We start from the raw sequence: 72089 nt of genomic DNA on the forward strand, positions 1-72089 counted from the left end.
GACCGCGAATCTGCGGAAATACGGTTTCTTCAACGCAAACGCGTCTTTAGAGCCCCCATTTAGTAAGTCTTGCTAACTGGTTCTTTTCTGGTCATGAAATGAAATGCTTTTGTTCACGATACCTGTATGCAGCGACCATGCCTCCAAAGGTGTCAGAGCCGACGCGACGAAGGCAATTCAATTTCCCACAGTTGAAAACCGCCAAGGCGAAAGATGGGGCTCATGCCGATCCCCCGGCTGAAGGTGCCACATAGGGCCCCCATAGGGCCCCCCGGTACGACCTGCTGGAACTCAGCAACAACCTTCGGAGGATACACCAATCCGATTCACGAAGGCCCTTCAGCAATTGGTTGTTCGCTCGAGGCTAAAGACAACAGCTCAGCGAGCAAAGAAGAGAAGGCAGATTCAGGTCGAAGAGTCAGAGACCGAATCTGAGGTCAATCAACTCGAGAAGTCGTGGTCGGACGTCTGGAGGAGGTCAGGTAAGGAACCGATGGGCGACACGAACCCTACTGAAGGCGTGAAGAAGGAAACTCCAGTGCTGGACTCGCTGGGGAACCTGTCGGAGTACCTGCAGCCGATAATCTGCACTTTACTAGAGTGCGAACTCTTGGAATCATTTGAGCAGTTCGCAGGTTCCAACGACGTGGATCTAATGTCCACATTGGTCCAACACTTAAGCAAGGTGAACGAATTAACCTCGGCGAGGACTTCCCTTAGCTCTTTTTGATAAGCTAACTTTATCTTTCCTTGTTCGCAGGCCCTACTTTCCTTGTGAATGTCCCTGGAGAAGGTTCGGCTGGGAGTTGCAAAGGGGGAGGTCGCACTAAAGGAAGAGAACACAAAGCTTAAGCGGAGCTTGGAAGCCGTCGAAACAGAAAGAAACCTATCCTCTGAGTCGGTGAATCGGTACCTGAACGAAAGAGACGCGGCTCTTCACATGGTGGACTTCCAAAAAGCGGAGCTCAAGAAGCATGGGGAGGAAATAAAGGAGCTTCAAAGGACCATAGCTAGACTTTCTAAGGAGGTCAGAAAGAAGGACCAAGAGCTCAAAGTGACCTCTCTGCGGGCCCTGCCAGCAGAACAAGAGAGGGATGCCTCCGAGAAGCAAAGGCAAGCTCTCGAGGCTGAACTTCAGGCAAGTCAGGGAAAAGTTGCTTCCCTAACCGAAAAGATGCAGAATCAGGCAACAGAGGTCGAGAAGAAGGTCGTCGAATGGGCGATCGAGTCCATCTATGCTTTGCAGCCGAAGAACCCGCATATTGATATGTCAGACCTCCCAGAGGATTGGCAGGAAACTCTCAGGTCCATGGCGCGGCAGGATGATAAAGCGACGGTCGTCCGAAGATCCCTAGCCGACCAGCCTTAGGATGATAAGGTCATTCCTCTAGGAGTTAGATCAGGGCTAATAGTCGTACTATTTTGCCTACTGTAATCTTCACATTAATGAAATACATTTTGCTTTTACAATTTCTGTTCGCTTTATTATACATGAGTTTACATTCTGATTGCTTACAGTATTGGAACAAGTCTACGCGAACATGATAACACATTTATACGATCAAGATTACATGCGAAGACTCTTACAAGCGAACAAAATAATACTTTACAAGGAAATAATCAAAAATTAATTTTCAAGGAAACTGAGTTCGGAATTACTGATAGTAAGGTCGAAGATGCTCAACATTCCAAGCTCGGGGTACTTTGGAACCATTCAACATTTTGAGGTGATAAGTCTCCTTGTCTTATCACCTTGTCGATGTGGTACGGACATTCCTAGTTCGGTCCTAACACTCCTGCACTTGGTTCCCTAGTACTGAAATTCCTTTAATACAAGGTCGCCGACCTGGAAGTCTCTTCGTCTGACCTTAGAATTGAAGAACCTATTCGCGCATTGCTGATAGGCTGCTATTCCTAGCAAAGCCTTGCTGCGATGTTCTTCAACAAGGTTTAGACTTGCTCGCATAGGTGCTTCGTTGTCGGCTTCATTGTACAAGTCCCCGATTTGTAATAAAGGATGTATGCTCTTCGTTCAGTGCGTACATCGAAATTTGATTATATCATGAGTACGCATCCATAAAACTTAGCAGCTCGTGCCTCGAGGTGGCATCTTTCCTGGGCACCTCGCGTGTTCCCCGCGAGGTGCGGCCCTCCGAAGATCATGTGACACGGCTATATCCTTTGCGATCACGATGCTTCTTTCCCTGTTTCCCTTGCACATGAGCAGAGTCGTCAATATACTCCTTGAAATGCCCCTTCTGAATGAGCTCTTCGATTGCCTGCTTGAGAGCTTGGCACTCATCTGTGTGATGCCCATTGTCCCGATGGAAGCGATAGTACTTTTTATTATTTCTGGCTGTCGCGGGAGTTTTCATGGGCTCGGGCTCTCTGAGCAGGCTGGCTTCTTCGGATTTATCAAGAATAGCCAACACAGATGCATTCAAAGGCGTATATTGGTCTCTATCGCGATTGCGACGAGGGACAAGAGCATAAGATTTTTTGGGCTCGTAGCGAGGTTTCTTTTCTTTTCGATGATTGTTAGCGGCCCTTCTGCGATCAGCTCTTCTACTTTCCCCTCGACTAGACATACTGCCTGAAGTGTCGGGGTCGCGATGGCGGAGCGTCGCCAATGAATTTTCTATCCGGAGGTACTTCTCCGCAAGGTTATAGAATCCGGTAAGGGAAACATCGTCCTCAGCCTGTAATTCTTTCCACAGGTTGGTTTGTGAACGAACTCCCGCGATGATGAAAGTCTGAACAGACTCTTCGGGAGAATGAGCCACCTTGTTGAGTTCTCTGTGAAAACGGTCGATGTAGGACTGGAGGGATTCATCCCTTTCTTGCCTTATATTGCTAAGATAGCTCAAAGGCATCGAGAACTTTCGATTTGCTTGAAAATGCTTTAGGAACCTCGCGCTCATCTGAGGCCACAAATTGATCGATCCCACTGGGAGCGACCTGAACCACCGTTTGGCATGAGAGGTCAAAGTCACTGTGAAACAATGGCATTTTGCTAGATCTGAGACCTGGTGAAGCTCCATCAGGTCGTTGAACTCATATAAATGATCTGCGGATCAGAATTTCCATCAAACGCCCGCTTGTCGGGCATCTTAAATCATGGTGGGAGTGGAGCAACTAGCACTTCGGGAGAGAAGGGGGACATAGACGCGACTTGCCCTTGCTCATTTTGTTGAGCTCTTAGTCTGTCTAGAGTTCGCTGCAGCTCCTCAACTTGTGGCAATGGAGCCACTTGGGGATTGCTTTCACCCATGCGAGTTCGACCCTTACGATTATGGTTGAGGAAAATCCGAAGATTGGGTTCCTCTTCGCCTCGACTAGCGGTTCCGGCCACTCTCGACACGCACTGCCTAGAGCCATGTGATGGCGATGAATGGTGCTAGGTATTTTCACGACCTTCGCGATAGTAAGAACTAACCTGCGAAGTGTGGGACCCTCTAGCACGATGACGATCTAGATGGTGCAGAGTATTTTCATGACCTTTGCGGTGGTAAGAACGGCCCCGCGAAGTGTGGGACCCTCTTGCACTGTGACGATCAAGATCGTTTTGCTGGCGGTGATAAGAATCGCCCGCCTAGCACTTTCATTGGGGTGTACATGCGACGTGGCATAGGACAGCTTAAGCTGCGTCTTTTCACCAAGTCTCAATGAGACTTGTATTCTACTTGGGACGCGATCGGAGTTCGCTAGCCATTTGCAGCCTGTAGGCCCTTTTTTTGCCACTTGCTCACCCTTTTGCTTACGTGCTACAGTGCTCGCGGCACGGGCTATTTTCCTTTGCAATGCTTTCGCTCGACCTGCATGCATTTTTAGCGGTTGTACCACCCCAGCTGCTTTGGGTGGCACGCCTTGGTCCAAACGGTCCAACCTTTGGTTGACCGTCTGGAGAGTATTGTCAAACCTCTCCAGGTAGCTTCTAATGGCAGGGTCAAATTGTGAACTTGATGAGATATCCCCTGCAGCATTTTGCGGAACTGAAGGTATTTTGGAAGAGGTATCCCCTGGGACCTGGGGGATTCCCTCAACACCTTGGTTAGTTTGCTCAGGTTCAGGTTGGAGGGCCATTTGTTGTTGTAGGACCAATAAGTTAGAGATTCTCCTGATGAAGGATGAACACTAAATCAGGCCCTTCCCTCTATCGTCAAACTGTTGATACGTGATTTTTACACCAACGAAACGCATGTGTGAAATGCTAAGCTGGCTCAGAAGACACACGTGAATGCAAGGAAAAGAGAGTAAATACAATGAGAAAAGCGTTTTTAAAGTGGTTCGGATGTTAAGGAATCAAGTCCTACGTCCACTGTTATTTTATTAATGATAGGGGTCAAGTCGCATTAGCAGACTGACTTACAAATGATAGTACAAGGGAGTGAATGCTTTTTATTATAGAGAGAATAGCTAATCAAGAGTAAAATGAGTGAATCCCTTGAATGAGAGATGAGCTCTCAATTTATAGTGAGATACATTAAGGCAATGATTACTGAATCTGTGAGTTAGTAGGATTATCCGTGTAAATCCTTCTTTATGTCACATTGCCCACCTTCTAGAGTGATTTGCGCGATTTGGAGCAGGGATTGGACACATGGAATCACCACAGCTTCTGGCTGGTCTAGCACGTACCCACTATTCTGACAGAAGCAGGCTATGGGTGTACCCATGTTCTGACTTTTACACGCTGACTGGGTCTTACGTCAGCTCTATATTTTTCAGGCATAACAGATTCCATCTGGTATCAATTCCAGATTGAATGGAACCCTGGGAGGATAGAAATGATATAGGGAGGTTATGTGAAGCAATTTCAAAGGTGATGCCTGGGAAGCTGCGTTTTGGCTTGCAGCAGCTACCACTCTTGCCTTGTTTTACAAAATTCAAAAGCTGATTGACGATGGAATCATTGACGGCGATGGTAACACGCTGGTTTTCATTCATCCGTGTGTCAAACAGTTAATTTGTTGTAAGTTAAAGTCACATCATTATGCAAATTTATCAGTATTTATTTCTTTTATGATCAATACTTGTGTATTTGTTAATTACAGGAACCCCAATAAAGAAACAAATGATTCATATGGTGCCCAACACGCCTGAAATCGATAGTAAAAACCTTATATGGGCAAACATTGATCGAGGTTCAGCCCAAAAGACGATCTTTGATTTTATATATAACAACACAGAAGTTGTGAAAATGGCAGACTGCCTCATTTGCAACTCAATTCATGACTTTGAACCTGTAGCCTTCACCTTGGTTCCAAATATTCTTCCAATAGGACCTCAACCGACAAGGAAATTCAACAGGATACTTCTGGCAAGAAGACTCAACTTGCTTGAAATGGCTAGAACAACAACAACCTAACTCAGTCATTTATGTTGCATTTGGCAGCTTCACAATTATAGAAAAGATCCAATTCCAAGAGTTGGCACTAGGACTTGAACTCACTGGTAGCATGCCGAATGCTCCAAATTAATAACCTTCCTAACCTAACTACTGAATTATATATAGGGTAAGTAAGGGTCGATCCCACAGGGAATGGTTCGATTAATTCCTATGTTCTATCCAATAACCACAACAAAAATAACAAAACAAATAAACTCCTAAACAGTAAACATGACAACGGTAATGAAAGNAAATTCCATCCATATCCTTTGATTCTTTGCAAAAACACCCTTATTATCAACACATTCTCTACTTAATTTCCTTACATTTTACTCCCCACTTTTTCTACTAATTAGGGGTAGAATGGTCATTATGCCCCAAAAGAAGAATTCTCTAGAAAACTCAAGAAACTTTTCAAATGGCTCGTCGCCGCGGCGAAGAACTTTCCGTCGCCCCGGCGAAACAGGGCAGAACCTACCCGTGGGTGCAGCACCTTATCGCCACGGCGAAGATTCTCCTTCGCCCCGGCGAAGATTGGATTTCCAAAATTCACCAAATCTCAACCAATTTCAAAGCAAATACTTAACCACTACAACATACAAACTCAATTGAAACTGAATCAATGAACTTTTAGGTAATACAGCAAATCTTAAATACGTACCTCAAGTGGGGCGTTACATTTTTTGCTGCAAAATGGTTCGATTTCGACCAGATCTTGGGCATATTTGCTGAGGAATGGCTCAAAGAATGAGTGAGAGTTGCATTTGGTGTGTCGCTGCCACCAACAAGTCAACCATTGATTTGCATTTGGGGTGTGTTTGCTAAATTTCAAACCTGTAGAGATTGTTGTGTAATTTTTTAGGAGTGTGTTTGCTGGATTTCAAAACTTTTTGACACGCTTACGGCACTAGTTTAACCGGCGGGTCAAACCTTTTCAACTGATCATCCCGAGACCCAACCACTTTGCTAGGTTTTACCCCGGGTTGGATATTAAAACTAGGGTGTAAAAATCCTGTTAACCAAACCGGATTGCCCACTTTTGTAACTAAACTGATTTTTCGGTTTAAGGGGTAATACGAACCGAAACTAGACCGGATTACTTGAACCGGTTACTAACTGAATCGAATTATCGGTTCGGTTACTGGTTAACCGGTTTTTAAATAAAAAATTTTAATTTAAAAACACAATCTACAACTTTCTAATTTTCTTTATTAATTTCATCCAACAAACCCACTAAAATTTATGGATCTCTACTGAAATTTAACGACTAAAATTCATGTACAATATTTTTTTTCACAAACCCATACAACACAGCGTCCAACAAACCCAAAATACCCATTTCTGGAAAAAAAAAAAAATCTCAAATCTTCTAGCTACCCAAAAAAAAAATCCATAATCACAAATCTAGAGAAGAAAAAATGTACAGGAAGAAAGAGAGGCTGCCATCTTTTCCTTTTTCTTCTCTTTTTCCAAGTCCCTCCCTTTTCTCCCTTTTTTTCTTTCTCTGTTCTTTGTTTCATCTCTCTTTCTCAACAATTCTGACTTGTAAATTATGGTGGGATCTGAAGGGGTGAGTATAGCCATCAATGTATTTGAACAATTTCAGCCAGCAGGTCACCATGGAGATGGCAAAGAACAAGAGAAGGAAAAAGAAAAGAAAAAGATAAGGAGAAAGAGAAATAGAAATGAAGGGAAGAGAGCGGATGTTTTGCCATAGATTTGGGTTTTAGGTTTCAATCAACATAATATAAAAAGTAAAAGAAAAGAAACAAATAAAAGAGGGTAGAGGTGGAACAAATGGGCCGAGTTAGGCGGGTCAACCCTAACCTAGCCTGCATTAAGACGGGTTCAATTCAGACAGCCTAAAAGGCGGGCGGGGTTGAACCCGACCCATATATACCCCGTCGGACAGGCCGGGTTTTAATATGTCAAACCCGGTAACCCGACGGGTTAAATTTTTTATTTTTTTAAAAAAAAAAAACCCTCCAACCCGTCGGGTTGGGAGTTTTCAACCTAGTGGGTTGGCCGTTGCAAGCCAACGGTCAACCCGTCGGGTTGACCCGCAGGTTGGCAATCGCCAACCGGGCAGGTTGGACAAAAAAAAAATATTTTTTTTTTTGGTAAATACCTCTTTTACCCTTGAAATATAACCGTTTTATAGCAATTGGAGGGATCTTTTTCGTTATTTTCTTTTCCCATTTTTTTTCTATAAATAGGGCCTAAACTCTCATATTTTCTCACATCCCAAATTATCTCATTCTCTCATTTTCTCTAATCTTTATTGAAATCTCTCAATTATTCTCTTTGTTGTCAATTTGCTTTCATTTTAATTTTTATTAGTTTTTGCAATTTTCAATTCATATTGCCAAATTCCAATTCTCCTTCTTTAATTTTTTATTTCTTCTATATCAATTTTTTTTTTTTAACTACAATAGATAGATATTTTCATCTCATAGATTTCGATAATGAAGAAAACTATCCTAGTCCCCGTGAATTTACTAACATAAATGCAGTAGATTCAAATAGTCTCGCTTTCCCAGTCTCAGAATCCGATACACCTCATAATATTCCCCCGATTCCTCCCCATGCTGCTACAGCTCCCGGTGGTTCTAGAAGTCATCCTCATAATCGTCGTCCTCATCCAACTTCATCTCAAGCAGAAACGGGTTCATCAACTGCTGTCGAAACCGACGATAGGTAGATATCAGACGTTTGGGTGCATTTCGATAAGTTTTACGAGACAGAAAATGGAGTTCAAGTGAAGAAAGCAACATGCAAGTATTATGGAAATATTTATAAAGCTGATTCAGGTAATGGTACTAGTACTTTAAAAAGACATGTTAATAAACATATTACTCAACATGGAAATAGAGACGTCAATCAAATTCAAATAACTAATATGGGTACTACTTAGCGTTATAATTCTTATGTATATAGGGAATAATTAGCTTTATATATTGCTGCAACTTATCAACCTATTAATATTACTGAAGATAAATATTTTGAAAGATTTATTAAAAATTCATTTTTTCCTGGATTTAAAAGTTATTCTAAAACTGCAACTAGAAATGATTTAATAAAATTGTTTGGGAAAATGAAATTAGAATTAAAAAATAAAGTACATAGTTGTCATGTTAGTGTGGCTCTAACCGCCGATATTTGGAGTAGTAGAGCTAAACAATATTATATTTGTGTGACTAGTCATTATTTTGATAACGAATGTAAATTAAATAAATCTTTATTGGGATTTAGATTAATGAATGTAGATCATAGTGGTCAACAAATTTATAATAAAATTGTTGAAGTTTTAGAAGATTATGATGTTGTTAATAAAATGATAAGTTTAACTTTAGATAATGCAAGTGCTAATAGTATAGCTATAATTTTTTTTTTAAAATTAATTTTCCTTTTTATGACAATTTGAAGTTTTTTCACCAACGTTGTGCATGTCACATTATTAATTTAATTGTGAAAAGTGGTATGAAAAAAATTAGAAATAATATTGATAGAATTAGAGATTCTTTAGCTTGGATTATTTGTAGTAATAAAAGAAATGTTGAATTTTAAAATACTTGTATAAAATCAAATATGTCTCCTAGAACTTTTGCATTAGACATGGATGTTAGATGGAATAGTACTTATTTAATGCTTGATTTATGTTTGCCTTATGCAAATTTAATTAGTTATTTTATAGTAAATAATAGAGGTCTTCATTATTTGGTAGAAAATTATTGGCATATAGCTAAAAAAATTCATTTTTTTCTTAAATTTTTTTACCAATCCACTTTACAACTTTCTGGTATGTATTATCCTACTAGTCCATTGGTAATCATACAATTATAAAAATTTCAGATTTATTTAGAAAAAACAGAAATAATGAAATTTTAGCGAGATCAATACAGGCAATGGAATTAAAATTTTAAAAATATTGGACACTCATTCATTTTCTTTATTGTTTAAGTGCTATATTTGATCATAGAATTAAAATAGCAGGTTTAAAAAATGGTTTAGACACATTAACTGAAAATTTACAAAACGAAGCATATGTCAATCAACTAGGAGAGGTAAGAGAGTGTCTAGCAGAGGTATATTTGCAATATGAAAATAGGTATGAGAACCAGCAAAAATGCGAAATACCCAGGGAAGTTGCATCAAAAGAAACAAATAAAGACTTCGACTCCTAGAGTGCACTTAATAGGCCGAAGAGGACCCGAACCCGAAGCACAACCTCCTCTTCAGAAGCACCAACAACGAATGTACTGTCCTCCATGCAGTTACAGAGTAATGAGCTTCACCAATATTTAGGAACCCCCGAAGTGTTACCAGCAGATCGATAATAAAGAGCCAACTTTGATGTCTTAGTATATTGGAAAACCAGAAAATGTATTTCTCCGGTATTATCAAGACTTGCCTTAGTTGTTTTCTCTGTTCCTGTCTCATCCGAACAAACATTTATTGCAAGTGGAAGAATTTTAAATGAAATGAGGACTAAACTTTCACAAAAAATGATTGAAGTCCTCATATGTCTTTGAGATTGAGAACGGTCGCGTCATCAGGATCAATACGAGATTGTCGACGATACTTTAATGAAATCATTTCAATTTTGTAATATAGATGATACGGATGAGAGAGGTCTTAGTCAACCCCCAAAGTAGTTGTTTTGTAAATCGTAACTTGTAAATTAATTGTTAATTATTGCACTCTTTTTTCCTTACCAAGTTTTTGTTCTATTGGGTTTTTCTTGGTAAGGTTTTTAACGAGGCAATAATTATTGTAATTTCTTATTTTATTTTTTGATAAATGAATAAATCTAATTTTTCTTATATTACAATTTCATTGCATTAAAATTTAATTAATATTTTAAATTTTAACAAAAAAAAAAATTAATTGAATTGAATTATTGATATTTGAAAAGTTAACTAAAAAGTAAAAACAATTACGCAAAATAAAAAAATAAAAAAACAAAAAAAATTATGGGCTAACCTGGCCCGGCCCGCATCAAAACCCGCCAGGTTAGGGTTGGCGGGCCCGATTGGGCTAGCCTTTTTGGCCAAGAGGCGGGCCTAACCCGACCTGCCCTTGTTGGCGAGCCGGGTTAGGCCTGGCCTGCCAATTCCTATAACTCGTAGCGGGCCGAGCTGAGCGGGTTATTTTTTCACCTTTAAAAGAGGGAATGGATGGTATGAAACTTAAGGTTTTAGATTTAGGGTTTTTATAAGGAAAAACGGGTTTTGGTTAACTAGTTTGAAATTAGCCTTAAACCATTAACCGAATCAATTTTCCGGTTTGGTCAATTTCGAAACCGAAACCGAACCAGTTATTCCAAAAAACCGATTTTTCAGACCAGTTTCCTAGTTCAGTTTGGTTTTTGGGTTTTTTTTTTTATCCCAGCCCTAATTAAAACAATGTCTTTGATTATTAAGAATTGAAATACTCTCATGATCTCATCCGCTTCTCTTCCATACAGTACATGGAGTGCTAAACCTAAGGGGCACGGTTTATTTTTGTGATAATTAATGCAGAACACTGCAGCATTTTACTCTTGTCCATTAATATGTAAGAAACGAGCCAAACAAGTATTGGACTAGCAGAAATATAGTGCCTGTTTGTTACACTTTTTTAAAAATGTTATGTTGAAAAAATATTTTAAGATGAGTTGAGTTAAATCAAATTAAATTGGATTTGAATCTAAAAATGTGTTTGGTAAAATATTTGAAAATTATATAGAGTTGGATAAAATGCTAAATAGTTGTTTGATACATTTTTTGAAAAATGTTTTTAAGACAGAATAGTTGTTTGGTACATTTTCTAAATATATTTAGATTATTTTTTTAACCTCTTACATTTGTTAATTTAGCTAAACACCTCAAAATAAAAGTTTAAAAATTAACAAAAACAACCCAACCACCCAAGAGGACAGTTGACCATCGGCTACCACCGTCGAATGACAACCGATAGTCATCGAAGCGGTGCACGATCGACTAGATTTGCCCAGTTATGGCCAAATCTTTGGTCTTAAATCTGACCATTTCTGGCTAGATCCATGGTGGATTTGGCAGGAAACAACTAGATTGGTGCGCGATCGGTTAGATCTGGGCCGATTGTGCTCTGTTCTGACAACGTCGACTGGCGATAGGGACGATGGTTGTAGGCAGACAGTGGTGGTCTTGGGTGGATTAATTTTCAGAGTGGAAGGAGAAACAGAAAAATATTTTTAGTTGAATAGAGTTAATCTAAAAGCAAGTCTCACATTTTTTTCACTTTTAGACAAAAAATCTTATTTGAGTTGGATTAATTTTTAGATTAGATTGACCAAATAAATAAACAAATACAATTCAAATAGGATCACAGAAAAAAGATTTAGAATAATGTAACAAACAAGGGCATAAATTTTCCACTTTTTATCCAATACAATACTGATAAACTATCGCGTCCAAATACCTCAAGCCTTAATTTTTGGACAAACTGGTGACTAACAAGTTATTCCCCTGATTATTCTTCCCAAAACTTAATAACATAATTTAGATTACTGTGACGAAATAAATCAAAACTAAATAAAAAAACCATTTATATAATTAATAATATTAGTAAAAAATGAAACATAAATAACTAGAAATTAAAATTGTTGATGCTTAATTTTGACACCAAAGACTCGCACGTGCAAAGTGCTAAGCTGACTTAGAAATCACGTGTGATAAGGAAACATGAAATGAGATAATTAATGAGAAACGATATTTAAAGTGGTTTGGATGCTCAAAAGCGAATCATATGTCCACTGTTATTGTATTAATGGATGGGTAAAATCAGGTCGCGGGTGGCGAGCTAAGTTATAATCTAGAGAGAGTGTGTGTGTGTGTATGTTATTTTAGACTAAGATCAGCCAATCTCGTAAATGAGAGGGGTGTCCTCTATTTATTATAGGAGAGTTCAATGTAATGATTACGAGTCTATAAGTGGGTGGGTGCCGTGCAAGTCCTTCTTTGCATCCTATTGGTTATCTGTCGAGAAATATCCTCAAATTGTATAGGGCTTGAGCAGGTGGATAATCTCTGGTCACTCGCAAGCCTAACATTCATCTGCTGCACTGACAAGAATCATATCTCTTCTGTCACTGTGTGATGTGACAGTACCTAGACGACACAAATTCTTTCTAAATCCTGATTGGCTCTTACTAACGACAGTCCACATCAGCTCTAACTTTTCAGGCATAACAAAAATCACCTTTAACAAAATAAAATCTCCACCTATTAGGCAAGAAGACTTTCTTTTGAATTAAAATAATAATAATAATAATAAGATTTTCTTTTTAATCTTTAAAAACTGGAGCCAATTTGGGCCAAGCCCAAACGGCCTAACAAGGCAATGTCGTTTTGATAATACAAGTTTCCCTAAAAATCAAACCCCAGCGACTTCTTTTTATTACCCTCACTCGTCTCCCTCGCTTTCTCTTTTCGCTGCTTGTTTCATTTCACCCATCTAAAATCTTTGAGCTAAGCAGCGTTGCTCGTTTCCCTGCAAGAACACTCAAGCCACTAAAGCTCTCGCTGAGCCGCAATGAACTGTTCAAGTAACTCTCTCTAACCTTGCCTTTGCGTTTTCTGTTAAAACGTTCATTCTCGTGATCTAATTCCGTGTTGTTTTCTGTTGTGCGTACAGTATCCGGCGAGGTGCCGGATGAGCCTGTCGTCTCCAAGAAGTCAGGTTTACTCTTCGAGAAGCGCTTAATCGAGAGACACATTTCGGTATGCATTTTTCTTTTTTCTTGTTTTCAACTTAAAGTCTAGGGTTTATGTTTCTGAGAAAGCATAAGGAAATTTAAAGAAATTGCTAGAATGTCATATGTTTACTTAAAAGCGTTTTTTCTTCTGTTAAACTATTGAAGTTTTTTTCTTTTATCATTTAGGGTTACTTGTGGTTTGGTTACTAGGAATAGTTTTTTGTTAAATTCTTTGGTTATTCAAAAAGATAAACTAGAAAAAGAAACCAATTTGGAGAATTTCACCGAGAAAATGCTTTATTCAACTGAGCGAATACAACTATTTTTCGTAGTTTAGGTTAATTTCTCACAGGGAATGCTTAGGTAGCAAGATTCTTTATTTATATCAATGGGTTCTAGTCGCACAGGACGTCATGTTTGTAATGTTAAAAGTGAATTTAATAATGAATATGAATTGTAGGACACCATTTCAGTAATATGTAATACGTGATATATAAATTTTACCATTTTTTCATCCTAACTTGCCTGGTAAGGTTACTTGGACAATACCATAGTGGTCTACATTATATAATGCATCTTTTTTGTGTTTCCTTTCCATGGAACCTAGTACTTTTATACAATTGAGAGTCTATGAGTTCTTGTCAAAATTAAAACTTTAATAAGAACAGCATTCAAAATTTTGAATGTACTTTTTGTTGCTCATGTTTACCTTTTAGTATGACAAAATAGGAGTTTCTAATTCTGTTTCTTCTGTTTTATTTGACCATATATTTGATAGAGATTTATATTGTTGTTTCTTGTGTTATTAGGATTATGGAAAATGCCCAATAACAGGAGAACCTCATACTATGGATGATATTGTTCCAATCAAAACAGGCAAAGTATGCTTAGTTGTGACATTATCATTGTTTGTGTTTAGTTGTTGAAAATTTTATTGCTTCCTTTTTTTCCTGTATCTTTGCTTGCTAATTTATAAATTCTTAATGGCTTGTCTGCAGATTGTGAAGCCCAGACCCTTAACAGCTGCTAGCATCCCTGGGATGCTAGGAATGTTCCAGAATGTATGTGTTTATGATATATTACTTTGTGCATGCACTTTTAAAGTTTCTACTTTGTTTAGAAGGTAGTATTAACCGTTCCGAAAAGAATACTGCTCTCAAATAGATGTGCTGGTCATGACCTTATCGTCGTCATTGTTTTTTTCTTGTCGTGAAAGACATAATTGATGAGTGTTCTGTTAAACTCTTCATTCAGAATGATGTGTTTTCTATATTCTATGGTCTATTGATAACATTGTAATTGGGAAATTAGGTTATGATAGTGGTGTTCTGAAAGTGCTTTCTTAATATCTAGTTGTTGGCAAAGTTGTTTTCCATGTTTGTTTTGGTTACGATTCTATATTGTTGTCATATTGATTATATAGTTTTGCATGTTAAAGCTATCTTAAGATTTTGGTCGTGCGATACCTGTTTGTGCTTTATTGTTATTGACTGTTGGATGTTTCTTATATTAATAATGGTGGTCAATGCTTAATTCTTAAAATGCCTTTCCACAGTTCATTACTGTAAAATTTGTTGATTGTGAGTTGGCTTTGTTATCATTCTCATTTTAATAGGTACTAACTTTTATATTTTTAATTCTTGATTTTCATTAGCATAGTTCTTATAGATTTTGTTATTTTTGTTATTGTAGGAATGGGATGGTTTGATGCTATCTAATTTTGCTTTGGAGCAACAACTTCATACAGCCAGACAAGAGCTTAGTCATGCCCTATACCAGGTAAGCAACTAGCTTATTTCTGCTAAAGTTTTGATTTCATAATATCTTTTGCTTTTGTGGACTATTTTTATAGTATGCGATTTACAATTCATTGATCAATGCTAGTGAAGTATGTTTGTATCGTCATTATATTTCTTCCTATTTCTTTTCATAGTAAACATAGGTTATATGGTCAATGTATGATGGAGGTAGATAGGTGAAAAAGATAAAATTTTCTTGGCTCCGTTTGGTTCACTATTCTGATACTTTTTAGAATAGTATTTTGGAAGAAGTAAATTTGAGTTGGGTTGGGTTATTTTTATGAGAAAGGTGATTGTTAATGTTTTGAGTTGAATAAAGTAGGATTGAATTTTGAGAATATTGAAACAAATGCATTTTTGCGTTTTTAGGATAGAATAGTGGAATAGGCTAGTGGGAAAATATTGAAACAAACGGAGCGCTTTTCTGGATACATGAAGAAGAGAAGAGTATAGTTGGGGTAGCACCGTGGATGTATGTTTATCTTTTATCATCTTCCTGTATGACCCCCAATATTTTATGTGGTTTTGTTTGTTAATGTAAAATTAGCATTGCGTCTCTCTGACGGTTTTGTTCAGATATCTGACAGAGTGAATGTTGTCTTTTTCAGACATTCTTGGATTGACAATTGAACAATTTTATTGAAAAAGATAGTAATGTGGCAATGTAATGATTTTACTTGTAACATTAGTATTACTTCTGTTCTAGCTTCAAGTCTGGTTGGATGGATTTTCTTTTTTTTTTTTTTTGTCTTCTTTCTTTTAGATATATGTTGTGGAACAATTTTAAACTGCCGAATGGCTGAAGGAAATAGTTTTTTTTATTTATTTATTTTTTCTGAATTTGATTGAAAGATCTATGTAGTGCTAGCTACAGAAAAGGATAATACGGTTTTTATTTGCATATTCTCTTGGTGCAGGTTCAATGCTATATCTTTTTCATTTATCTTAGAATTACACACTAACTTTTATTATTATTATTTATTTTGGCTATAACCTAGTACGTATACATTTGATAAAGGTATAACTTCTGTTGCGCTTTGGCATAACCAAATTGAATTTTGTCCCTAGCATGATGCTGCTTGTCGAGTGATTGCTAGACTTAAAAAGGAAAGAGATGAAGCAAGGGCTTTACTTGCACAGGCCGATAGGCAAATAATGCCGATGGCAGCATCAGCGTCAGTTACATCCAATGCTTCTGTCCTTACCAATGGGAAAAGAGGTTCTTTCTCTGTATATTTTTAAGTTTACTTCTCTTTCTATTTGTTTCATAATTTCCTTTTACTTATTTAATGTCTTATTTGAGATCATAGTTATTGAAAGTGAGGATTTGGGCCCTGGTGGGAAGAAATTACGTCCTGGAATTTCGTCTAGCATTATTACTAAGCTAACAGATTGTAATGCAACTCTTTCGCAGCAGCGGAAAAAACGACAGGTACTTTTCATGTTGATCTAGAACTACATATTTGTTTTGACATCAATACTTACAGAATTGTTATAGGTTATTCTTTCTTTGATTATTTTTGTATATACCCGTTCCATTTGTACTGCTTAGTACATTTTAGAAATGGAAGTAGTTTGAAGTTCAGTTAATAATTGTTTTTGTTGGTTTTTTTTTTTTATGTTTTTGTTGGTTTTTTTTTTTTTTTTTTTTTTGTGGTTTCTTTTCAGATTCCTCCAACTTTGGCTCCTGCTGATGCTTTGGAGAGGTATACCCAGCTTTCTAGTCATCCCCTTCACAAAACAAACAAACCTGGCATTGTTTCTATTGATATCCATTACCCCAAGGTATGGCTTTTCCACAAATTAATTGTATTTGTCAATCTATATTTGTTATATCTAATATAACTTGTACATGGTAGTAATCTAGCCTGTATCTTATCAAGGTAGATGTTGATTTCTTATTAAATATTTATGGCAATTTAACTCAGGCCTAAAATTAATTGTGTACTTTGTACTTTGGCTTAAGTATTGTGTTGCCAGGATTGCTCATAAATAACCCTACATGACATATGAATTAATTGAGAATTTAGAAGGGATGAGATTTAATATTCTAATTGTAAATCTTTCTCTTGGAAACTGGCTTTTGTGATGATATTGAACTTTTTAAGTGGGTATAGCCAAGAAAAAAACTGAGCTAATTTTTAATTGTATATAGATTATGGCAAGCAGGTATTTGATAGTATGGATTGAAAGATTCAATCACAATTGCAATGGGAAAATGAAGATTCAGTTGAATAATAACAAACAGAAAAGTTATTAAGGATTGTTTGTTACATTAACTTTTAACTTCATTTTAGGAGTATCATCAGCTACCACGGCCTTGGATGGTGGCATGGTTTCTGGACACCATCTTAATGGAAATATGCAATGGTTAATGCAGTTTAACTCAGGCCTAAAATTAATTCTGCTCTTTGTACTTTGGCTAAAGTATTGGGTTGCCAGGATTGCTCATAAATAACCCTACATGGCATATGAATAAAATGAGAATTTAGAAGGGATAGAGATGTAATATTCTAATTGTAAATCTTTCTCTTGGAAACTGTCTTTTGTGATAATATTGAATTTTTTAATTGGGTATAGCCAAGAAAAAAACTTAGCTAATTTTTACTTGTATATAGATTATGGCAAGCAGGTATTTGATAGTATGGATTGACAGATTCAATTACAATTGCGATGGGAAACTAAAGATTCAGTTGAATAATAACAAACAGAAAAGTTATTAAGGATTGTTTGGTACATGAACTTCTAACTTCACTCAAGAGTTTCAATATCAGCTACCACGGCCTTGGATGGTGGCATAGTTTCTGTACACCATCTTAATGGAAATATGCAATGGTTAATGCAATGTGTGTTGGACATGTTGTCCCACCTTGTACCATACAAGAGTCCATTTAACTTAATGCTAATCCATGGCTAGTAGATGGCAAAATTATAGGACATGGCCTTGTTTGGTACTTTGAAAATAATGAATGAGCTAAAAGGTGCAAATAAATGACTCGTTTAAAGTCTTACTTCTCTGGTTTAAGCTTTTTAGTTATTATTTATTTCTTTTAACTTCACTAAAGAGTATCAATATCAGTTACCACAGCCTTGGATGGTGGCATGGTTTTTGGACACCATCTTAATGGAAATATGCAATGGTTAATGCAATGTGTGTTGGACATGGTGACCCACCCCGTAACATACAAGAGTCCATTTAACTTAATGCTAATCCATGGGCTACTAGATGGCAAAATTATAGGATATGGCCTTGTTTGGTGCTTTGAAAATAATGAATGAGCCAAATGGTGCAAATAAATGACTTTTTTTAAGTCTTACTTCTCTGGTTTAAGCTTTTTAGTTATTATTTATCTCTTTTTCATGGTTTGCAGGATGTCATTGCAACTGGAGGGGTTGATTCAAATGCTGTACTTTTTGACCGATCATCAGGACAGCTCTTATCTACTCTGAGTGGTCACTCAAAGAAGGTTATTTTTCTTTTCTTTTTGTTGTTTATTAATTTCATCATTATTTTTTATTTCCATTTAAATTTCAGGGATTAATACTCCTTTCTTCGTTAGGTTACTAGTGTCAAATTTGTTGCTGAAGGTGATCAATTATTAACATGCTCAGCAGATAAGGCAAGTCATGTTCAACTTTATAGGCCTCAATTTCATGTTTATGGTATAATTCTGGTGTTCTTGATTTATAGTATTTTATTCTACTAAAGTATTATACTACGTGAATCTAAATTAGTTGCTTCTTTTATTAAAAATAAAAAATCATTGACCAAAAAGATATGAAGGGAGATGGTACAAGCTATTCGAGTTTAACGTGGCAGCTTTTATTGTTTTTGTTATTCTTATTATATAAAGGATTGCTAATTACTATGCTGGACTTTTGAGCTTTAAACTTAAATAATTTATACGAGATTGGAAGCTGTTAAGACTTAAGATTGTAAGCTAGGGGTCATGGTTAAGGACTGGAATACAGGCCCTGCAGCTTTTGGAATCTTTGGTTGCAATTTCTCAAGTCATAACTGAAGTATTTGTCAAGGAGCAGCTGTACTGAATTGTTTTGATTAATGATATGCATGTCACTATACTGTACTAGTGCATTTTCGAATAATTCAAGTAGGAACCTTCTGCTTTGTTACGCTATGCAATTTGGGGTAAATGTATTTTAAAATAAGCCTCATTTCCAATAGTTATGTCGGCTACAGAATCCACTGTCTCCATTTCATCCTCCATTGAATTTAGTTAAGATGTGAAAATGTGCTAAAAAATGGTCACTGCCTCATATTGGATTTTCTATTGATCATTCTGCTATATTGATTTATTTTCAGATGCAGTGTTGTGCTACTCCATTGCCAAGATTGTGATGTTAGTTTGTTTGGGTTTGCTTTGATTTTAGCTTCCCTCTAGAATTAATTATGTTTCTTAATGTTGTAGACGGTTCGCTTGTGGCAAGGCTCTGAAGATGGAAATTATGATTGTAGGCACATCATGAAAGATCATACTGCAGAGGTACATGTGTTTCTTCTATCATTTTTAATGGTGTTTGGTAACAATTGACTGCTATAGTGTGCCCATATGATTTTTCAGTTTCCTAAAATTCTTGTGCTGGTAGTTTGAGCTTTGAAACTGGTTTCAAATGCATTTCTGTTTCAAGAAATTCAAGCATGTATTGACCTTTATTTATTGAATTGACTGTTGCTTTGTTTGAAAACAACTCAAGGACTGTTATAAATTGGGCCTCTTGAGGGAGGGATATTTTAGAAGGATTTTTGTAGCTATATCATTTGTTGATGTTGAGGGTAAAGTGACAAACACATTGAGACAGCCTAGCGCACAAGTAATCTAAACACTTGAGGCTCTTTATATAAAAAATGACTGAAGGCATTGATAAATTCCATGTAGTGTGAAATTGATTTTTTTTTTCAGCAGTGCCTTGTATTCTAATTAAGATAAAGAATTATCTTAGCAATATTGATTAAGTTCTCTATTTGATATTTATGGTATATTTTGCTGGGCTGTTTATATATATTTATTAGTCACACAGTGTATAAGATGCGTTTGGCCTTCTATACTGAGTTTTTTGGCAATTTAAGCTTTAGCTTTTAATTTCTTCCTGAAAATGTTTGTATTAAGACTGGGGATTATTTTTTCTGGGTCCAAGCCAAACAGTTGGAAAATTTTGGATGTTGTGGATTTTTGCAAAGTTGGGTTCTGTAGGAGCCTCTCACTATCATATCTTCTTATCCAACAATATATTTTGTAAATGCTGATTTTAAACAATTGAAGATTAGTGCAGTTAGAGTTGGATTTTATCTAATTTATGCTGTCATGGGTACTAAAAATCGCTATCATATTCAATATAAATATTTACAAACTACTGTGATCCAAAAAGCGCAGCTATCAAGTACCTTGAAATACAATTCAGAGTTCATTAAATATTTTGGAACTGTTGCAACTACTATGCACTTGAGTGGGTTATTTTTTTTATATATCATAAAATATTTTGTATCCTTGATGAATGGTTTGTGAAGGCTTTGTGACTTAGGGTGAAATTAATCGAATTTATTTGCTTTTTTGGCTCATGGTGCAATATTTTAATAGATAAAATGATGTCAGGTGCAAGCTGTAACTGTCCATGCCACAAATGACTACTTTGTGACTGCTTCTCTTGATGGCACATGGTGCTTCTACGATATTTCCTCTGGCTTATGCTTGACACAGGTCCCAAACTCTTTCTTTTTCGCAGTTGATAGATGGAAGCTATGTTTATGTTTGAATTTTTTTTTTTTTTTTCTGGTATTTTATATTATTATGAGTGTGAAATGAAAAACTGACGGTACATATTTTATTTCATAGATTGGTGTTGAATCATATATTTGGGCTTGATGTTATAAGATTACTTTTTCTTAACACTTTTCTTCTAAGAAGTGAATAGGAGAGAAGAGGAAAAAAGTTATCGAAAAAGATTGAGGTCCATTGAGGGGAGAGAAACAATTTATTTTCTTAGTAGAAACATAAAATGAAAATAGGGATAAATATATGAGTAATGTTACACCCACAACCTCTTTTCACAACTCTGACGTAACAACTCGCAATTAGTCAGTTGTAATTTATCTTGTGGGACTCATTTGGGACTCATTTTGAGCTGACTAATTGTAAGTTGTCACGTTGGGGTTGTGAGAGGAAGTTTGTGAGAAGAGGTTGTAGGTATAACATTTTCCTAAATATGTTTACAATTAACTCATGTATGAGTATAGGGGTAAATTTTGATATAAAAATTTTTTTACCCTTCTCTAAAATTTTGAAATTAGCATTGCTCTCTCTTTCTTTCTTTTTTTATTCTCTTAACAGAAACCCAAACATAAAGGAAGGTGAAGCTTCTTATATTCTCTCTTTTCACCTTGTGGCTTCTACCCTTCTCCTGTTTTCCTACCCTTCTACTAGACAGGGTTATCAAGAAAAATGAGTTTTTTGTTTATGTAAAATATCTGCATTACTCCTGCACTGATCAAATAATGTTTAGTTCTGCAGGTTGCAGACAACTCAGGGCCTGAGGGCAGACCTGAGGGTTATACATCTGCTGCTTTTCATCCTGATGGTCTCATCCTTGGAACAGGCACCTCAGAAGCTCTTGTTAAGATTTGGGATGTGAAAAGTCAGGTACAAAATTATTTGAAGCAACCATTAACTATTGAATTTATTTTTTGTCCACTTATTTGTTCTATTGTTTTACAGGCAAATGTTGCAAAATTTGACGGACATGTAGGGGCAGTTACTGCAATATCTTTCTCTGAAAATGGATACTACCTTGCGGTAGGTGTTTCTTTTTTAAAATGTGGTGGATTTGGGATCTGACATGGCATGACTTGACTAATACGTTTTGAGCTGGACAGACTGCAGCTCATGATGGTGTGAAGTTGTGGGATCTGCGCAAGTTGAAGAACTTCCGGTCATTTGAATTTAATGATTCAGATACGCCAACAAATTCTGGTATGAAATTCTTGATTTCTGATCCTTTGTAGCCAAATTTAGAAATCTGTCCTTTTGTTGCTACTCTTTGTTCTGGCGCAAATTTTTATTTTTTATTTTTTTTCTGCTCTGGACAAAAGATAACTAAATTTTATTCTTTCTGTATGAACTAATTGGGATAATGTTGAAGCATCCTTTTTTAATGGATGTTTGGTTGTTTCTTCTTCATATCCTTCTCCTTCTTTGAGGCGTTGGGACTAAAATTTATGACTAATCCATGTTGTCTCCCTTTTCTTAATTAGTATCATTTGCTAAGTCATGGATACAGAGGAAGCCTCTTCTCTTTTTCTCAATTACTCTTTTCTGACTTCTGTTATGAAGCTACATGTAATAGAACTCTTATTCTGGTTCTTGCAGTGGATTTCGACCATAGTGGGTCTTACCTTGCAATTGCAGGCGCAGATATTAGGTGAGTGTTGAATATATTTTGATTGAATTGGATTAGTAGTCTTGTATATCTACTGTATACAGTGCTTCTAATATAAACACGAGCAAACAATTTCCATTTTTTTACGTTATTGTTGAAATCACAATAGCAACATTTCAGAAAGTTGACACTTTATGTAGGATTTTTTTTGAACTGATTATGTTTTGTGTTTCTACAGAATCCACCAAGTTGCCAGTGTTAAAGCAGATTGGAATTGTATCAAAACCTTTCCTGATTTGTCTGGCACAGGTTCAGCTTCTTCTCTACCATTTGTCTACTTGTATTAGTGGCCTCCAATATGTTGTTAGTAGTCTTTGAATTTAATGCATACAATGGATCTGTTACAATTGCAGGTAAGGCTACTTGCGTGAAATTTGGTCCAGATGCGAAATACATAGCTGTAGGATCAATGGATCGAAACCTCCGCTTTTTTGGGCTGCCTAGTGATGATGGCCCATCGGAGTCATAAATTATGTTCAAGCTGCCGCTATCTTGGAAGTATGGGTTACCATTTTTTTTCACAGCTACTGGTGGAGGTGGTATAACCTGGAATTCGTGATGTTGACTTCGTACTGTGTTGACAATGGAGCAAGGATGCAAAGCATTTGACATTGTGCATGCTGTCGCAGTGCGGTGTATTCATATTAGATTCAAGAGGACCCCAAAAAAGAAAAAAGGAAAAAAAAGGTGAAACTTGTTAGGTCCCAATCATTTTGTATTCTCTATTGTTCTGAAATTTCCAAACCATTCAATCTGCTTTGGTCTGTTGCTATCATTAATTGTTAAATCTCTATGGTGAGAGTTTTCGTTAACTGGAAGAATGTTGGGAATTTTGTAAGGCGGTTATACTTTTACAATACATTTAATTTCAGATTGAGTAGGCAAGGTGAAGTTGATTATGTTGGTTTGATAACCAATAATGCAGTAGTGATTTATGAGCAAACCCAGGCTTGTGCGATAGGCATAATCCTCGTATGGATTATACCAAACTTGAATACCTTCGACCTTAAGGGGTTGACCTTAGTTTAATGGTCAAGAAAGTTAACTTTTTTTTTTTTTTAGTTTAAATTTTGGAGTCATTTATTATAATAATATTATGACTTATTTGGTCTTTTGGATTTATAGGGTGTTCAATGCAATGTTTTAAATTTTAATAACCAATCTAGGGTGAAACTTGGCAAAGTTGTCTGGTCTCGGGTTGATTGGTTTAATCACTTTGATCAGTTGGTCAAATCGAGTGATAAAACTTTTAAAATTAAGTAAATGCACTCTTAAAAATTTGTTAAGTCTTTATAGGTTTAAAATTTAGCAAACACATCTAAGATGCAAATCGATCGGTGATTGGTTGGTGGTGGTGACACCTTAAATGTAATCTCAATCATCCTTTGAGCCCATTTTCTAGAAAATATATCCAAGATCTAGTTGAAATCGATTTGATTTTGGCCAGATCTGATAGATCGGTGTCGGCCCTAGCATCGACAATCCTCCTTATCATCTTGAAAATACTCCTCTCTTCCTCTTAACAAAAATCCACCTCACCCCACCCCCATTAGCCTTGCCAATTGCCTGTAAAAACCAATTGTTGTCGTCGCCAATTGTTTTCGATTTTCGATCGATTCACTTATCGGAAATCAACTATGTCGCCACCATTGTTCTCATTGGCACTTTTCTCTTCAAAAGTCCCAATATCCAAACCTATAATTGTTTGCTAATCATCATTATTCTAAGGTTTTAGGTGAATAGGAAAAATGTTAACTCGGCCCTGTGAAGCTCCTGAATCTCGGTTAAACCGACTGAACCGGGTCGAGTTTTAAAATAGTGGTTCAATACGGCAATACCTTCTAACGAATGAAGACAAGATAATTTTTTTAAAATACTATCTTTATTAATCACTCAATACTCGACAGATGAAGAGAATATATTATTGATTTGTCACTTTATCGCCTCTATATATGTAAAGAGAGTGAGTTTAGTTAAAAAAAATATATATTTGGCATTTTTCTTACCAAATTTGAAAATTCTACAAGGAAAATGTGAGACTCATATTTTTTGGCACTACACTGGTGTCCTCTTGGAAAGTACAAAAAGACCTTGGAATTGTGACCTTAACAAGTAACTCATCTTGTACGGGAGGCAAATAACTTTGTGTAATATTTAATTCAATACCAGTAACTTAAAAAAAAAAAAAAAATTAGTAGCCAATTAGAGGCAGTATTTCTTTTTGTGGGACACATTCCAAGAAAAAATAAAGTATCAGATGGCTAGAACAAGAGCCCTTTCTAAGAAATTATTGCCCTGAACAAACTTACACTATGATTCTATAATATAGCATTACAATTTAAACTAAATAATTTACCAAAATGGCAATCGAATATCAATTACGTGATCTTGACCAGACCTACCTTAATGATAGCAGAGGCCACAAGGGCAAGACCATGAATAAAATAATAAAAAACCATACATATTCCACACAAGCATCTCAACCTTGCGTCAAGTTATAGGTAATTAGATACATGCGAAAACCCCCAAAGCTGCAAATGAAAGACAATATTAGATTACTATAAAACTACAAATTTCAATTTGAGAACACGATTATTTGAAAGACATGCAAGCATAGATTTTCATGGAATAATTCGGTTCAGCTGATCCCTAGTTCCCAAAAACTGTGGAATTTTTCCGCCCATTATATGACATTATTATGCAATCCTACTCTCATGATCACCCATCAAATCCACTAGGTCAACAAAATTAAAAAAAAAACAAATCTATTCACCACTACTTCGACAAAACCAAGTTTAGTGCATAAACTATTCAGAATACACTTAACCTACTATGGTCATCAATAATAAAAACAAACATGCCAAAAGGAGGACCATAGATTGTGATATTCATGACCATAGGTTCCCATCTTAGAAAAGTGCAAAATAACTGGAGAGGGCAGAGAAGACAAACCCTACTTAGAACTAAGAGATGATTAAAAATGTGGGAGATAAGTAGATAACCACTTCTAGGGTTTTGAGAAGAGAGCTGGTAGCAGCCTATGTTTCCAAAATTCACTTGAGATGCTTGACAAAATCAGATAAACTCTAAAATCATCACCTTAATTATATTCTAGAAAAAGAAAGATGAAAGAAGAAAACAAAGACGAATAAGAAAAGGTAACTTCATAAAAATGTTTAAAGGACTGTAAACTAACCTCAACATTCTTTAACTCAAACTCCGGGTTATGAGCCAAGCATAAATTCCCAAATGTATCACAAGGTCCACTAGTTCCAGTTAACCTTTTCAAAGTGAATATAGTAATTAAGTCAAAGGAATCTATAAGAACGCGTCTTAGAAACTAGAGAGGTAGAGAAAACTTCATACGGAAACTTAGAAGAGTGACTTACAGATCTCCATCCAAGCATAAAGCAAAGTTGCCACCTCCACCAAGTGCCAGAAATTCGTTCATACACATATAATAATATCTGTTGGCACCTATTTACACAAATAAGACACAGCATAAGGTTAAACCATGTGCATGACCTTTTTTAATGCCCTTCTCGATAATTAGTCAGTTTTCTGATTCCATTACAAAGAAGATTTTCCATTCTATTGTCACAGTAATATCAGGTGGCCAGGAGGGTAATACAACCTACACACCAATATTTGAATAGGAACCCTGACTACCATTACGTATCCTGACCCCCTGTACTCTTAACAATCAGAAATAACTAGCTATATCTTTCTCAAGCTTCACAAACATGTTAAACTGACTTTCCAAAAAGCTATACACTGAATGATAAGATCCACATTCGCCAAAGTGTCAACCAAAAGGTGGGTGCCAGATGAGGGTCTCAAAGTGCCTAAGAAGGCATGGAAACCATTGACATCTTAGAGCACTATACAAAACAAGTGGCCACATCTTCTCAGAAGTTAGGGTCAAGCTTTTTTATTTCACTATCCCTAAACCCAGCCCCCAACCTTGGTTGCATGGAATTACATTCTAAGTCTTCTTGTACAACCATATGAGGTTTTTCTAGCTAGATTTACCAGTAGCCACAAAAGTTGTGGTCAAGCCAGCAGCAAAATATTTGAGTTCCACAAACTACCAAAATGGTACAAATGGAGTATTTTGAGGTATGTGCTTAACCAGTTATCTATTTTTCCTAATCCAGTATTTGTTTGCTAACCTTTAGAGAAAGAATATGATGCAAATAAATACATGAAAATTCTTACCTGTAGGTCTAAAGAGCCTAGGTTGACCATATATCGTGGTGAATACAAAAGATTGGTTTGTGCCCTATCACCAAGGAAAAAAAAAGGTAAAAATGTTTGACGAGATTATAATTTAATATGTAAGAGGAACACACAACAGGCAAAAATTCCAAAGTGAAAACCACTTTATTAACAATAAATGTAACATATAATAGATTCAAACTTAAGAGAATATTAACATACTTGATATTTTCTCTTTGGGGTGGGTTTCAAGGGGCACTCTAGCATCCCACCAAACACAGCACCTTTCATGTCTCCTACAATCTAGAAGTTGTACACCAAAATGCACATGATCTCCAGTTAGTAACAAACTTACTAAAGACCAAATAATATGCACTATATTATGAGAATTCATCAGAATATGGACATCAACATACCAACAAACAGGGGCCAGAAAGGTCGGCACTCTTGCGAATAAGTGTACGGAGTGATATACCATGTTTCAACGTACTGCCCTTCAATGCAAAGAATTAGTTCTGAATCAACATCCAAATTCTAGAACACGAAGCCACTTTTACTGAAACCCAATTTTTAGCAGGACTTACCTGTATAGCAAAATCCACTGGCATCCTTTGGCAATATTTGGAAGGGATGACTGCAAGAATTCATACAATTCTGGGGTAATAAATGAAGAGTCATCTGTGAGATTAGACAAAAGTTTTGTCGGAATAGATAGGTCATTTGCTTCTGCAAATACATCAGAATCACCACAACTACTCCCAGAGGCACAGTCCTTATATTCATTATCAGGACTAACTGGTTGCTTATTCTCATTTACTGGATTCCTTTTCTTATTCTCATTAACAGGACAATTTTCCTTATTCTCTCTAACCGGACTACCTGCGATACATTCTTCATATTCATCAAACTGTTCATTTTGCTGATCAAAATCTTCAATAATACGTCTAACAGGAAGGGAATGAACTGTTTTGAGATCACGTCGCTGTTTTTCAGATTTAGAACGATCAGAGCTTGCCAAAGGGACAATGAAGGAAAAGTAAGACGTGAAAGACTTCCCCTCTTTAGAGTACGATCTGACCTACACATTTATATCATGTCACAAATCAAGCACACTAATCTATACAACTAAAATTCAAAGTATAGCAGCCATTATCTTTTTCTAAAATATGCTAAAACAAGGAAAAGAGATTTAAAAGAAAAATAAAAAAAATTTTAAGGTTTATGTTTTTTGATTATATATTCTCTATCCAAAAAGAAAAGAAAACACACAGTCAGCTAAACTAAATGTCATATACTTGTTAAGCAAAAGCCTTTTCTAGGATAATGATTATACATGCATACCGCACTGTTCATATATACGCATACATATGATGAGTTTCGATCATATTCCATGCAAAAACAACCAAAAACAATGCTTACAATAAAAGTCAAATAACTAAATATTATTTATGATTGAATATTTTACTTGAATGAGACACAAACTTCCAACCATGAATTTATTAAAATCCACAATTTAATATTTAAATTCAAACAGAAAATTCGTGAGTCAACAACTCTCTAAACCCTTGAATTAAAATAGATGAACAGTTATTTACTTGAATAAATTTTAAGTCACCAGAAACAAATGATTTTCTGTATATTAATATACGTTACATGCATAGCGAAAAATCAGTACTAATTATATATACACATTTTCTCCTCTTTTTTTGATATAGTTTCTTAATTGCTTAATAGAAACAAACAGAGATAACATATCATATCAGGCAGCTGTTATATAATTTCATAGACAATTCAAAAGCAAAAAAGCAAAAAAATAACGCCTTCTTCCGAAATCAAATCACGCTATGGTCTTAAATTAGATTCCAACAATGCAATATAATTAAATTTCACAACACAACATTAGCTTAAAAGTCACTAGTAAAATCACAACCTAAACATAATCAAGTCATCTTTTCAACTACATTGTCCAAAACAACACGATCTAAATTCGTAAAACAAAAAACAGCATTACCTGAGGATCTTGAAGCGGAGAATGATGATGAGGCGAATCAGCGAAGAGACGAGAAAGCTTCTCCGTTACTTTTTCTTTCAATGTATACATATTTCTTTCTTCTTCTGGTGGGATTGATTTCATGAGAAGTGAAATTAAGGATTTTGATTTGCTTTAAATTTTAATAATAGGTTTTATAGAATGGTGATTGTGACAGGGAGAAAGAGGTGGTTAGTCGGTGGAAGGGAGAAAGAAAGGAGTGGACAAAAAGAGTAAGTAACGGAGTGAGTGGAAAGTTAGGTTTGGAAAGACTAACGGAAACGGAACCCGTTAATTATGTATGTCTGATTGGTTGTTAGCTGTTTTTCTTCTCCTTTTAAACCTTGGACCGACCGATGAATTTTAAATTTATTATTTAATATATAAATATTTTAACTACAGTATATAAAAAGATTTGTTCTGGTTAATTGAATAATATATTATTTAAGTACGAATATTTGGTTGGGAGGGAGGTGGGATATTTCCCAAAAAGCAAGGCCTTCATTTATATTTCAATCTTTTCATTCTCCTAAGTACAAAAAGAATAAATGAGAAGAAACAAATAAGAAGTTTTATGGATATATGTTTGATTGTAATGTTCTTTAAATCAATTTTTTACATACTTTTGTAAAATCAGGAAAAAAAATAAGTGTTTCCTTTTCCTATTTTTTTAATTATATCAAATATGATTTAACTAAATGGACCCTTATAATTAATTACAAAAGCAAATTGAGAAATAATACAAGGAATTCAAATTGAAGTGTCAAGTGTGAAAATTGTAAATCATTGTTAGGTAGCCCAGCAGTCAATTAGGACTTTTGAGTGTATTGTTCAAGAGGTCCTGAGTTCGATTCACTTGAGTTACTAATATGAGTTGTCAATGAGTGGATTTATTCGACTGTCAACTTCAGGGACCCGAAGGTTCCAGACACCTTGATCACAAAAGTAAATAAATAAATAAAGTGTGGTAGTCATGTGATATGATGGAGAGTAAAGAGGTGAAAAGGAGTCTGTAGTTGGCCCCAAATCTCGTTTAGGAAATAGTTATCTCAAAAATAGGTTAATTTTGGCTTAAAAACATTTTTTAGGTTCTGGAAACTAACATTGTCACCCGTACTATTAGTTTCCGTTCGTTGATGCCGTGTGCGTGTGGTTGATCGATTTTGACCACTGAAATCCTAGTTTTACCCTTACAAAATTATTATACACTAATTAATTTAGTAAAGTTAGTATAACTAAAATAATTTATTTAAATTTAGTATAATATTTTTTTTATATATTATATAAGGTATTATAAGATTTATAAAAAAAAATTATAAATTAAAACCAATCTAAAATTATACAAAATAGGAAATCAAATTCATTCCACACAAAGAAAAAATAACATACAAAACTAAATAGTAAATAGTGTCCATCTGGTCTCTTATTCTTCATTTTTTTTTTAAGAGTAAACGACATTTTCCCACCCAAGGTTTGTCAAATCTACGTTCCTACCCCTGGTTTCATAAATTGCAGATTCACACGCTTAAATTAACAGATAATTGTTTAATCTAACAGTTAAAAGGGTAAGATGATCATTTCAAAGATAAAAATTTCAAAATAACCCTTTACTTCTCAAATTCACCCCACCAAAAAATTTTAAAATAACCCTTCACTTCTGTAATTCATCCCACCGGCGATTTCAGATCATTCTGACCTGTTTCTAGCGCAATCGACCCCTTCTGACATTACCATTACAATCCCCTCAACCCCCACATCAAAACCCCTAACCTCCCTGCCTGATTGAACCCCCCCCCCCCATCGCTGGTTGTCACTTTTAGTGTCAATTGGTATTTCATCTAAATTTCGGCAAGTCCCGACATAGAAAACCACCCCCAAGACCACCAATAGCATCGTCGGCCTCCCTCCACCAAAACCCCCAACATTTTTTATTGCAATTTCCCACCGATAGTTGTCGCCTCTCCCTTAGGTTTTTGCATTTTTTTGCCCCTTTCCAGCCAAAATTTGACACCTTGCCGAGGTGCAATTGGGTGAAAAATTTAGAGGTTTTGGTGAGGAGGATAAGGGGATGCTGATGGTGATGTTGGGGAGGTCTAATGGTGCTGGATTCTTGGCTTGGCCGGGATCCTCTGGGAGTTATTTGAGAGAAATTTGAGATGGAGGGGTTATTTTGAGAAAAAAAGTAACAGTGTTAATTTAAGGGTGGGAATCTGTAATTTATGAAACCAGGGGTGAGAACTTGAAAATTCGCCAAACCTTGGGTGGGAAAATGTCGGTTACTCTTTTTTTTATTTTTTGTGCCAACCAAAAATCAAAGCAATATAACCCGTCCGTCTCATAGATATCCATTCAATAACAATCAATACATATCTTGACATCCATACCCTTTTCCACACCAAAATAAATTATCCACCGAATTTTCATTTTTTTAAAAATAAATTAAAAAATCAAAATCATATCTTAACCCACAAAGCAGTAAGAACTAGGTGGCGACACTAGCCAAGGCCAAGGTTGAAGCTGCTGTGCCTGGCCTTGACCGTTGCGGCTGGCCAAGCCGCCAAGGCAAGGCTGTCAACCCTGGCCCAAGTTTGGTTCGGTCCATCAAAATTGGTTGAGGCCAGACCAAGCCAAGGCAAAGTGTTGGTCCGTCTTTTTTTGTTATTATTGACTAAAAAAAGGAGAACGATGTTATAAATTTTTATATAAAGTTAAATGACCAGAATTTGCACTTGATCTGTTGCTATAGTTAACAGCTTGAAACTAAGAATGTGGGTGGCAGATTAGTTTCTAGAACCTACCGGAAAAATTGAATTTTAGCTAAACCTGAGCCTGAGGCGTAAAAATGTAATTGACCATATGAAAACAACTCATGGATTGAAGGGACAAAGGATCCCAACCTTATGATAAATAAATTTGGTGTTTTTTAAATTGGGATTATTTTTCAATAATAATGTCAATGCATTTTTTATCTTTTTCTTTTTGAATTTGAAAAACAAATACATTACTGCCCCTAAAGTCTAAACCTATTTACATAGAAGGTTCCATTAATATATGAATTATTTTTGAAAGGTAAGTTTTCATTTCAAAGTGCTTATAAGATCTAGAATTTTTTTTTTATTTTTTTTTTTAGCTTATTTAGAATGTTAAAATTTCAAAAATATCCCTATTCAATTTTATAATTTTAACTTGATCTATTATTGTATATTAAAGCATTTTTTGGTAATTAAATATTGAAAAAATCTTTTACATTTTTCCTACCTAAATAACTATCAAAATTTTCACAAAAGCTCTACTCTAATAAACTCTTCTTCTATAAGCTCTACTTAGAGAAATCGTACCAAACATACCCTTAAATTCAGAACTTTTCCCATAAACTATTTTTGAACTTATTTATAGTGTTGAAATTTTAAAAATATCTTTATTCTATTTTATAAATTAGATTTGTTCTTATATATTAAAACCCTTTTTAGTAAATCAATATTAAAAAGCTCTTTTACATTTTCATAACCAAACAACAAACAAAATTATTGTAAAAGCTTTACTTTGATAAGTTCTTATTCCATAATCTCTACTCGATTCTCAGTAATGAAGTTAAATTAAAGAGTTTATTTTTTATTTTTATATATTTTCTTGGACATTCCAAAATCCTTTATAAAATTTATAGGCGAAGTTGAATGTAACATTTAATACCGAAGTTTTAAAACAATTTAGAATAATACGAAATCAAGACAGAAAATACACACACATATCAATCGAGTAAAGAGAAAGAAATATAGCACGATTTACCTTGGTTTACCTAATTAACAGGCTATGTCCAAGAGATTTAATATTATTGTAATACTATCTCACATCTCTCGTTACAATGAGGGTGTGTTTGGTTAGGAGTAATAGGAAATTATTGAGATAATGTCATTTTATATTACTTGATTATTCCGTTTGGTTGTTGAGTAATAAAATATTCCGATAATTTTGCAAAACCAATAATAGTTACTGTTGGTAATATAAGAGATAATTTGATTACCTCTATTTTCTTAGGTATTTTAAGATTACTTGATAATTTTATCCCTTATTAAAAAAAAATTAGGACAATAATGCCTTTTTTTAAAAAAAAATTTACAAAAATATTAATTGACAATTTTATCATTATATACAAAGTTTTAGGACATGAATACCCTTGAAATTTTAAAAAATTACCTAAGGGTGATGGCCAAATTTGGCCACCCATTGTTGACGGCAATAGAATGACACACGATCAGTCGGATTTGGCTAATTGTGCACTACTAATGCCGTTTACGACCTTTCACAGCCAGATCTCCACCGGTGGTAGTGGCAGGTCATCGGTAGTGGCTTAGGGTGGGTGGAGGTGTTTTTGTTAAGTTTTAAATTTTTTTTGTTGTTGGAGTGGTTTAGTTAAATCTGAAATGTAGGGGATTAAAAAAATTATTCAAAAAATAATATTATATTAATATTTAAAAATGAGTGAAATTTAGTAATTTATATAATATATCCACCGGTTTATTCCTCCCAACCAAACATATTAATATAACATACCTACCAATTTACTCCAACTAACTAAACACATTTCCCTAAACATTCTCAGTAATTTTCAAAGTAATCAATCTTTCCATTAATATAATAGTCCCGGTAATACAATATTCCTTGAACCAAACATACTTTGAAAGTAATTTGCCCTCTGATTTTCTGTCACTCTCATACAAAAGAAAAATACATTTATATACTACGTTTAAAAAGTAAAATCTAGTATTAGAAGAATTCATATTCATAAACCCAAACCTAATAATGAATTATTAACTTTGAGAAATTCTATAGCAGTTATTCAAGCAGGGGCCTCATCCACTGACCGGTACCCTGAATGCATCTAAGTGACCCGTTATTGTTGAAGTGATGGACAACTCCGGTAAGTTTCGCCCCAGTAGAAAGATAAATTATTAAAGCCTCTCCCTCCACCACTTGATAAAGTAGTGCTCAGCTTAGCCCAAATAATGTTCAGTTATTAATTCTTCTACACAATTATAATTTTACTTTTTTAATTAATGAAACGAATTATATAAATTAAAATTTTAAACATTTCAAGAACTGAAAAAGCCTGCTTGATTATGTAAATTTAAATTTGGGTCAGGCGTAGTGGCAACATAATAATATACTGTGCTTATTGTTGTTTTATTTTATGGTTAGAAAAACGGTGATTAATTTAGTATATATAGTTAATAGAGCTAAATTCTTCCATGATTACTTGTGTTAATTAATTCCATAAGCTATCATATTCATACAAAATCATAACTATACTTTATCAAGTCATGTGATTAGGACAATCTATTGCGTAAACTGACACTTGATAGAAGAAATCTATTTTGGACATGTAGATTCAAACAAACAAAAATCAAATTTAACATTTTATATTATGTTTTGTCATTTGGCAACCAAATCAAAACATACCTTCGAACCTTTATGTCAAAACTATTTGTAAGCAACTCGGAAGGGTTAGTCTGACGGTTTACTCTTTTTATTGTGTTATTGGGTTTAAACTTTGAATTCATTTACCACATTATGATTTACTTAGTATTTTAAATTTGTAGGATGATCAATAGACTTTGAAGATTAATTAAAATATGCATAAATTGTTTCAAACACCCTGATTAAAAAGAGGATAAAAAACTATTTTTAATTAAGGTTTTTTTTTTTTTTTTTGAGACCGTTTTGTATTAAACTTATTCGCTTCCTTCGACAGTTTAGAAAACCCTATTAATAATATCAAAAAAACCTTTACAAAATTATCTCTATCCGATGTATTAATACTTTATGAATGAAACAAATAAATGTATACTAAATAATCTCACTTGATAAAAATAAAATAAACCCTTTTACGTGGGAAGGCATTAAAACTTTTCATTTATTATAAGGGATTGTTTCTTTTGACTATAACAGCAAAAGAGAAGTGTATCAAACAAAGTTGCCGAATCAATCAATATTTTGTCAAACTTGGCTAAATCCAGCTATAAATGATTCAAGGTTTCTTCTGTGAATTTCCTCCCATACTTTCAGTTTCAAAAGCAGATATGGCAGGCTCCTCCTCTCTCTTATTAATTGCAAGAATAAATGGTAAACGAAAATTTACTACAGTTCAAACCCTAAATGTACTTGAGTCAAACTTTAGATTAATTCAATTCTCTCAATTCCTTTCTGTTCATACCCTTTAAGAGAGATAATATCTTTTTTCTTTTTTCGTAAAAATAAAATAAAATTGAATTAAACATTTTGTTTTCATTCAGTCATTCTATTGAATGTGATAAAAAAAAATAATAATAATAAAAAATGGCAAAGGAAACACTATAATAAAACAAAATTGGTTTCACTGTTTCCGTAAAAATGATTATTTTATGATATTTTATCTCTTCATTATGAATTGTCCATCGTACTATACCCTTGTAGACAGCAAAAGATGCCCTCACATCTCTGTACATCTAAGCCATCCAAAGAGAAAGTTCATTCCCAATCTCCACAACACAGAACCACAACACTTTGATTTTTTCTTTTCAAGACACTAAAAAGAGCAGAAACCAAAGCAAAAGTAAAACACACCCTACGATATTTTTTCTTTCTTCAGTTTTTAGCCAAAACCCACTTCTGAAATCTTCTCAAAATCCCTCCTTTACTCTCACAAGTTGAAATGATTTGATCCATTTTAAGTTGTTCCTCAGATGGGTTTTACCTCAAAACCTCAGCTTTTACTTGTTTTGGGCTTATTTTTCTTTGCAAATCTTGTTGAATCTGCTCCTGATTATTCTGCCTTGGTTTATAAGGGCTGTGCAAAGCAAGTTTTTCAAGATCCAACTGGAGTTTACTCTCAGGCTCTTGCAGCTCTCTTTGGTTCTTTGGTTTCACAGTCCTCTAAGGCCAAGTTTTTCAAGACCAGTTCTGTTAGTGGCCAGACCTCCATTAATGGTCTCTTTCAATGCAGAGGTGACCTGAGCAACAGTGACTGTTACAGCTGTGTGAGCAAGCTCCCAACTTTATCAGACAGGCTGTGTGGCAAAACTGTTGCTGCTAGAGTTCAACTTTTTGGGTGCTATATGCTTTATGAAGTTAATGGGTTTACTCAGGTTTCAGGGATGGAACTGTTGTACAAGACTTGTGGGGCAACAAATGTGAGGGGCAGTGGGTTTGAAGAGAGAAGAGATGCAGCTCTTCAAGTGATGGAGAATGGTGTGGTTACTGGCCATGGATTTTATACTAGTAGCTATCAATCTGTGTATTTGTTGGCTCAATGTCAAGGTGATGTGGGAGATTCAGATTGTGGTGATTGTGTGACAACTGCTGTGCAGAAAGGTCAAGTTGAGTGTGGGAGCTCTATTTCAGGCCAAATTTATCTCCATAAGTGCTTTATTAGTTATAGTTATTATCCCAATGGAGTCCCCAGGAGACAATCTTCTTCTTCTTCTTCATCATCATCCTCTTCTTCAGATTCATCAGGTAAAACTAGAGAAACTGATCTAAATGGGGCTTTTTCAGTGCAATTTTTGTTCATTGAAATTATTTGGTCTATCTCTTATGTGTTTGATTGATGTAGGGCCAGGGCCAAACACAGGAAAGACCGTGGCTATAATATTAGGAGGGGCAGCAGGAGTTGGATTTGTAGTTATTTGTTTGATGTTTGCTAGAAATTTGCTGAAGAAACATGATGGTATGCACATTTTTTCAGTTTATATTCATCTTATTATGCATTCTATTGATGAAAATTTATGTGCGTTATTGTTGCTTACATGTTTGAATCTACTATTTTCTGCAGATTATTGAGGAAATAGGTTGTTCTAAAGAGGCAGAGAGAGAGAGAGAGGGAGAGTTCTTTTTCGAGGTGGACTGTTTCTATATTTTGTTTCTTTCTTTACTGATGGGTTTTTTGTAATGCATAGAATTGATAAAGAAAAAGAGAAAAAAAGGACGGGCAAAATGTGGGGTTTTTGATGTTACATTTTGATGAAGAAGTAACATTAGGGTATCAAGTTATAAACATGAATTTTTTCACTAAGGTGAAAAGAGGATATGAGGAGAATGAATGAATGTTTGTTCATTTTGATTTTGGGCCTTTTTTTTAATCTTCAAAGCCATGTGGGTATCAATTAATTTATTTATCTTCTTTCTTTTTTTATTTTATTTTTCCCACTTCTCCAGACTGCACTTACCCATTTGCTTCATTTTCTTCACTACTTTATGCTTTTTAGAAAGTAGCAACAGCCTATCTCCTCCCATAAACACAAACTGAGATGTTGACTGAATTATTTTTTTAATTTCTACATTGACATTTAAAATTAGAATGTTTTACAGTGAATAAACTTATTCACAGAGATTGATGACCATTTAGTAATTTAACCCAAGATTGAGACTTTTGAATATGGTAAACTTTAGGACCCAGAAACTTTCACTTTACTTCTTTATCAGCAGTACTACTAACTCCTCCTGCATATCAATCTTGAAATAGAAGATTTCTTTGGGTAATAGTTGACCTTTTTTTCTGGGCCGAAGATGATTGAATCTAATAATTGAAGGATTGTTTCAACAAAATCATCCACATGGTAAAACACCTGATGAGTCTGTAAATTCTTTTCCCTTTTTACTTCAACTGGGGAAAGGGGATATTATATTTTGCTGCAGCCTACCCCAAGTTCAAATCCCAGTCAAAAGATCATACAGCTAGCTGCAATCAACAAAATTTGGCAGCAAGCTATACGAATACATTTTTGTTTTTGTGTGCTTTCACGCTCTTTGTGGGTCTCTACATTGGTCCTTTGTCGTAACAGTATGCTCTTTTACAGGAAAAAATGGGTAAAACTCTTTTTTAAAACCAGTTTGCTTATAAAGGAAGTGGTTATTAATCTTAGTGACATGGGACTATTAGGATTGTTACAATCCGTCCCTTGAAACCAGTATGCACAATGGGTCGATATAACCAATTGGTAAGATTTTATACCTTTGACATCCGCGGTGGCTCGATATACCTAGTTGGTGACATCTATGGTGGCTCGCGATACGCCATCTTATACGAGTGTCAAGCCAATGAGGTTTATCCAGATGGTGAATAAAACTCACCCTTAAAATTGGCTTGCAAGGAGCTCATTTTTTTAACTATGTGGAACTCAATTAGGAATGTTACATCTAAAAGGGATTAAATTTGAAAGGGAAATTAGTAATTAGATGAATAATATAAAAAAAAAAAAATAATAATAATAAGATATGAAAGTGAGAATCTACTCACCCATGTTCTTTCTTTCAAGTGTTTTAACAGCTACTCCCATCTCATTCATGGAACTTGATGTATTTGCATTGCAATACAAAGCTTATAAATTGTTGTTCATTCTATGATGCTAAAATTAGAACAGAACATCCCTTGAAGACAGTTTGTGTAGCAAACCGACAGATTGTACTGGCAAATCATGTGCCATGTGAAAGTCGGCCTCTCACTTTTTGTAATGAAATTTTCCTTTAATTCTTCTTTCATTTCATAATACTTGCTTTTGAAATGAAATTCTGAACGTGGACGCTCCTAAGCCTAAAACTAGAATTAATAAGTGGCTTCTTTGAAGTCCAGGCCCTATTTTAACAGGACTTAGTAATTGCTTGCAATTATGACGAAGAAAATTTTAAATTATATAATAGTACAATAATTGATTTATGGTAACTATATCACTCATCATTTAATATAAGAAATATATATATATATATATATATGATATATAATCAAATGTTGGAATCAGTTTGTACACATCTCAACTATCATCAAGGTCCATTCAACATTTCACAAACCCAAAAGAAGTCACAATGTTATTATAGTTCTTAATGCCAATATTATATTAAACACTATAGCTTTATAGATTATATCGTGGGTCTTTTTTTTTTTTTTTTTTTTTTAAGCATTAAAAGTGTTGCTTAAAAATAATTGAAAGACGCTTATAATTTTTTTTTTTTTTTTTCATATGCTTCCCTTAACAAATACTTCAACATTTTATATTAATTTAAAGTTTAAATTAATTTTTTAATAAGTGCTTTTTTCAAGAAATATTTTTAAGCTTTTTTTTTTTTCATCTCCAGAGAAACACAACATATGCCAGCAAAATTAAGAAATGCTCATCCAATGGACCAAATAATAAATAATCATAATTGAGGTAACCTTCCTTAAATAAGAGAGACAATTCTCATAAAAGAAATCCAATAATATTATTTGATATGGACATTATCAAGTCAGTTGAGTTCTTGGCTTCCACATTTAAGGATACAAATTTTTTGAAAAATAAAAATTAAAAAATCTGAGCTAAAACATAGCATTTAAGTTCAATGAGATATTATTCCCCAATATTAAACATTTAAATTATTATTTATTTAAAAAATGAAGTCCCGGTATCCTTGCAAATGGATAATATACAGTTGAAGTAACGTTCCACTTATTTTCGGGGTTTTCGAAGAACATATAGTCGTTCCCATGTGGCAAGTTTTGGATGGTGCGCTCGATACAAGAGCTTGACAGTTGTTTACAGTATTCAAATCAATCAACTTATTTTTCAGAGTTCAGACCCTCCACCAATAATCCTTCGACAGCTACTATCTCCCAGGTAGCATGTGGTCCCTTCCAGCTGTCATATAGTTATACTCTCTTATGTTCCTCTGGGCCGGGCCTTTAAACTTGGGCCCTAGTCGGCCCATTTCGACTTTATTCTTTTCCCAGTATACCCTCGTTTCAGCCCGATAGCTAATTGGCTAGTCCAGACTGGTTTGACTTGGTGGCTCTTCTCCATTTTCATGAAATATATATATTAATGGTTTGTGATTTCTTTTACAATATTATTAAAATGCAATTAAAAATGGATGGTTCTTAGGTTTTTTAAATTATTTTTCAATTTTTTTACGAAAAACTTGTATATATTAAAACCACCCAATGATATTGTATTTTAACGAAATAATAGGCAAGGTTCATGAAATTTATTCATTCTTTTAGGAAAAAAAAAAATAATAACTAAGAAGAGGTTAATTGAGACCATCACAGTCACGGTTGCGAATTTGCCAAACTGATTACGGAAATCTATGAAAATCAACAATTCACTCTTCATAATTGAGGTCAAACATCCCAAATTCACTAAGCTTCCCCAAAAATGTCTGCCACTCTTCTTACATGAAAACAGGATGTATTACTTAAGAGGTCTGAATTTGATTCCCCTTCTATTCCCCTCATTTGCTAATAGGAGTAGTCACTAGAGGGTTTATCCGATCGTTAACTTCAAGGTCTGGGGAGATTAGTCGAGATGCAAATAAACTAACCCGAACACTCCCTCGCAAAAAAGAAAAAAAAAAAAACTCTACTTCCATGAAGAGGATAATGGTGATCAATCTTGAGTAATTAAACTACCAAATATCAGCACAATTACAGCTACCATTTAAAAATCTATGGTATCTGTTAACATCTCTCACAATGATCTCCCTCTCCACCACTCTACTAATATACTTAAAACACTCATGACAGTCCCTACAAATCCTCAAATTCTTCACAATCCTCAATGGCTTCCCTGGTGGTGATCCACTCATCAACCCAAATGCCAGCGCCAGTTTCTCACTATGATACCAAAGCCCTTCTCTTTTCTCCTTTTCTTCAACATTGTGCAACATCTCATCCCAAATTGGAACATACCCTAACTTCTCACACTCTTCCATCAACTCTTCTAGCTTGGCGTAAATTTCTTTAACTCTCTCATGCCTTCTATCGCCCGCCAAGAACACATGAACTTTCCCTTTCACTTCAATCCAACTCCTCCCACCTTCCTTCTTCACTCTCCGGTCTTTCATTGTCTTCCTCACTTCTGCAACTTCATCCCACCGTCCTGCACTCGATAACACGTTAGCTGCAATTACATAAGCCGAGTCATCATAAGGGTCTATTTGCAATAACCTCTGTGCCATTTTCCGAGCCATGTCAGCTGCTCCGTGTGCAGCACAAGAAGATAACAATGCCCTCCACACTGCTGCATCGGGTTCAAATGGCATAGCCATTGCAATCCTCTCTGCATCCCCCAATCTTCCAGCTCTTCCTACTGCACGTATTAAGCAGGTGTAGTGTTCTAACCCCGGTTCTAAACCATACTCAGCTCTCATTCTCTCCAACCATTTCTCACTCTCAAAATCCAAACCTGCGTTACAAAAGGCCGTTAAAACCGCCAAAAAACTATATTCATCCGGGACAAAACCTCTCGTTTTCAATAAATGAAAAAGCTCAAGCACTGAATTTTTATCTCCTTGCTGTGCGTAACCGGCCATCATAGCATTCCACGCAACGACATTTAATTCACTCAAATTCTCATAAAACACCCTTCTTGCATCAAACACAAGCCCAGCTTTTCCTTATCCGTCAATCAAAGCGGTTCCCACAATCACATTCTTGTCTAAACCCACAACAACGGCATGCCCATGAACCACCCTGCACTGCTCCATCGCCGCCAGCTCAGCCGCCGCGCGCAATGCTCCAGACACGCTGTACATCGTGGACCCCACATCACAGCTCCTCATATCAGCAAACACTGATAAAGAATCCAAACTACGAGAGTTCTGCGCAAAACACACGATCATTGCCGAGTAACAGACCTCGTCTCTGTTTTGAATTTCGTCGAACACCTGTCTGGCATTGTCCGGGGAGCGAAAGCGAGAGTAGAAGTTAACCAGAGCGGAGCCACAGAAGGGCTTGTTTTGGAGGGAGAGTTTGAGAGAAAGAGTGTGGAGGGAGAGGCCGAAGGAGAAAGCGTGAGAGAGAGAGGCGCAGGTTTTGAAGAGGGAGGCTAAGGTGCGCTGGTTGGGGAGAGTGGGGTGGCGGAGCATGGAGAGGAAGAAGCGGAGAGAGAGAGGAGAGTTGGAGTGGGAAGAGATCAAGGCCGTCCATGAGACGACGTTGGGTGATGGGATTTGGTGGAAGAGACGGAGGGAGTAAGAGAGAAGATTAAGGTTTGATTTGGAGTAGAGAGTGATGAGGTTGTTGTAGGAGGAACGGTCTGTGTGGGTGGATTTTAGAACTCTTGCGTGGAGGATTCTTGGATCAGTGTTGGGTTGGTCTAATGGCTGGTTCATGTTCGAGAGACGGTTGAGAGGTCCCCTGCTATGGTGATTCACTGCGCCAGGAAGGTTAGCTGTGCTGCTCAAGGCCCGCTCCATTGCTATCTACCTGTTAAATTCACAATCATGTTTTTATACAAATTTATTTGTATCTTTTAGATCAACTCAAACATGGAATGGCATACCGAGCTAGCTCAACTCAAATGTATTGCTAATTGATGAAATATGGAATGCTAAAGATATTCGGAATCAATCAATTATTGATTTGCGTTTATTTGATTCATTATCTAATATTTTGTAATTAAGTCCTTATTATATTTCATTTATTGTATTATTTCATTGTCTTTATTATATTCAAAACCACTATATAAATTGACTGATATACTCATTACAATACATAAAATATATACGAAATACAGTCTTCTATTCTCTCTGTTTTCTTGACATTCTTCAACACTGTTTCTGCTACTCTGTCAAGCTTCCCTCTATTGGCATTCTTCGACAATCCTCTGCCTTTTTTGCCTTCCTTCTAGCCTAAACTCTGACATGGTATCAAAGCATTTCTTTACTTTTGCCAAAATCCTTTCTAAGCCATTGTTTTTTTGAATCTATAAAACAAGGCAGTAGGATTAGATTATCTTTCCCAAACATCACTAATAGCCAACAATGGAGCCAACCAAAACACCCATAGCACCAGACTTAGAGTCCGCAACCACAAATGGGTCACCAAACACAAACCTAAGTGGCCAAACTAGCCCAACTCATCCAACAGGCCCAAACAATCAAACTAACCCAACGGGCCCAAACACCCAAACTGTTCCAACCTATCAAACAGGCCCTAACTACCAACTCGGATCCAACTTCCAAACCGGCCCAATTCCATTCGGGTTTATGGGTCAAAACCCTAACCCAACGGATCAAAATCCCTACCAAGTTTTCCAGATTCTTCTTGCCACCAACGGTTGATCGCAACCAAGGGATGCCTTTTTTCGCCGGTTTTCGACGGATCTGAGTTTGTGCTCGTGAAACAACCCCTGGCCGGATCTCAAAATTACGCCACCTAGCCAAAGACTTTCGGCGAGCCCTGGTAACCAAAAATAAGGAAGGGTTCATCGATGGAACCCTTCCTCAACCTACTGAACCACACCTTTCTCAACATTGGACTCAGTGTAATACCTTTGTTCGTGCCTAGATTAGCAACTCCTTGACCTAAGAGATTGTTGCCGGCTTGCCTCAAACTGAAAAATGCCCAAGAGATGTGGATGAACATCCGAGGGATGTATGGTCAATTAGATCTCGCAAAAACCCTTACTTTGCGTAAAAACCTTATTGAGATCAATCAACACAACCTGCCGAGCATTGCTTATTTCAATCACATTTCGGCGATTTGGAACCAACTTGATTATGTTGAAGAACCGTTTGAAGGGCCATCCACGATTCTTCAACAGATCAAGCGTGTTAAAGATCAAAACAAGTTAATTCATTTTTTGATTGGTTTGAATAACAATTTTTTGGCATTTCGGACGTAAATGTTGGCCACATCGCCGTTGCCATCTCTCCGGTGCACCTACCAGTTGGTGGTGCAAGACGAAAGCTAGAGATTAGCTTCGTCTGACTCTCAATCAAGTGCTGAGTTTGCTGCCTTCTCTATCACCCAATAGTGCCGGCAGTTTGGACCAACGAAGACAAAGAATGGCTATTGCAAAGGGGGGCTAGGGCAACCTGAAGTAGAAAGATTTATTTTATATGGAGGAGTGAACGGCCCCGATCGAAACCCCTCATCCAACGACTCAAAGTCAAATGGGATATATGGGCTAAATAATAACTTGGGCTCAAGTTTTGTTATTGGCCCAAATTCGGCAAATGACCCAGCTTCTTCCAACAATTTTAATTCATCTCATGGGCCATCCCAAGTCCAACAAAAATCGCTACTGTGATTATTGCAAAAGAAGAAACCACACAAGGGACACATGTTGGAAATTACACAGTCGCCCTCAAAACCAACGGTCTAGATCCACCACTGCCAATCAATTAAGTCAACTTGTTACTTCTGGAAATAGTACTACGACCCCTATGTTTAGCCAAGAATAGTATCACCAGATCTTGCAGATGCTGAACCAAGCTCCACAGGCCAATACAACGTCCTACGCAGTTATATCGTTTTGTTCCAATATTATTAAAGAAAATATTTGGATAATTGATTCAGGGGCTAGTGACCATATTGTTTGTAATCCAAAACACTTCTCCCACGCATCCACCATATCCTACACCTCGGTCTGTATGCCTAATGGTACACATGCACCAACCACTCAATTAGGGACTGTTCATCTCAACAAACACTTGGTTCTTCATAATGCCTTGTTTGTTCCCGCTTTCCGTCTCAACCTTATATCTGTTTCTAAACTATGTTAAGATAATGTCTGTGTTTTAAAATTCTTTCCTAACAAATGTGAGTTTTAGGACCGTTTGACTGGGAATCTGATGGGTTCGGGTAAAGTACACCATGGTCTTTATTATTGGATAGGTGACTCTGATGCTAAAAACTCCATGTCTTATGCTTCTGATAATAAAAATTTTGTTTGTAATACAAACATTAATACAACTCTTTTTATTTTGCATCAACGCATGGGTCATAGTGCCTCTATTCCTTAACCCAATTGTCCTGTTGTCTTATTGCAAAACAGTCCCACACAACATCTCCCCAACACACACCCTTCACCACATGCATTTTTTCCTTAGTTCATATGAACATATGGGGTCCATATCACACAACCAATCACGATGGCTTAAATTTTTTCTAACCATCATTGATGATTACTCTTAAGGAACCTGGGTTTACCTCATGCAATCTAAAATACAGACACTCACTCACATTAGACATTTTTTGTCCATGGTCAAAATCCAGTTTGATCTTTCAGTTCAACGAATTCGAACTGATAATGCTAGAGATTTTTTTAACACTCAATGTTCGACCATGTTTTCTTCTCTTGGTATCATCCATGAGACCTCCTGTGTCTATACACCTCAACAAAATGACATAGTTGAACGAAAAAATCGACATCTCCTAGAGGTCGCCCATGTCCTAAAACACCAAGCCAACATCTTTATCACCCTTTGGGGCGAATGTGTGGTCACGGCCACCTACCTCATCAATTGGATGCCGAGTCAAGCTCTACATGGTAAGACACCCTATGAGCTTCTTTTTGGTAAATCGCCTACAGTTGATCATCTTCAAGTGTTTGGGTGTTTATGTTTTTCTACAAATTTAGGGGGACATGATAAATTTTCTCCTCGGGCCACTCAATGTGTTTTTATAGGTTACCCAATGCATCAGGGTTATCGACTATATGATCTAATCTAAAAAAAATTCCTGGTTTCTAGAGATGTGGTTTTTCATGAAGACTCTTTTCTATTTTTAGACACGCCCACTTCTGATAATTCCTTGCAGTCTTGATCTGTTTTGGAAGATCCTTCAGAGGATGCTTTATCAAGACCTTATTATACCATGCATCCCATCCATGATATGGGACCCTCTATGTCCGTCTCAAAACCATTTCCCACTTCTCCTAATTCTTCTCCAGAGAAACAACATACTAGTCTGCCACTACCTTTGGATAATACTCCTATAGTCCCTATGCCCTCTCAGAGACGATCCACAAGGGCCATTCGCCCACCTATTTGGATAGAAGATTATGTCTATCCCACCATTCAAACTACCATATGTACTTCTTATTCCACTTCCAACTATATTACTTATGACAGACTGTCCCCTGCCCACAGGATCTGTGTCAGTCAGATTTCTGCCCAACAAGAGCCTTCTTGCTATTCTGATGCTATTCCCCATGCACATTGCCACATTGGTGCCAAGCCATGGCCGATGAACTCAGTGCTCTTTCTCATAATCATACTTAGGATCTTGATCCATGTCCTCCTCATAGGAAGCCCACTGGTTGTAAATGGGTTTACAAGATCAAGCATCGTGGCGATGGTTCAATAGAACGATACAAAGCCCGTCTCATTACCAAAGGCTTCACTCAACGAAAATGGTTTGATTACCATGACACTTTTCCCCGGTGGCCAAGCAAGTTACTGTTCGGGCTTTTTTATCTGTTGTTGCCATACGTGACTGGACTCTTCATCAGATTGACGTTCATAATGCCTTCCTTCATGGGGATCTTCATGCAGAAATCTACATGGATCTTTCTCTCAGACTACGTAGGCAAGGGGAGAATCTAGTATGTTGTATACGCAAGTCCTTGTATGGTTTGAAACAAGCATCCCACCAATGGAATGCAAAATTCACAGAGGCTCTAATGAACACGGGCTTCACTTAGTCCAACCATGACTACTCTCTCTTCACATGGCACAAAAGTACCAAATTCATTGCTCTTATTATTTATGTTGATGATATCCTAATTACTGAAAACAATGAGGATGTGTAACACTCATATGGAGGTACGTAATTTAATTTATGCTCTTATACATTTAGTTGATTTTTTTGCTAAAATTATTTTGAGAAAATGTGAAGAAAATGCCTTAAACTTGCATTAAGGGTAAAATGGTATTTTCACTCAAAATTAGTTGAAATTGTGGGGAGTGAAAAGAGATAGAATTTCATGGAGAATGCAATAAAAATGAGGGCATTATGGTAATTGATTAAGGGACATAGATGGAATTTTAAAGAAAATACAAGGGCAAAATGAGAAACTATATATAATTTTATGTTATATCAAGGATTGAAGAGTTCAACCCTAGCCACTCTTCAACCCATTTTCACGCCACCTTCTCCTCCAAATCCTCTCAATTTCTTCACTTTTTTTTCAAAGAAATTTATAGATTTTGGGTATTTTTGAGTGGATTTTCAATCCCAAGCATCTTTAGGTAAGATCCTTGCACTAAGAAGTGATTTTTCATTTTTAAAGTGTTGAATTTTGATGGTTTGTGCTCATAGAATTTAAGAGGAAGAGAGTTTGATCAAAGAAGATTCTTAAAGGGTTGGATTGCTCATATCAAAGGTAAGTAAATCCTACCCTAAGTATGATTTAAGTTATGTTGTGTAGAGAATTTTCTTTATGTATATATATGTGTTATGTGTAGAATTGTTGATGGATTTGGTGTTGAATGATGATTAGAACTTATCCATGAGAAGTTGTGTTGGTATATTTGATACTTGATGAATGTTTGGATGAAATTTGGAAGAATTGAAGTGGAGATTTTGGAGTGTGTATTTTGGGCAGATTTGGCGCTAGTTATGGAGGATGTTATTCCAAATTTTTGGTGGCCTAGAAGAGAGATATAAGTGTAGCCAAATTAGTGTTGATTTGTGCACATGAATTGTTTGATGAAATGTCAAAGAGAAGTGCATATATGAGTATGATTATGTGTTACTTTGGGATGAGTTTGTAGATGGTAGAGAATGACATGTTTGCATTCCATAATGCATAATTGCATCTAAACATGTGAATTTAGAAAGAATTATAAGCATGAAACCATCTACATGCATACATATTCATAAAAGCATGAAAAAGCACTAAAATATGTTAAAGAGAAAATATAAAGAAATGAGAATATTAAAGATATTCAAATCTGAATTTTTATTTAAAAAAGTGTAAAAAGATAAAAAGAAGAGAAGGTTATTGTGATGGGGAGCCCGTGAGTGACATAGCCCTACATGCACGCCGCCTTTAGTGAGCGGCCTCAAAATTCAGAAAGAAGAATTGTACAGTTCGTTAGAAGTGCATGTGGATGAGGACTATACCCAGAATTAGAGAATTCACTCACACGGCCAGGCTTCCAAATTCATGCCTCAATCGAGTCTGATCAGCAAGAAAAGAAAGAATAGAAAGAAAGACTAGAAAAGAAAGAAATAAATAAAGAAAAAGAAACAGAATAAGAATAAGAAAAATAGAAAAGAAAATGCATAATCTATGTATTTGTGCATTTGCATCATGAATATGCATAAGACCATGCTCATTATCATGAGTAGTGAAAAATTAGAAAATGGGGAGAAAAACAGAGAAAGAATGAGAAAGAACAGAGAGAAAGAACGGATAGAAGAACAGAGAATAATCGGGAAGTGTGACATAAGGAAAGAAAATTTGGAACTTAAGTAACGGAGAGAGAAGGGTAGCGTAGTGGATTTACTTACTGAGCAATTAGTGCTCACTCCGTTGTTTTTAATGTTTTTTGTAGGTAATAAGTGAGTTGCGGTCGCCTGGAACGTCACGCAGTGGAAGGGTTGGGCTACACTGTCAAGTTGCTATTTTGAGTATATTTTGTAAATATTTGTATATAAAGAAAGATTTAATATGGGCCCATACTTTATTACTCGTTTATATGTGTATTTTCTTATATATATATTTTTAATGAGTTTTATTGATTATTTTACGAGTATACTAGCTAGAAAGAAATTATTACAGGATGACATTCGTACCTTTAAAGATCATCTCAATAGACATTTATGTATAAAAGATCTAAGGGAGCCAAAGTACTTCTTGGGCATTGAGATTGCACAATCCCCAGCAAGTATTTCTCTAAGTTAAAGAAAGTATGTTTTAGAGCTTGTGTCAGACTCTGGTTTATCAGCATGCAAACCTAGCATCATTCCTGTGGAACAGAACACCAAACTCACATCCCAATAGTATGATCATGAGACAACCTCTTCATAAAATGATCCTCTGTTAAACGACCTATCCCACTATCAGAGACTCATGGGAAGACTTATTTATCTCACCATGACAAGACCCGACATAAGTTATGCCATTCACATATTGGGTCAATTCATGCATGGGCCAAAATAGTCTCATATGGATGCAACGATCAAGGTACTTAAGTATTTAAAGGGATGTCTTGGACTAGGACTCCTTTTACCACGAGGTGGGAATTTGGACATCACAGCATATTGTGATTCAGATTGGGGTACATGTCCTATGACCAGAAAGTCTCTTACAGGATTCTGCATTAAATTTGGAGGGTCTCTTATATCATGGAAAACGAAAAGGCAGTCAACAATATCACTTTCCTCAGCTGAAGTGGAATATAGAGCCATGACAAAAACAACTTGTGAAATGTCTAGATCCTTGGATTATTAAAAGATTTAGGAGTGCAAACAGGGAAATCAGTCACTTTATACTGTGATAATAAAGTTGCTAATGATATCGCAACAAATCCAGTTTTCCATGAAAGAACCAAGCATATAGAGATTGACTGTCATTTCGTCAAGAAAAAGATTCAGGAAGGGATTATCAAGACCATGCATATACAAATCTCGGAATAATCAGCAGATATTTTCACGAAGCCTTTATGTAATCATCAGCATTCTTATTTACTACACAAGTTTGGAGTTTTTGACATCTACAAACCACCAGCTTGAAGGGGAGTGATGAAATATGAATTGCTGAAGATATTCATGCTGAAATCAAGCAATTATTGATTTGCATTTATTTTATTGATTGTCGTAATATTTTGTTGTTAAGTAATTATATTTCTTTTACTGTATTATTTCATTGCCTTTACTGTATTCAAAGCCACTATATAAAGAGGCTGATGTACTCATTACAATGCATCAAATTTATACAAAATACAGTCTTCTATTCTCTCTTTTCTTGACATTCTTCAGCATTGTTTATACTACTTTGTCAAGCTTACCTCTATTGGCATTCTTCGGCAGTCCTCTGCCTCTTTTGCCTTCTTTCCAGCCTAAACTCTGACACTAATGATGGAATATGGAATGCATGCTAGAATCACGGCTAATCGAAGATATTTAGCATCGTTGATCAAGGCTGATTTAAAGTGATTGATTGATGCTGAATTTGTGTAATTGATTTCCTTTCCTTTGTTAACTCTTTAGTTTTTGTATAAATTCATCACTTGGAAAGAGTAAAACACAATTCAATATACAGAATACAATTGAAGTATTTCTTCTCTCTTTTTTCTTTGGCATACTTCGGCAATTATATATATTGCCTCTCCTTCTGCCTAGATTCTTACAGCTAATGTGAATAATAGAGAGTCATATAATTTTATCGCATTTTGTTTGATTTACTCTATTATATACGATTGTGTTTGTAGGCCACTAGGCTTTACACAATCGATCACATTATATAGATATACTATTGTGGTCGCTTGATATTCTTTCAACACAATATAGTTCGTCGAAGAATATAGATCCACAAAAATGACAAATCTTTCAGAATATAGATTCCCAGAACATGATTAACATTAGAAGAGTACATAACTCCCATAACAAGAGTGCATAACTGCTCCAATTCGGGATTTTCCTTGATAGGTATTGTGGTGGCAGTTTATATAATGGTTGCTGACATACAGGGACATCACAGTAGCTGAAAAATAAACCTTGAGACCACAGGTTCGTCTCCGATTTGTTTTCAGAGGCGTGAATGAATCAAGGTAAGTGCCCTGGAGTTTTTAATCCAATAATTGCGACAATTTATTGCCGTTTAAATTTCAGAATAAGTTAATCTGATTGAATGATCTTTGAGCTGCCGCTAATAGTTAAGGTGAACATAATATACCCAAAGTAGAAACATCCATAATGTTGATTTGCAGATGAGATGATTCTTCTTACACATCGATCTGGATCTGAAAATTGGCTTTTTGGGTTCTTCTATTCAGGTGGTTAATTTGGAATGAAAATATCAATTAAATTTACTTTGAGCAAAATAGATAGGTAATACCTTCATAAACGGGAAAAGGAATACAATATGAAGCCAAATTCTTGATAAGTTTGAAGGACTTGCAAATGTCAAAGAAACCTATAACATGCAAGAACCCAGGAAACACAAAAGAGTTCATAGCCAACATCTAAATATCAAAGCAAAAAGAAAAAACACATTTCAATGTAGAAAAAATGATGACCCTGTTATGCAAATAGCGAATGACTTGATTGTAAGAACAGCAGGTTCGATGAGAAACTCGGGGTTGCAACTTGCAAGCTTATTGACAGGTTAACTCCTATTTATTAAAGCTAACACATATGCTCTTTATTTTATAAAATTAAAATGATGACATTCAAGCAAAGAAAAAACTGAAACCGATAAAATAAAACATACTAAAAAGATCTTGCGATGAAGATGACATTGAGAGAATAGTAAATTTGATGAAATGGAGGCAAAATTGCATTTATGGGAAACGACCATGAAACCATAAAAAGAATTATTGAAAAAACAGAAGGCGACGAAGTTCAACTAAAATTCACTAAAAGGAGATGGCAAATCTCACTTGTGACAGTCTTAAAATGTTAAAAATAACTACAGGAAAGTGTGCTGTCATAAACTATGCAATAACTATAAAACAATTGCTCAAACCAAATTGCATCCAAAGGTACTATAGAAGGAAGACGTTACTAGAAAGAAACAAATGGCTCAAAGGAAATAGTAATCGCAGGGAGATATTGATGCAATACCATGTGCAGCAAGAGCCATAGACATTTAAACAGCTAAAAGTTTCAGAGCCAAAGATCCAGCAGGAAAAAGAAGAGATTAGCAGCCAAACAAATTCCTATGGTGAAAACATAGGATGCCTATCGAAAAGAAGAGTATTATTCATGCTACTAAAAAAATGTATATAACAAGTTTTTGCTTTCAGATACAACCGTACATAGAAGATGAGAAAACGCTACTGAAAAGATCAAAGACATGGAGAAATATGGAGTCCGAAATGCAAAGAGTACAGACGAAAATTTTGCAAAATTACATTCCAAGTAAAATAACATGAACAAAACAGTAAAAGAAACCAGAAAATACTTCTTCGTAAGGAGCAACAACCAAAGACTCCCATGAAATTGCAAATTTATTCCAATGCTATGTTCAAAATTTGCCATTTTGACAACGCATTAAATTAAATTATTTCGTATGAGATCAAAAAGGTCTAATAGAAAACATTTTGATCAGCTTGATCTTAGGTCAAGTTATTGAATCAAACTTAGTTTAGTAAACCATTAATTGTACTGCAACAAAACCATAAATTAAAGAAACTAATCAAAACCAAACAAAACCAAACTCCACATATACATGTACGATAAGAGAGACGAAATAAAACTTTATAATAAACATTCATCATTTAATCCACAGTAATCCATCATTCTTAGTTTATAAAACCATCAAAACCCTAACACAACACTGAATAAACATTAATTCAAAACCTCTCTAATCAAAACCCGTCTAACCTGACCCCGCCAGATCAGAGACCGAGTTCACTCACTTCTGAGCCGATGCGAGTGGGGGTGGACCGAGCAGGCTCTGCTGTTGCAACTCGAGCTCCGTGAACTGCTGTTCTCGGTCCATTTCGATGATGAGTGGAACCACCAGGATGAGGAACGTGGTCCCCGCAATCCAAGCCGCTTTTCCGGTGCTTTTGAGGAGTTTTTTGGTGACGTTGGCCGTGTCGGTCGCCGTGCGTTTGGTGTAGGCGACAATTGGAGAGTCCGATACGGCGCCGGTGATCCTAGAGAGAATTTTGCCTTGATTGGACGCCATGAGAGATTGAGGGAGAGAACGAAGGAGGGTTTAGGGTTTTTGATAAGACGAGGGATCGTGATTGTTATGGGCCGTGTAAACACATTTAAAGCCCATATATTGATTGTAGCCCAAAAAGAAGTGTGAGCTAATCAAATCGAAAAGGGGATTATTTTATGCTAGTAATACTACGCTCACAAATCTTTCTCACTAACTTTTTCTCACAAATGAGATATGTCAACTCGTAATTAATTAGTTTACAAATTGGTCTTGTCTGTCAAACAATGGATTCTGCTTGACTAAATACAAGCTGACTAATTGCGAGCTACCACGTCAGCATTTGTGAGATAAAATTATAAAAAATGTTTGTCAACCTATCTTTATTCATTTTTATACAAGCCCTTTGTGACATTCATTAGGAAAATGAAAGGGAGCATAGATCAGTGGATATAGATTATCTATATTATGTAGACCGTGATTTAAACTAAATTTAAATTATTGTCTATTGAAAAAGAAAACTTATTGGTTTCTATCTACTAATTATTATATCTGCCTGTCCAATTACGAACTGCTACATTAGGATTGTGAGAAAAAAATTTGTAAAATAGAGTTGTAAGCCAATATTTATTGTTAGAAATTTTACTCATGATATTTAATTTTTATATAATAAGACATAAGTTTTCGAATGATACAAATACAACACACATTAGAGAAGGAAAGTAGCATGTCCAATTGATGTGTTCTATTTTCTAAGCTTGGAAAATTTTATAAAAATAAAACTCTAAAATGGTTATTATAATTCAATGCAACCGCAAAAGCACTCGAAACTTCAAGATTGGATCATGTCATGATTCTCCTTAAAACACTTGCAATTTGTCCAAATTTAAGGTTCAATTAAACTATTCAAAAGTTTAATCAATGAGTCTAAAACCTCTCTTTATATACTGAAAGCATGGTAATGGTAAGTTTAGTACAAGTTCCAGTTCAAGGGATTTGGATATAACAGTGTTCAAAACGAAATCCCGCTTATAATACCCACCATCCATCTTAAAACCTCTGCACACAACCAGGGTTGAATTACATACCCAAGGAACTGAAACACTGAATGCCAAACCAGAACCTACTTTTCCATCACGTGAACTTCCGTTTTCCAATAGAACATCCTTGTATACATGGGAAACACTGGTTACATATTTTCCCATCGGTGGAAGCTGTTGACCAAAATATGAATTTGTTTCAGCAGACTCGAGAAAATCAGAATCGGAATGAAGGTTCACCACAACAGTGCCATGTTCAGGATGCAGTTGATTCCTGAGGGTGTTGATAAAAGGGGAATCTGGATCCCGAAGTTTATGAGGGAAGATGTCGTCACCATCATAAGCATCAATGAAGACTAAATCATACACATTGTTGTTTTGAAGGATAAACTTCTCAGCATCTGATTCATAGAGGTAAATTCTCTCATGGATGCCTTTCCACAGTACTTCATCATTGATATCTGGTTTCGACATGACTCGCTCACCTAATGGGGTCATAACTGAGAAATATGGAAAGCCCATTGCTTGAACTGAAGCAGAGATAACAATTGGGTCAATTTCGACTATGTGGACATCAGCACCTGAAAGAAGCATATAAGTTTGAGTCAGGTAAATGATGAGATGTTCAAAAACAGATTCGCAAGCCAGCAAAAGCATGCTCCAGATCCTTCCAGGAAGTTCAAAATGATAGAAGCATACAGCAACTATATGAGACATCTGCCTGACATAAGTTCTACATTATCATCAACTTCACACAAAGAATGAGACTGCTGCCCCAAGACAGCCAAAAGTGCAATAGATATATTTAAACTGTTATTTCAAATAAATAAAGACAATATGTCGGCTCATACACCATATATGTGGTCAGCTATTATGTACGATTTATTCTCATGGTATATAAGGAACTAATTCTTTCATCATCATTATTTTTCATTTGGGCATTAATCCATTGATAGGTTTGTCAGCTGGATATACACACAGCCATGATTCCCAATCAGTGATTCCCAATCAGTGCACCAGGAAACTGTTATAACTTGGATATCAGAGATAGCCAGATGACAAAAAGACATTCCTATACAAGATTTCCCCTTCTATTATATAAAATAGAATTTTCTTTTCCACTGACAAATTACTTAAAAGAAAATGTAAAAGTAAATGTTTAATTCTCTTACAAAGTAATATAAATTAATAACAACAAAAAGAAAGGTAGGGTTAAATGCAATATTAACACACTAGATTAATATGAATATGATACTAAAAGTACATTAGATATAAACATAGACATGTAGCTGGCATATCACATGTTTGATAATTCTCAGAAAGCAATTTTTTTTGTAACTTCATACTTTTATTTCATGATTTTTGCCATATTCATTACTTCTTCAGTAAAAGCACAAGCAGAAAAGGCAAGTGAATTTTCCCCACCTTGAATTTTACTCGCCAAGAATAGTGGTAAGCTCCCCCCTCCATGTCCAATGCATAATATATTCATTGTTTTCTTCCCATGCACAGCACTCATAAGATCATAGTTACACGATGCAATAGTAGCCAGCCCAGTTGACACCATACTCTTTAGGTCTGCACACAGACATTAAAACCATCAAAAGATTGCTGCAATCAAAATTGACAATCACACCAAAACGTTATCTACAGAGGCATGGATTAAAACAAGAAGCTTCAATTCCATTTTAGAAGCCACCAAGAAGTCATTATGATACCAATATGTTGCACTGTTAAAATGAGAACAATGAAATTAGCAAAAAAGTGTACACAAATATAAGGTATCACATCCATCATAGCAGAAAAACACAACATGAAAACTAGTCTCCAACAAATATGCTCATAAAAACTCAGAAAATGAGATATTGCATCCATCTTGTTATAACATCCAACATAAAATTCTATTACCCAATAAATATCCTCCTCTGATTTAGAATTTACCATGTGCAAAAGATCTTATGATCTAGAATTTACCGTGTGCAAAAGATCTTATGACACGTTCTGTGTTTTTCATTTCTTTCTATTAACGACCAAAAATAAGACTAATATATACTAAGACAGAAGGCTCTGAGAGAATCCTAGTCCATCAAGTACAATACTTGAGGATTTTAGCCACTTAACAGCATTGTCTAGTGAAACTAAAACAACAAATCTGACATAAAAAGTAAACTATAAAATGGGATTTACATGGAACAGCCAAGCAATGTGGTTGTTGCATTAAAAACACAGAGCCCGGCTCGGATTCTCTGTAGGCCGCCGTGATTTTAGCGGTGCTCTGGCGCGTATCCTCATTAAATCGAAGGGTGCGCCACTGGTATCCAAGCACTCTAAACCGTTCGTAATTTCCATAAATCTCTGTATATCTTTGCTCTAGCCATCTCTCCATTTCTGGCCACTTGTCTTTACTCTAAATTAATTACAAGGAGAAAACAAGATAATGAGTGAATGATCATAACTCATAAGTAAGCCACTTATGTACATGATTGAGCAAGAGAGGAACTGACCGGTCTAGAAGAAGGGTAAGAGAGAACAGATACTATGCCGTTTCCTTTATCAGAAGTTGAACGGAGAACAGTGTAGCCGTCGGATTCAGTTCCCCACCACTCCGATGAGTAAATCCCGTCGCCCTCGTCGTCCCATGACGGCGCACGGCCGTGTAAAGCGCCGATATCCCTCTACAGTTCCGCGCAGCTCTGTACCACATCACAACGATCTCTAATCGCGAAATTCAACAAAAAGCTTAAACCCAACGGGTTGTCTTTTATTTTTTTCAAATTAACGGACCTTAACCCAGGACGAGGTTAATAGGGATACTCAGTGACATCATATATTATTTGATTGGTTGTCTATAGAAGATGAGAAAATTTACTGCCCGGTCCCCCCAAGTCTGCATTTAAAAATGGCCTTGATACTGTTCATAAATATTTTTAATTTAGAGAAATGACGTGGCATAGTTAGGATTAATTAAACACGTAAAATGGTTAAAATGAAAAGATTAAAACATATGTGGGCCGAATCAGAAATAATGAAAGTTTTCAAAATTTGAAATTTCGCAAACAACCCCACACTCTATTCACGTCGCTTAATCGAAATTCATCAGTTGAAAACGCGATTTCTTGAACGAAAGGGAGACGCATTTTTTTCCGATCCACACCAATTGATTTGCACCCTAAATCAATTTCTTGAACCCTAAACCGAATACAGTCGCGATTTTCGCGATATAGTCGCGATTTTCGATCGATTTGTTGAACCCTAAGAACGATTTCTTCAACTATAAACGGAATCTGCGATTTCCGGCGAACCCCATATTTCCAATCCAACTACAATTTTCACACCAAATTCAATCCAAAACCATGGCTGACACTCACAATGACGACGACAACCCAACGCCACTTCGAATCCTAGTTCCGGTGGCTCACATTTCAATGGCTGCTCCGGTCGATCATCTGACCATTGAGGTGGTCCACACGTAGAGAGACCCGGCGGCACAAGAAGAGAGTGAAGAACCAGCACAGGGGTCTGAAGACGGAGTCAGGCGAGACTTCAGGCCAGAAGGAGGATTCCGGAGAGAATGCAGGCCAGGAGGTGGATTCCGAGATAATTCAGGGCAGGAGGAGTCGCCGGAGGATCCAGGCGACGAAAAGGCCGGCGAGATAGGGTACGTAGTTTGGGATGTTGCATTGTAATTTCGCTTAAGCGATCATTAGTATCGCTTAAGCATTATTCGGTTTTACTCGTGATCGCAGCATGATCGCTTAAGAGATCATGAGTGTTTACTCTTGGTGGCTTAAGCGATCTTAGGTCTGGGCAGAATCACGATTAAGAGATTCTCAGTTAACTTTTGATCGCTTAAGCGATTTAAAATCGCTTAAGCGATCTTGCATGAGACAGTAAAGATCTCTTAAGCGATCCATGATCGCTTAAGAGACTACAGTGGTTTTGGTTTATTTTGTTTGATGACATTTTATTTATATCGATTGTGCAGATTGTGGCGACCGTGCTGTAGGAGTACGAGTTGGAGCCTATAAGTGAGAAGGTACCCTACTTCCCTGCAAGGGTGACGGTGAGGTCGGCTGGAGGTTTTTGACAGAAATAGGCCATTTTAGCTAGAATGAGGCATGGTGAAAGAGTTTTTGGTGACACTTGTTTCGGTCAGTTTTTAAGAATTGGAAAAAAGTGGAAAAAGTCATTTTGGGGGCAGGAGTGCATTACATTTTGATGCACTCAGTAAAAAGCAAGAAAAAAATGAAATGTGGTTCGTGTGGAGGGAAAGCCACTACGGTTTGGTATGATGGAGTATGCGTTGGTGACGGGCTTAGGATGCGGGAAAGTGCCAACTAAGGCGAGGCAGACCAGTAAGGAAGAGTGCGGGAGCCCTAAACTTTTGTAAAAGGTTTTGAAAGGGGCAAAGTCTATTACAGGAAGTTTTAGAGAAGAGGCTATCTACAGTTCGGTTTATGTGATGCAGAGAAGATAAAGTGTGCTTGATATTGTTTTTGCATTCTATCTTATTGGCTGGTGACTCAACAAAAGCTATTGAGAAAGATTGGTTGCTGTTTGTAAGCGACTTGGAGTTCTTTAATTCTTATCCGTGGGGACGGATATCATTTGAGCGAACCATCAAGAGCCTGAAAAACCAGACATGGCGTTAAAGCATGCCGAATGGCGGGAAGGCTAAACCAAGCACGTATAATTTGTTTGGCTTCCCATGGGCAATGCAGGTAAATATTAATAGCTCTATGTTATATTTTTTATAATATGTGTGTTTGATAATGACATGGACTGTTTTTTTACAATGTAGCTTGGATGTACGGGCCATCCCTGTCTTCGCCAAGGCGGGGGAGGAGCAAGAATGTGAATGTGCAACAGCGATTTTCCTAGATGTTCGGTGGCATGTCGAAGCTGTAACCATTGGGATTATGGCCAATTAGAGATTGAATTCAAGCAGCGGGGTAAGATTGAAGGATTAAGCTTTTGAATATGCATTTTGCTTTTTATTTTGCTTCAATCTGATTGATTTTTTTTTCTTATTGCAGGGAGTCGTCCGTCCCTTTTTGACCCCTATTGGGATGAACGGAAGAGGACTATGTCACATCTTTCAAAGCAATGGAGGATGAAAGGGATGAACAGATAGACCGCCTGATGCGGGACCTAAAAGGGGTCACGCATGTGATGGCAGTTGCAGGCCATTGCTTACAATGTCGTTGATGCTGAGGATAATGAAGCTCGGGGGGCCGAGATGAGGAGGAGAAAGGGAGGAAGAGGTTCGTAGCCTCAGCAAACCGGTACAACAAGTACCGCTTTGCCGAGACATCGGCGTAGGGAGAATGAGTTTGTTGACCTCATCAACGGCCTGTTTGAGAGTTTTACAACAGCCTTTTATGCAAAGCTTGAGAAGATGGAAGAAACAATGAAGGTGGAGAAGAAAGTGGATAAGGTGGGAGGAAAGTAGTAAGTGGAGGGCAAGTTGGTACAATGGAGGAGGAATGTGGTGGAGAATAAAGGCGGTTGAAGTGCAAACTGGCTTGAAAAGAGAGACCCGAAAGAGCAAGTTTGTGAAATCGCCTTACATGGTATTGACACAGGTAAAGAAGAAGAAAATGAAAAACAAATGGAGGAACAACCAGAAAGGGAGGTTGAGGAGGTTGGTGGTGGAAGTGGGGCGGTTATAATGGAGGAGGGGAGTTGGAGCGAAGGAAGCGGGGATGTAAAATTGGAGAGGGGAGGAAGTGGGGAGGGAAATGGACTCAAATGTCGATTTGTATAGGCCAATAGAGGAAAGGAAAAAACTCTTTTATGCCTTTACAATGGATCGGGAATTGATGGCCATATAAATGTAAGACAGGGGATTATCCCCGGGAATGGTTTCAGAAGTTTGTCGATGGGGACGTGGCTTGAGGACTCGGTGAGTTATGTTCACTTAATTTTCCTTTTATTTTTCCTGTGTTTTCCATACTTATCTTGTTGTTTTTATGTGATGTAGCACATCGATAGATATTGGCGCTGATGAGGCTACGACAGACTAGTGATGGTGATCTGTTGTATCCTGACTGTGCTATCACCGATGTGGCGTTTGGGCAAACGCTTGTTTCGGCATATCGGTCTTTAATTAAAAATGCCGTTGCTAGTGGTGTAGCAAAAGGACCGAAGCGAAAACGATTGGCTGCACCAGAGTCGGATTGCATCCCTGATGATTTCCGTTGTTGATGATAGGATTATGCAGTACGTAGGGGGGATCGGCCCAAATATGGCCACGGTTGGGCCTTTGTTAAAAGAGTGTACTGCATCATCCTCGTCAAACAAATGCACTGGATAGCAGTCGCTGCGCATCTAGAGAGGGGTGTCTGAGATCCTTGACTGCAACCCACCATTTGTCGAGACAAGCAGTTGGAGGTCGAGTTGGAGCCACTGTCCAGGTTGTTCCCTCGGCTGTTGCTTGAAAGCGGGATGTTTGGGCAGTTGGGTGATCAGGTACTAACCGGAAAGTGGCGAATTCAGCGGTCTACCTGCCCAATAAATGAGTCAAGGTAAATTTTGTTTAAAAACTAACTTACATAACAATTGTTCTAAAGTTTATTATAATGGTAATGTCTTCTTCCTATGTAGCGCTGGAGTGGGCATATGCCCTGAAATTTATTCAGTTCGACATGACCAACAGCCCGATGGACAGCTTGAATGACGAAACAATGATAGAATGTCGGGAGCGCTGGGCTGTCGACTGCTTCCATGGGCAGATGGATCCGTTTTGAGTGACCAGAACCCAATCAAAGGGTATGAAAGTTGGACCTGAATTGTTAGTTTATGTGATGTTGATGCTCATACTTGGGTTTTTTGAGTTGAGTTTATGTGATACCTGTTATAATTATCATAAGGTTGTATATACATGTTCATTTTCAATGGTGTTTTGATGTGTACTTCAGAACTGCTTATTTAATTTGTTCTCATTGGCTTGGCTATTTTCTAATTCATGCCTTTCTCATATTATGGTGTTTTACACTGCAGGTCACTAGATGGAATGGTCATCTCCACAGAAAGTCAACCGGGCACCATAGTAGCCCCCTTGTAGATATCATCTTGAATTTGTTGTAGATATCATTGTAAAGAATTGGATCTGATATTTGGGATATATTTTTGTTTGTCCATATAAGATAATTCATCAGCAGTTTCAATTTACTATGTATGGTTGTAGATATCATATGTCTTTTAGTAATAGATAATTCATCAGCAGTTTCAATTTGTTGTAGATATCATATGTCTTTTAGTAATAATCGCTTAAGCGACACAGAGGTCGCTTAAGCGATCATTCGTATTTTAGTAATATCGCTTAAGCGATAGAGAGGTCGCTTAAGCGATCATTGTCTGGGCAGATGTCATTCTGCCTCGGAAAAATCGCTTAAGCGATCATAATCGCTTAAGCGATCATGAGTCTTTTAGTATAATCGCTTAAGCGATACAGGTGGTCGCTTAAGCGATCATTGTCTGGGCAGATGTCATTCTGCCTCGGAAAAGATCGCTTGCGATCATAAATCGCTTAAGCGATCATGATTCTTTTAGTAATAATCGCTTAAGCGATACGGTGGTCGCTTAAGCGATCATAGTCTGGGCAGATGTCATTCTGCCTCGAAAGGATCGCTTAAGCGATCATAAATCGCTTAGCGATCATGCTGTCTTTTAGTAATAATCGCTTAACGATATAGGTGGTCGCTTAAGCGATCATAGCCTGGGCAGATGTCATTCTTCCTCGGAAAAGATCGCTTAAGCGATCATAATCGCTTAAGCGATCATTCGTATTTTAGTAATATCGCTTAAGCGATACAGTGGTCGCTTAAGCGATCATAGTCTGGGCAATGTCATTCTGCCTCGGAAGGATCGCTTAAGCTCATAATAGCTTAAGCGATCATGCGTCTTTTAGTAATAATCGCTTAAGCGATATAGGTGGTCGCTTAAGCGATCATAGCCTGGGCAATGTCATTCTGCCTCGAAAAAGATCGCTTAAGCGATCATAAATCCTTAAGCGATCATGCGTCTTTATAATAATCGCTTAAGCGATCATGCTTCTTTAGTAATAATCGCTTAAGCGATATAGGTGGTCGCTTAAGCGATCATAGCCTGGGCAATGTCATCTGCCTCGGAAAAGATCGCTTAAGGGTTTACGATTCGTTCAGAGCACTTGTTCCGTTATTACATTTATATCAAACATATAGTTCCTTTACACGTCAGAAAGATCCTTAAGGGTTTACGATTCGTTCAGAGCACTTGTTCCGTTATTACATTTATATCAAACATATAGTTCCTTTACACGTCAGAAAGATCGCTTAAGGGTTTACGATTCGTTCAGAGCACTTTTTCCGTTATTACATTTATATCAAACATATAGTTCCTTTACATGTCAGAAAGATCGCTAAGGTTTACATTCGTTCAGAGCACTTGTTCCGTATTACATTTATATCAAACATATAGTTCCTTTACACGTCGAAAGATCGCTTAACGGTTTACGATTCGTTCAGAGCACTTGTTCCGTTATTACATTTATATCAAACATTAGTTCCTTTACACGTCAAAAAGATCGCTTAAAGGTTTACGATTCGTTAGCACTTGTTCCGTTATTACATTTATATCAAACATATAGTTCCTTTACACGTCAAAAAGATCGCTTAAGGTTTACGATTCGTTCAGAGCACTTGTTCCGTTATTACATTTATATCAACATATAGTTCCTTTCCACGTCAAAAGATCGCTTAAAGGTTTACGATTCGTTCAGAGCACTTGTTCCGTTATTACATTTATATCAAACATATAGTTCCTTTACACGTCAAAAAGATCGCTTAAGGGTTTACGATTCGTTCAGAGCACTTGTTCCGTTATTACATTTATATCAAACATATAGTTCCTTTACACCAAAGTCGCTTAAGGTTTACGATTCGTTGAGCACTTGTTCTGTTATTACATTTATATCAAACATATTCCTTTACACTTCAAAAAAGATCGCTTAAAGGTTTACGATTCGTTCAGAGCACTTGTTCCGTTATACATTTATATCAAACATATAATTATTTAGGAAATATCAGTATATTTTTTAATTAATTTTCGACCCATTAAGTGAATTAATTTCATTAATACCAAGAAAGGTTCAAAAATTAACAAAAACACCCCCACCCACCCAACTTCCCAGTTCTGGCTACCGCCGACAGCAACGAACGATCGGAAATGGCCGTAATGGCCAGTTGTGACCTTTTCCGCCATATCCACCGTCGATGTGGCCGAAAGGCCACATCTTCCCGTCATGGACTTTCAATGAAATGTCCGACTTTGACGGTCAACGCGCCAACATTTGGCCGTCGTTGACCGACACGACGGCCATAATTTGGCTGTCACAGACGGCAACCTCTGGATTTTCTGTTCCTCTACACGGCCAGTTCTGGCGGATCGGGGCCCTTTTCCGGCCACATCCGTGGTCGATCTGGCCGGAAAGGCCATATAGAGCCCTACCGGCCAGATCCGACCACTGTGCATCGAAACGCCCTTCCCCGGTCAATTCCCTCCGGTGGCCGGGGTAGTGGGGTTGTATCTGTTAATTTTAAAACCATTTGCAGAAGAATCGGTTAAGCATACAATGATCGCTTATCGATCATGTGATGGCAGAAGCAGATCTGCCCAGGTCATGTCGCTTAAGCGAATATTGCCTTTTTCCCCTGGTCGATTAAGCGATCGGGGATCTCTTAAGCGATCATGCACCTGGGCAGAATCAATCAGTCCAGGTGAAGGATCGCTTAAGCGATCCTTTATCGCTTAGCGTCCATCTGCGAAAACACTTTGTCGCTTAAGCGATACACTTAGTCGCTTAGCGATGGTGGGCATATATACATTTGCATCTTTTCTCCTGATTTTGACAAACTAAAATTACCAACACGTATTAATTCCATACTTTTTCCTCAATTTGACACCTAATTCCAAACTAAATCACCACAAATATTTAGACCATGTATAAGAATACACAATATAAAGGATATTTTATTAAAGGTAACAATAAAATTTAAAACATCAAAATTTCATCCTTCTTCGAATCGACCCTAATTACTTCTGGCAACTGCTTCTCTGTGACCAGGTTGCTTGCAAATTGAGCACTTATTCATCTTCGGGGAACCTCAAAGCTGATGGAATACGCTTAACCCTTTTTCTCCCCTTTGCGGCTTCTTCAATGGCGCTGGAGGATAATGTGCCCCCTGGCGCACTACCCACTGCTCTTCTGGAGGCACCGGTATATCGTTTCTGATATGCTAGCATGTAGTGATCTGTCATATAGAAAGGGGAGCAAAGTTCCATGTAAATTCTTGAACCAAAATCCGGCTTCCGTTGGTGTTTCAGTGCTGCTAGTGCATAGGACAAGGTAAATGTTGAATGTCAAGCACTTTACAGCTGCAAGTTTTTGTAACAGTTAACTAGGGCATCCGGACCATAGCCGCGCACAGTAAACTCTTGAGCATTAAGAGGATAGGCAAACAGTCTCATTTGACAGTTCCATATGTTCTCGCATATTTTTCAGCTGACGGAACAAGGGTTGTAGTAAAATTATCTGCTCCATACGACGCTCATGGAACCACCCCGACATGTCCTTTGGATTGCATCAAAATGCAACTATTGGAAACTCTCTTTCTATTAACAACTTCGAATTTATGGACTCAGCTATGTTCGTGGTCATGACATCAAACCTTCTTCCAGGAAAGTAGCTCTACTCCATCTCTCGAAACCACCATCATGCTCAAGATACTTAGCAACTCTAACATCCTTGATTCGGATTTGCTGGAGTGTTCCTCAAACTCATCAACCCGGTAAGCTTTTGCTGCCATGTAGTATGTCTGAAGGAGCCAGCACACTTAAACTTTTGTTTTATGTTCTCACCAAGGTGCCTCATACAATCCGTGATGTGCTTGACGGTAAATAGTGCGCATCCCCTTCTTTATAGAGTTGTGCCTATCGGATATATGCACAACTCGTCACTGTCAGGCACTATCGTACTAACTGCTGAAAAAACCAAGTCCACGACTCGTCATTCTCAGAGTCAACCACACACCATGCAACAGGATATGTGTGATTCTCGCTGTCCTGTGCAGTGGCCACCAACAATGTACCTCCATACTTTCCCTTTAGAAAGCAACCATCAACAGCCAACACCTTTCTCATGTTTACAAAACCCCTTATAGCAGCACCATAACAACAAAAAAATATTTAAACATCATATTCCTGTCCCACTTCAAAGCCGTCTTGCTACCTTGGTTTGTCACCTCAAGCATATAACGTACCTTCTAATACTGCGTACCCGTGCTCCGGCGTGCCCCTCACAAAATCTTGTGCATTTTGTCTACCTTTCCGCATTTCCATAACTAACAACACATCCCAACTCTGTGCGCACAAGTCTCTGAATGTCTTTAGGAGATGGACCTTTCCCTTCGACGAACCGACTTTTGCAAATTGTCCAATAACTCAGCGACGCTTGTCGTGCTCACCTGAAATATGTCCCAAACCACATGTGTGCTCACGGTATAGTGTGCTAAGAATAAACTTTTCCGACTCCGCCAACCTTCTACAATAAACCCGCCACTTGCAGTTTCGGTCACGACATGCAACCGTCACAGCCAATGAATTTGACTTTTTGGTGATGAACTCAAAATTACCTTTCACAGCAACAAGTTTTAGCTTCCTCACCACTTCCTCTTTGTTGTCAAATAAATACCCTATGCGCAAGTCCGATCCATCCTTAAAGACATGAGCTGATCCACTACTACCTCCAATTGCCCCCTTTGAACTTGCATAAACGACCATAGTGTTCTCTTCCTCACAATCTACACCTTTTGCATAATCTGTATTTAAAGGAATCTCTACATCTGGGAACTCTACGGGTCCTCCTCCTCAACATTTTGATTCTGCCCCCCATTACCAACCTCTTCTATAGTGTCTTCCTCACCACCCATTGACCGTCTACTCTTGATTTTTCAGCTAACAAATCAATGGCCTCGTAGTTCAAATTACAACCAGGCAAATCTCCGCCTACATCCTCGTTATCCCCTTCCTTGGAACCAACTTCCAACGGTTTTTCTACATAAAACCCTAAAAATCCCTCGAACCACTATCGGCCATATCAATCATAAATAGTTCACACTTTCATCCGACTTTAATACAGCAGGAGGTACCTTATAATTTCCAGGAGCTCTGCTTAAAACATACCTCCCACACTATATCACTACGCGAGCAACTCAAATTACCTCTTCTAATTATTTCATCAATCAACTCATCAAAACTAACCTCTGTGCTCACAGCAATTGGTGTAACTTCTTTGCTCTTCCCAATCCACTTCCACCTACTTTCTTCCTCCACCCACTCACCAAAATATTCAACACCCAAAACATTTTTTCCCATGTATAAAATACCAACTACCTGTAATGCAAGAAAAACAATATTCTTAAATGCTGTACTAAGTTTCAAATAGTTTAAAAAGAATCTGCACATTCGCATATTTGGTCTGATGTATCGCTTGAACATCATGGTTATTTATACTGGATCGCTTAAGCGATACACCTGATCGCTTAAGCGTTAAGTATAAATAACCTTGATCGCTTAAGCGACTTATGCCATTTACTGATCGCGTAAGCGATCTGCTCCCATACACAGACTTTAACCAGATCGCTTAAGCGATCTTATGCCACATACCTGATCGCTTAAGCGATCTATCTGCTGCATTACCAAACCTGCCGATCGCTTAAGCGATACACCGAATCGCTTAAGCGATCCATCGTGCCCAGAACACATTTTCAGTCATCTCCACCACAATCGATCCATCAATACCCAGAAAATAAATACCCAGAACTAATTTTCACACAAATTTCACTCCTTTCAACCTACATTACATCAAACCCAACCCACAACCTAAACAACTAAATCAAAATCATAACCCAAACCCCATCCATTATTAAATCTTTGTAAATCTAAATATAAAATGAAAAAGGAGATACACATACTTAGGCAAATGTCAGGAGGAGGAGAGGGGGATCTTTGCCGGAGAAGATGTTAATGGTGGAGAAGAGAAGTGTTAATGCGGTAGATGGGAAGAAGAAGATTTAGGGAATGAGAGAGAGATGTACAGAAGGAGGAAGAAGAAGAAGATGCAGAGGAAGAAGAATGTTACGACGCCAAGAAGAAGAGAAGAAGATGCAGGTAGAGATCGTTAATGGCGAGGAAGAAGAGGGTTTTTGGGTTTATTTGCAACAATTTCGGATTTGTGGAAATATAGATAATTTTGAAAAGATTACATAATCCTAATTAAGCACTAATTACCCTTAATCATAATATGGCTATTTAGTTAACATTTCAAAACTTGATAGCCTTTTAATTAAATGTAAACTTCAAATGTCTTTTTAATAACTTCCCCCATAGAAGATTTAGGTATTCTCTTAAAAAGTTACTGCTAATACTAATGAAGAAATCTCATTGCGTTGGGTGCGTTTGATTCATTATTTCTACCTATATTTTCAATCTTATTCCCAAAATATTATTTAGTACATTATTTGAGAAATATTAGGGTTTCGTTTGGTTCAAAATTTGGGGGTTTTGGAAAAAGTTTTTTGAAAAAAGTTAAAAAAAAGTTGAATTGGGCGGGTATTACGATGTAAAATTTATAAATTAATAAAATGCCCCTTATGTTTGTTTTTTTACAAAATACCCCCTATAATAAAACATTAAAAGTTAACAAAAATACCTCTAACCCACCCTCAAACACCCCCAGCCGACCACCACCACCGGAGGTGGCCGGAGTCGCCTTATGGGCTCATGACCGGTTGGATCTTGCTGGTCATGCGCCGATATGGCCTTTTCCGGCCAGATCCACGGTGGATTTGGCCGGAAAAGGCCAGATCTGGCCGTATTTGCTCTCAACGACGGCCAACAAACGGTCGTCGTTGATGGTCAACGACAACCGTTTGTTGGCTGTCGTGACCGAGTGTTACGGCCAAAGATCTAGCATTTTCCGGCCAGATCCACGGTGAATCTGGCCGGAAAAGGCTAGATCGGCGCACTACCAGCCAGATTCAGCCGGTAGTGCACCATCCTACCAGATTCCAGCCATTTTCCGGTGGTGGTGGCCGAAATCTGGTAAATGTGGATTGTTGGGGTGTTTTTGTAATTTTAAAAAAAATATTTAGGGGTATTTAATTAAATTAACAAATTTAGAGGGTTTAAAAAAAATTAAATAATATTGAAAATAGTATTCCCAAAAAAGAGAGTTTTTGGGTATTTTACTGTTTAACTTTTTTGGGAATACTAAGAGTAGTATTCCCAATCTTGAACCAAACGAAGCCTAGTATTTTTTAATTATTTTTAGACCCCTTAAGTTTATTAATTTCATTAAATACTCCAGAAAAAAAGTTTAAAAATTAACAAAAACACTCCCACCCACCTATACTTGCCAGATTCCGACAATTACCATCGGTGGTAGCCAAAATCTGTCACAACGGTAAATTAACGACTGGAATTGGCAGTTAATTCATCGATCTGGCCGTCGTTCTTGGCTATCGTTGACCGACAACGACGGCCAGATCTAGCCTTTTTCGTGGATCTGGCCGGAAAAGGCCATAACGACACCCTACCTGCCAGATCCGACCGATTTGTGTCGTAATGCCATTTTTCGGCCAGATTCCGGCAGTGGATTTGGCAATGTGGTGGGTGGGGGTGTTTTTGTCATTTTATAAAAATTTTATACATTGGGGTGTTTAGTTAAATTAGTAAACTTAGGGGTTTTTTTTTGTAAATTTTTAAATTTTACCTCATAATACTCTCCTATTCAACTACCCAATATTATTCCCAAAATCCTATCCAAAATAATAAAACAAACGGACCCAAAAATTTTCTTAGGTATTTTAAGATTACTTTGATAATTTTATTTTTGTTATAATTTTACCCTTTATTAATAAAATTTTAAGACAATAATGTCCTTTTTTTAAAATCAATTTACAAAAATACTAATGAACTATATTATCTTTATATAGAAAACTTTTAGGATATAAATACCCTTGGAATTTAAAAAATTTACGCAAGGGTGGTGGTTGGATTTGGCCACCACCGCTGGCAGCGACGGAATGGCGCACGACCGATCGGATTTGGTTAGCCATGCGCCGTTTAGGCCGTAAACAGTTAGATCTGGCCATTTCACGGACAAAGATGTGGCTCTAAAAAAGCTAGATCTGTGGTCATTTCACGGCTAAATCTCCACTGCCGTCGCCCCTTGCAATGGTGGTAGGCCGCCGATAGTGGCTTGGGATGGGTGTTTTGTTAAGTTTTAAACTTTTTTGGTTGCTATGGTGTTTTAACTAAATCTGAAATGTTGGTGGTTAAAAAAAGTTATTCAAAAAATAATATTATATTAATATTTAAAAATGAGGGCAATTTAATAAATTATATAATGTTGTGTGTGACTTTTCCGCCAAGCTCGGGCCAACGCAAGGATATAGCTCGACCCGGAATGAGCTAGGTAACAATGATTAATTGACCTAGTATAAGCTCGTCGAGCCGAAGCTTGACCTAGCATAAGCTAGTCGCAGACAGTTCAAGGAATCATTCAATCAACCATTAGATTATTTCAGATCCCAGATATTACAGGAATGACTAGATCAACCACGATCATTGCGCAATCACAGCGCTCAATCGTGAGAATATCGGAATTGCGATTCAGATCAATTGTAATCCCTTTAATCTGGCTCTTTTCTTTATACAAATCTTGTATATAAACCCCCTCAAACGAAGATGAAGGGGTTACGAATTTCACATAGGAACTATATTGTAAGCTCTCACAATAAATACAAAAAACAGTGGACGTAGACTGTAGAGTTGACCTCGCCAAACCACTTTAAAACTCTCATTGTCTTTGCTTTGTTGCATTTTTTTTTACATATATTGCTGATTATTCTTAATAACGCACATATCAGTTTCGATCCCGGCAAGGTCGATCGGATCTTGCTGGTTGGTGCAGATTTCTGTATCAACACTTTGGCGCTAGAGGAGGGCCTCCGCCAATATCTCGAAGATTCCGGCAAATGTTCACCTCAATTTATTTGCCCTAGGACCAAAATGGTGTTCACCAGATCAAGAACTACCACCAGAAATCACAAGAACGTGGAAACCACCAATCAGGAGGTGCAACAGGAGAACACTGGCCGTTGACCACCCGTGCCACCAGCTCAGCACGCCGCAAACAATAAGGGGGTAGGGATGTCAAAACCCGAGAATGGCCAGCTGATGGAGATGATCAGGACAATGGTTGCACAGGCGGTGTAACAAAACGTGGCTGAGCTAAGGAACCAATAACCAATTGCCTAGAACCTTGACCAGTCGCGCTTCGCCAATGCCACTCCAACATGTATGAATTCAAAGGTGGACAATCCGCTTCATCGCCGCCAAGGGGTGATCAAGACCTCTAACCTCGCAGGCAGCACTCTACGCATGAACGTGAGTCCCATCAGCAAACAAACCCAAAGAGGCAACCAAGGAAGCAGCTACTGAGGAAAAATGAAGGCAACAGACACAATTGACAACCTCGGCGGTATCCCTAGCGTCAGCATGCCTGTTTTAACCCATGCCCAAGACCAGATCGATCTTTACAGGCCCATGAAGTGAGCCATGTGTGACAACGTGCGCATCAACGTGCGCATCGGAGGAGCTTCACAAGCAACAGACTTGCGAACTCATTTGCTCGAGGTACAACTTAACAGAGCCAACCAGGGCAACCAAAGTGAAGACTTAAATCGCATGCAAAAGATGCTCGATGATCTAAAAGCTCGCCAGAACAATCTGACGGGGGAAATAATAAGTTCCCCTTTTATAGAGGAAGTTCACCAAGCCCCGCTCCCATAAGGGTTCAAGGCACCAGAGAGCAAGTTCGTCAGGAGAGGGGACCCTAGAGACCACCTCAATAACTTTAATGACCTGATGGAGCTACACCAGGTCAGTGATTTAGCAAAATGCTGGTGCTTCGCAGTCATATTGGTTGGAGATGCCAAGAGGGGGTACAAGTGACTTAAGGCGAACTCCATCAACTCCTGGCAACAATTCTCTGTACTGTACCTATAACAATTCCAAGTAAGGAGACAGTTCACAATGCCGCTCAGCTACTTGAGCAACATTTTCCAAGAGCGGGACGAATCACTGACCTTGTATTTAACGAGGTTTCAGAACGAGCAGGCAAAAGTTGCTAATGCCCCCAAAGAATCCATTCGGACTCTACTGATTGTAGGGATCAGACCTAACATGGAGCTGTGGAAAGAACTCCAGAGTGAAGATCATATGAGTCTGACCAAATTCTACCAGATGGCCATGAAGTACCAGCAAGTAGAGAGCTCGTTAGCGGCACTAGCTAGAAGCTCAGCGCGAAGGGGGGGTCGGACAAAAGATAGAATCGCCCCTCGGATAAGCATGGAGGCTAAGACCGCAGCTGCATGGATCGTAACAGATCTCAAAAGAAACAAAGAATAGATAATCGCGGAGACAGACATCCTTTCCCTCGGTATACAAAGTATACCCCTTCACTCAAGACATCACCCACATATATGAAGTATCCCGAGAGGCAAAGATGTTGCCCGCTCCAGAAAGGATGGGGGGACACTAGGCAGAAGAGATCGGTAGAAATATTGCCGTTACCACAGGGATGTCAAGCACAACATGAATGATTGTCGAGTTTTGAAAGATGCCATTGAAGACTTGATAAGAAGATGTCATTTGAAAGAATTCATCAAGGCAGAACCAGCTCGAGAGAACCTTGTCGAGCAAAGTAGCCAGGTCCCGAGTCAGGCACAGACCCCAGCTCAAAAGGCCCTAATGAGGTCTTCGTGAATATGATCTACGGAGGATCAGATATAGCGAGAAGCTTAAGACGAGCTCGCGAGTAATACCCTTCGGAGGCTAGAACAGACTCGGTTCCCCGAATAATGAGTTGTGAACAGAAGCCGCCCAAGCGACCCAAACAGGAAAGCGAGGTAGTGGGGTTCATAGTTGACAAGTACGAAACATCCCCTCGTCATAATCATGACGTGATTGTAATCGCGATCAGGATTGGTAATGCAAGGGTGTTAAGAGTTATGGTCGACAACGGGAGCACGACAAACATCATTTTCTTGGGAGTCTTATGAGGATTCACAGAAAAGAACTTGCGAGCATGCCCTTCGCCGCTCTATGGGTTCACTAGGGACAACCTGGTTCCTAGGGGTACTATCAACCTTCCCGTAACTCTAGGGGCAGAGCCAAAGGTCAGAACTATGATGGCCGAATTTTTGGTGATGGATTGCCCAACCAAGTATAACGTCATCCTTGGAAGGCCAATTCTTGATGATTTAAACGCAGTTACATCAATGCGCTGCCAAGCGATGAGATTTTCAACTTTCGGGGGAGTCGCAACAATCAGGAGTTGTACTAAAGAATCTCGAGAGTGCTACAATTGGGCTATAAACGCCGCACAGAAATGGCCGCATCCAAAAACAATGATCATCATAGAATCCAAGCCGAACCTCGGACCGCTAGAGGACACTATAGATCCTCTCATCCACAAAGAAGAACCTGCAGCGGGACCAACCGAAGAGCTGCTAGAGATAAGTGTTAGCAAGGAGGATCCAACTCATGTGTTGAAGATTGGCAACAGTTTGACTAGAGAGATGGCCGATGGTCTGGTCAGGTTCTTGAAGAAGAACCTCAACGTATTCGCATGGATGCATGCGAATATGGTTGGGATCAACCCCAAGGTGATGTTCCACAGGTTGAACCTTGACCCACAGGCTCAGCCCATAAGACAGAAAAGAAGGGCCATGGACGCAAAACTCTCTCAAGTGCTCAAGGATGAA

The 72089-nt window shown here is 37.3% G+C and overlaps 5 protein-coding genes across 5 annotated transcripts; 2 read left to right on the top strand and 3 right to left on the bottom strand.

The window, feature by feature from the left end:
• The first annotated feature begins 12872 nt into the window (after window positions 1-12872).
• On the top strand, window positions 12873-23270 carry LOC116127017 (pre-mRNA-processing factor 19 homolog 1-like). Its single transcript, XM_031412683.1, has 18 exons — window positions 12873-12956; window positions 13046-13131; window positions 13916-13987; window positions 14105-14167; window positions 14799-14885; window positions 15974-16124; window positions 16216-16337; window positions 16574-16690; window positions 18277-18372; window positions 18466-18525; window positions 19336-19410; window positions 20518-20622; window positions 21433-21561; window positions 21637-21714; window positions 21795-21891; window positions 22288-22339; window positions 22536-22606; window positions 22711-23270. Exons 1-18 carry the CDS (start codon window positions 12944-12946, stop codon window positions 22824-22826), a joined length of 1590 nt encoding a protein of 529 aa, XP_031268543.1. The 5' UTR covers window positions 12873-12943; the 3' UTR covers window positions 22827-23270.
• Window positions 23271-24633: 1363 nt separating this feature from the next.
• On the bottom strand, window positions 24634-28814 carry LOC116127021 (TLD domain-containing protein 2). The gene is made up of 8 exons (XM_031412687.1): window positions 28587-28814; window positions 27160-27653; window positions 26992-27064; window positions 26798-26878; window positions 26576-26639; window positions 25747-25834; window positions 25554-25638; window positions 24634-24888 (listed from the first exon to the last, which is right to left on the bottom strand). The coding sequence occupies exons 1-8, from the start codon at window positions 28707-28709 to the stop codon at window positions 24853-24855; spliced, it is 1044 nt and encodes a 347-aa protein (XP_031268547.1). The 5' UTR covers window positions 28710-28814; the 3' UTR covers window positions 24634-24852.
• A 6232-nt stretch (window positions 28815-35046) lies between these two features.
• Window positions 35047-36699, top strand: LOC116127028 (plasmodesmata-located protein 2-like). Its single transcript, XM_031412694.1, has 3 exons — window positions 35047-36095; window positions 36193-36306; window positions 36412-36699. The coding sequence occupies exons 1-3, from the start codon at window positions 35324-35326 to the stop codon at window positions 36417-36419; spliced, it is 894 nt and encodes a 297-aa protein (XP_031268554.1). The 5' UTR covers window positions 35047-35323; the 3' UTR covers window positions 36420-36699.
• Window positions 36700-40013: 3314 nt separating this feature from the next.
• Window positions 40014-41737, bottom strand: LOC116127047 (pentatricopeptide repeat-containing protein At3g24000, mitochondrial-like). The gene is given in 1 exon segment (XM_031412719.1): window positions 40014-41737. A coding segment is annotated over 1 exon segment (1707 nt). The 5' UTR covers window positions 41721-41737.
• An 11354-nt stretch (window positions 41738-53091) lies between these two features.
• On the bottom strand, window positions 53092-62502 carry LOC116126991. The gene is made up of 5 exons (XM_031412656.1): window positions 62338-62502; window positions 55722-55892; window positions 55405-55624; window positions 54643-54795; window positions 53092-53798 (listed from the first exon to the last, which is right to left on the bottom strand). The coding sequence occupies exons 1-5, from the start codon at window positions 62500-62502 to the stop codon at window positions 53092-53094; spliced, it is 1416 nt and encodes a 471-aa protein (XP_031268516.1).
• Window positions 62503-72089: the final 9587 nt, after the last annotated feature.

The sequence above is a fragment of the Pistacia vera genome, unplaced genomic scaffold, assembly GCF_008641045.1.
Source record: "Pistacia vera cultivar Batoury unplaced genomic scaffold, PisVer_v2 Contig188, whole genome shotgun sequence".
In the NCBI taxonomy this organism is placed as follows: Eukaryota; Viridiplantae; Streptophyta; class Magnoliopsida; order Sapindales; family Anacardiaceae; genus Pistacia; species Pistacia vera.

Excerpts from the sequence above, each read along its gene's own strand:
- LOC116127028 (XM_031412694.1), top strand. The coding sequence starts at position 35,324 with ATGGGTTTTACCTCAAAACCTCAGCTTTTACTTGTTTTGGGCTTATTT. Across the intron at positions 36,096-36,192 it reads CTCTTCTTCAGATTCATCAG|GGCCAGGGCCAAACACAGGA; the intron begins GTAAAACTAGAG and ends TGATTGATGTAG.
- LOC116127021 (XM_031412687.1), bottom strand. The coding sequence starts at position 28,709 with ATGAAATCAATCCCACCAGAAGAAGAAAGAAATATGTATACATTGAAA. Across the intron at positions 27,654-28,586 it reads CTCCGCTTCAAGATCCTCAG|GTCAGATCGTACTCTAAAGA; the intron begins GTAATGCTGTTT and ends ATAAATGTGTAG. Across the intron at positions 24,889-25,553 it reads TTGAGTTAAAGAATGTTGAG|CTTTGGGGGTTTTCGCATGT; the intron begins GTTAGTTTACAG and ends TTTCATTTGCAG.
- LOC116126991 (XM_031412656.1), bottom strand. The coding sequence starts at position 62,502 with ATGACGGGAAGATGTGGCCTTTCGGCCACATCGACGGTGGATATGGCG. Across the intron at positions 55,893-62,337 it reads TAATTTTTGAACCTTTCTTG|AGGGATATCGGCGCTTTACA; the intron begins GTATTAATGAAA and ends GCGGAACTGTAG. Across the intron at positions 54,796-55,404 it reads ACATTGCTTGGCTGTTCCAT|ACCTAAAGAGTATGGTGTCA; the intron begins GTAAATCCCATT and ends GTCTGTGTGCAG.
- LOC116127017 (XM_031412683.1), top strand. Across the intron at positions 18,526-19,335 it reads TAACATGCTCAGCAGATAAG|ACGGTTCGCTTGTGGCAAGG; the intron begins GCAAGTCATGTT and ends TTAATGTTGTAG. Across the intron at positions 22,340-22,535 it reads ATTGCAGGCGCAGATATTAG|AATCCACCAAGTTGCCAGTG; the intron begins GTGAGTGTTGAA and ends GTGTTTCTACAG.